The sequence below is a fragment of the Helianthus annuus genome, chromosome 13 (assembly GCF_002127325.2).
Source record: "Helianthus annuus cultivar XRQ/B chromosome 13, HanXRQr2.0-SUNRISE, whole genome shotgun sequence".
In the NCBI taxonomy this organism is placed as follows: domain Eukaryota; kingdom Viridiplantae; phylum Streptophyta; class Magnoliopsida; order Asterales; family Asteraceae; genus Helianthus; species Helianthus annuus.
The window spans coordinates 167,074,071-167,146,159 of NC_035445.2; the positions used below are offsets into that span (position 1 = coordinate 167,074,071).

Sequence of the window (72,089 nt, forward strand, 5' to 3'; positions counted from 1 at the left end):
TTCAATGTGATACTCGACTTTTACCTCATTCCGACCCTTAAGATTGTTCCCTTCTCTTATATAGAACCATGAGTGGACGTGGAGGAGGCCGAGGTGGTGGACGTGGTCACATTGCTATGACCCAGGCCGAATTAACCAACTTGATCAACACTCGTGTAGCTGAAGCCCTAGCGGCTTACCAGGCTGGTACGATATGTTGCCAATTACTCTCTATCCTTATGACGTATACTCGAATCTTACTTGTGTGTTGTATGTCCCTTCATTTTAGGCCAACCTGCGAATCAAAACAATCCGCCTGCCTGCACGTTTAAGACTTTCATGGATTGTAAGCCACAGACCTTCAGTGGGACTGAAGGGGCTGTGGGACTCTTGCGTTGGTTCGAGAAGGCTGAATCAGTATTTGCTATGTGCAACTGTCCCGTGGGGGACCGTGTGAAGTATGCTACAGGAACTTTGGAGGATGGTGCCTTAACTTGGTGGAATGCCCAAGTACAAATGTTGGGTATTGAGATGGCGAATGCCACTACCTGGGATGATTTCAAAGAGTTGATGCGAGAGGAGTATTGTCCTCGTGATGAGGTTCAGAAACTGGAGAACGAGTTCTACAATCTGAAAATGGAGGGATCTGAGATTGAAGCATACACTAGGAGGTCTAATGATTTAGCAACTTTGTGCCCTAATATGTCTCGACCTCCACCCCGGCGAATTGAGTTGTATCTCAAGGGTTTAGCACCAGCTGTTAAGGGGTACGTTACTGCTGCAAACTTAGACAATCTGCCCCGAATCGTCCGTTTGGCACATAAGATTACTGACCAAGAGGTCGAACGTGGCAACCTGCCGCCACGTGTTTCTGCTACCACCTCGACTGCTACAGCTACAACACCTGCTAGTGATCACAAGCGAAAATGGAACGATACTGACAAAGCAACCAGTGCCAGCCAATCTCAGAAAAGGGCAGACAACAGCATCCACCGTAGTTTTAGCCAGTCGTCTTCGGTGAACCAGAATCAGAGCAACAATTCAAATCAGGGTTCTTACGCGGGAAAGTTACCAAAGTGTGATAAGTGTATGTTTCACCATCGCGGGCCGTGCACCCGGGTATGTCATAGGTGCAACAAGGTGGGTCATATGGCTAAAGATTGTAGGGTCTGGCTTCCAAAGCAGCCGCAGCAGCAGCCACAGCAACAGGAGAGGCAACAGTCTCAACAGAACCGGGGAAATCAAAAGGGGTGCTTTCAGTGTGGTGATGAGGGTCATTTTAAGAGGGATTGCCCTCAGCTTAATCAGAATGCTGGCAACAACAACAATACTGGGAGCGGCAACAATGGGAACAATGGTGGGAACGGAGCACGTGGAAGAGTATTTACTATTGGCGCTGGGGAAGACTCGCAATGATGGCAATGTTGAGACCGGTACGTCTTCTTTGAATGATCTTTTTCTGCTTCTGTTTTATTTGACTCTTGTTTCGATTGGAGTTTTGTGCCTTAGGGTTCAGTCGTCAGTTAGGACTGACCCCCACCTCTCTTGTAAAATAAGCATGTAGTAGAGTTAACTGCTAATAAATCGATAGAAGCTTCTCATGTTCTTTTTGGTTGTAAACTTGATATCATGGGTCAAGTGTTCGACATTGACCTACCACCCGATACTCTTGTAAGTTTTGACATGGACTTGGTTATCTATGTATCAAGCAGAAAATTCTCTGCAAAAAGAAAATCGTGCGCTCCCTCTCCCCAGTGGGGAATCCTTATCAATTCAAGATCATCGTAGTGGTGCCATTGTTGGCATCGTCTCAGTCGTGAAAGCCCAGAAGTGTCTACGGAAGGGCTACTCTGCTATTCTAGCTCTCGTCATCGATTCGCCACTTTAAGAAAGGAAGATCGAGTATCTTCATGTTATTCGTGAATTTTTGACGTGTCTTCTAAAGAGTTACCTGGTTTACCTCCACATCGTTAGGTGGAATTTTAAAATTGACCTTATGCAAATCCTGATTTCCTTCTGGGGTACAGCAATCCCTTGGATTCGCTGGATGCTATCACAGATTCATCACGGGATTTTCGAAGATTGTGCAACCTTAACCTCATTAGCACCGCGGGGAGCGGTGAACTCATCGGAACCAAAGTAGCGGGACGTCTTCTCAGCTTTTGAAACCCAACCCTGTAACGCAAGGAGCATCACTTCTATCCGAGGGTACTGATGACCTGGCGGTATACCATGATGGTTCGAATCAGAGTTCCAGTTACACATCAATACAACATGAGAAGGAGATGAACCACGTGGGGTTCTTACAGGAAGAACTGCACAAGTCACGACCTGCGGTGGAAGCCGTAGTCTTTGAATTTAAAGTGGAGGCATTACTTGGACGGTACCAAATGCACTACCTAGACCGATTACAAGGGCCTCCTGTATACCCTTGTTTCGAAGGAAAAGAGTTCTCAAGATTAACCCATGTGGGGCATGGGGAAGCAACCTTTGGCAGGTTGGACAATATTTGCCATTTCGCGAAACGAATATGGACCTCACTATACAACAACATTAGGGAAATGGTGCAGGCGAAGCACGCGGATCTCGATAGCCTATCACCTGAGTTTTAATAGGACGTATTGAAACCCGAAGACCATGTACGAATGACCGGGTCTGAAGGCCCATTTAGCCACGCATAAGAACGAAGTTTGACATGGGTGGAAAGTCAAGGTGGGATATTAGCAATCAGAAATGCATGTATGGAAATGAGAGCAGACTGTCATAGATTTTGTCACTAGGCGATCGTATCGTGCTGAGAGTCTCACCCTGTAAGGGTGTGGAATGCTTGGGAAGTATGGCGAGCTTAACAGACGTCACGATGGACCATTCAACAATCTGGGAAGAATCAGAAGCGTAACCTACAAACTCAAGTTACCTGACGAATTAGATAAAGAAGCGTCTATTCGACGCAGCACTTGTGATACCCTTGTTGAGAAATCCACTGTTAACACAGTCGAATTTCAATCGTGAGAGTTCGTTGGAATTCAAGTCTTGGACTGGAGATCATATGGGAAGGCAAAAGATCTGATGAAGCCCTGGTATCCTTAATTGGTAGAACAGTTATATCAACTTCTGATATCATTGATGAATTTCGGGACGAAATTCCCTTTCAAGTTGGGGATGATGCGGTACCCGCGGAGAATCCACAGTCATCCTGAGTTAACATCTTGTATCGTGTCGTTGCTGATTGCTTGTCAAATTTCGGGACGAAATTTCTTTCAAGTTGGGGATGATGTGACGACCCGTAATCTTTAGGTGTCTCTAATTCCGAATCACTTTCTGTCACGATTGGTTTACATTGTAGCTAAGTATGCTCGCGCGGTTGCTTGTTTAACTTGGTTGGTTTAGATGTTTCGTTGCTTGTATAACTCGGTTAAGTTAGAATTAGTGTTTAATTAACCGACTGTTAATTTGGGCCGGCCGCATCTTCACACATACATCCGTAGCCCAGTCCGAACACATTGCATATCGAAATCCGGTTCGGGCCAAGTGGGCATCGTAGTTGGGTCGGTTATGGTTTGAAAACAAACACACTAATGTGTGGCCTTAGCTGTATGAGCCCAATCAGGTTTGGCAATGGGCCGGTTGTTTGATAAGGGTCGGTTAGGGAGGTTAGAGTATTATATTTACATAACACGTAACCTAATAAACCCACAACTCAAATAAACAAACCCTACCCCACCCCCTCTAACCAATTGCGGCAGTAGAAGCAAAACCCCCTCCATCGTAATCACCATCATCATACTTTCTAGCTCTCGGTTAGTGCAGTTTCTCATGTTATTTAATTTGTTAATCTTCTTGTCGGTGTGGTATGGTTCACGTAGGAAAACTGTTGCTCGAGATATATGCATGTATTTGTGTCATGGTTTGCTATTGGTGATGCTAATAATAAGAGGGTCTTGTGTATGATAGAGTGGATAAATTAATTTAAGATCAACAAGTAACTGTTAGGAGCATTGATATTTGAAATCCTAACAACTTTAATCGTTGAATGAATTTTGCAATAAGGTTCTTTTCCATTAAATGATTGGCCCTGAATGATGCTCGATGACATATGAATGCACGTATAAATGATTGGCCCTGAATAAGGTTCTTTTCTATTAAAAGTAATTTAGTCATGCTTTATACATATGATTGGGCTTTGGTTTAGCACAAATGTGTGTTTACATAATATTATAATACAGGATAGTTGTTCACTTAAATTATCAATTCCAAACAACTGATTGTGGCAGGCATGCAGTGAGTTTTAGAGGACCAAAACATAGGGGCGGCCATGTGGGTAGCTTAATATAGTCAAACCATGTATGTACTTTAATGTTGTTGTCAGAATGGTAAAAAGATGTTGTACATAGCCAACCTTATTGAATGTAGCACATGATGTTTGTAATATGTGAGAAAATGATTGGACCAAATATGTGTAGGCTCCTTGTCTTTTTCTGCTTGATTAGATTAGTAGATTGAAATGGCTACACATACCCTGACACATATTAGGGGCTGATGTGAAACATGTCGTTAAGTTGAAGTGCATGTTCATGGATTAGTAAACTGTTGGGCCACATAACATCTAAAAACGCCCAGTTTGGGCCGGTAAGGTTAGGGCCGAGTTGATTTGCAAGTTATTATTATTATACAGTTAGTAAAGTGGGTATGGTGAACCAGATTATACATGATATGAAAATGGTTATAGGACCAGGACCTGGGTAGTTGCCATGCATCGAGTAATACTTGTGATTAAATGCGTGTAACAGTCTAGATGGAAGGAATTGGTAGTTGTCTTTGTGAGACGTGTACACTTATTAATACCTGATACCACTTGCATGACTTGGTTAATGATAGTACACTGTTCGCGTTACATGTGAAAACATTGCATGTCCTAAGTGAAAATGGAATACTAAACTGAGTGTTCTGCTAAATCGTGATAGGGCATACCTGATCAACAATTAAACGAGTAGATAATCTTACCCAGCAAAACCAAGGTGAGTTCATCTCTTGAGCATGCGTCCCGGTGGTTGGGACAGTCAGTGGGTATTCCTGGGAGGGACAAGTCTTTTGGGTAAAAACGGGAATGTTGGATAATATACTCTTCCTATCACCTTTAAAGTCCCTCCGTGTTGTTTGGTTACCTGAGGGGTAACATGGTATTAGTTAGTAGCGCTACTTAGGTTTGGCAACCTCACCCCGTTCCTGGGAGGACGGGTGTTGAACTAATGACCTAGTCATGACCAATGCTTTGATAGGAGCATTGGAGAAAGGGCAAAATAATCAGAAGCCGTCTTGTATTGGGGTATTATCAACATTGTTTTCAACATTACTTTCGGATTTAACTTCAACGGATTAACTACATACTTGGTAACCAACGTTTTTGTAAAACTATGAACTCACCAACGTTGTCTGATACACTTGTTGCATGCTCGCAGGTCGTTAGGTATCTTGGATTTGGGGAACTTGCTGTCTGGAGTAGCTGGAGTGGTCGTGGGTCGACTGGGAGGATTTATGCGATTGATTTCATGAAACTATACTTGGGTTTTGAAACAGTTTAACTTCGTTTACTATTTGCTTCCGCTGAGCTTATTGATTTTCGTTTAAACTTGTTGAGGATGTTTTTATTAATAATGGGGATTTTATTTATAAGTTGTATGGGTTCAATGTAATTGGTGGCTCGTTATTGGTATGTCACACGCCTAACAGGGACACTCCCTATGTGGTAATTTGGGGGTGTGACAGTGTTACCCGGTCCAGCTGCATTACATGACCCAAAGGGAACTAGTGTGTTTCAACCTAGTTTATCAAACAGCATTAGAAAACATAAACATATGGCATCGATATTTACCAACCTGACTAACTTATTACCCCCTCTAGGTATCAATTATCACCAATATACAAAACAATTAATAGCTTAACAGTCCAAAAAAAAGAAAACCCTCCTATAAGCATTCGGTCCAATAGCAATCAAAAGCACTTTCATTATTTCCATATTATAAGGCATCTGACATATCATTTATGTTTTTAATCGGTGCACTCAGATTCAATTTCATTCTTTAAATACATGAAATAAACCCTTATTGGACCCCATAAACCATCTCGATATCACTGTTAGGCAACCTCCAATATTTTGTTTATCAATGATATTATTGGACCACACCATGCTTACACTATCAACACATGCAAAACAATCATTAATGTTTGATCTGATCACACATATGCCGCCACTTTCCTTCATGTTTATTATTAGATTCATAAGTGGCTACACTTATGAATAATTAATGTGACACCAACTTGATTATGTCCCTTATTCAATCTTGACCTGAATACCCCAATCAACGAAGAAATCCATGCACACATACTTTATCCTATCAAATGTTAACATGCATACCTCCAGTTTTGCTCTAATCAGTTTGACACAATATTAATCATTCACAATTCACAATGATTGCATGAAATCACATGGGTGTTGACAATTGTGAATAAAACAAAACATGTGTGGCCGACAATTGAGATTAGGCAACTTGTTTTATTGGACCACTTGATCTTATAGGCTGATATATCACATGGTGTTTCAGCAATTTCACATGCACCCTAAAACTATAATTTATAATTAATCAACACATGTATAAACACATAAATAAAGCTAAGATGTCTTGACTAACCAGATGGTGAATACGACTACGCACAAGGGATGAGCTCCAAGGGAAAGAAAAGGGATTTCAAAGGGGCTGATCGTCGACGGGAGTAGATGAAAATAGGGTTTCTCTTTGTTAACCTCAAGTTATACGTATCCCCTAACTACCTAATCTATAAATAAGTAAATAAGCAACCCATAACCAAACATAATGTGCTTTACGGATCCATCTAGCTGTGGGCCGGACCATCATAATGTGGGCCGAGGTGATGATGATAACCTGATTTAGAGGGTGTGAATTAATGGGGTGTGTGTGCCGAGATGAATACATATAGCCCAAACATGTGCGGCCCAAACATATATATATATTACACTAACCGACTCAACTGCAAAGTGTGTATGCTAAACAAGTCTACGGCCCAAGTACATCAAGTAGATTCACGGTTCAATCAAGTTTGATCACCTAACTTAGTTAAGCGCCACATAAAACATTTAACGATTTCTTGCATAAAGACTAATCATACACACATAACATTTAGCGGTGCACGAGATAGACAAGTAAACGTTAAATAGTGCTAACCTTAATTATTCGGGTTGTCACATCATCCCCAATTTGAAAGAAATTTCGTCCCGAAATTTGGCAAGCGCCAAATGTGAGAGAAACGAAGTGCGAAATCAGAGTTGTTGCGGGTTTTAGAACCCAACTTGAAGAGGAATCTCGCCCCGAAATTTAGCAAACAGACACTGAGGAAGCTAGTTTTGTTAAGCGTTTTCGCGGGGTATCACAAGATATGCACAAAATAACCAGTTAGATAACTGAAACCGTTTATTAACTGAAATTGTAATTGGTTAACAACCAATTAGTGATTTTTTTAACCTTAGATTCGTAACCGGTTAAGAAATTTTTAGAAGAAACCAGTTTTAACTTATTTACCCGTTAACCAAAAACAAAAACAAAACATTAAACAACTAAGAAAAAACCGGTTACCGAAGAAATCCGGCCAAAGTGGATAACAAAAAAAGATAAATCCTGGTTAAAGCAAAAACGAGATAAAACGATGATTTAGTTAACAGAACCGGTTAGAGAAACAACCGTTTTGTGCACCTCTACACTAGGCTGCCCGGTGATTTATTGGGCCCATTGAGGGATGAAACACTCAAAACACCCTTATATCCACCGTACGTCGAATTAAATCGCCCCTTCATTTGATTCTAACATCGTGTGCAACATAGGAGGGTCTTCTATATACCTTCCCTGTTTCATTTCAGGTGAGTTTAGTATGAATGAGATAACCACAGCTAGAGATTCAGTTGATTGATCTTTTTAATCTGTTGCATTTGTTCTTCACATCAGGTGCGTGCTTGCGTTCGAACCACCACTTTTCCCCATAATCACGCTCCCAAAAAGTAAACTATACCTCCGTTTTAGTTGCTGTTTTCATTTCAATCGTTGCCCTCTTTGTGGGTTTTTTCTGCAGATGTGAAATTAGGGACGTATGTTGCGCTCTTTTACGTTTATTATTGCTTTCGCTTGTTTGGAAGGGATTTTAGCTATTGAGTTTTCATGCACACCAGGTGTTTGTTTTAATGCCTAAGTGAAAGATGCCTCTTTTTGTTTCAATTTTTGAAACGACTTCGTTTTCGGTGTTTAACTATGTGGGGTTTTGGAGCATATCTCAGGTTGTTAATGTTTAGAACATCAGCTGATTGCTTTGGGTATTTTGTTCTGTTCATATCTAAACAATAGATTGAATTTGAACACTTGGTAAAATGACTGAACAGACCAAAGTAACACCCTTGGTTTCACAATGTTTTGTTATCCGCTTTTAGAATAGGCTGGTTTGAGATTAAATTAAATTCAGATATTTTTTTTGAATGCGATATTATTACTTTTAGTGTTATTAACTTTCTAAAGCTGTTTTGTTTTTTTTTCAGCTTACAGATTGGGAGGAATGACATTTGAGAAAATATTAAAGACTCGAATCAAGTCAAGCCACAGGTAGAGGTTGACTTGAAATTGGCAACCAAAGAGCATGATGACCCAATTTCAGAAGAGGCTCAGATTGTAGAGGTTGGTTCTTCGTTTTCATATATTTGAACTTAAATAAATTTGATTATAGCAGTTAAATGTGTCCTCAATAGATTATATAGGTTGACCCGCAAACATTTATAGTTCATTCCTTTTTTAACTAAATGCTGCATTAGTAATCTTAATATTCGAATAAGTTAATTTAGGATGATGCATGCATTTAAGTAGACATTTGCCTACTCTCAGCCCTTTCTTTTTTTAAGTACGTTTAGATTAAATACACCATGAATCATTCATTTACAAGTAATCGGGTCGAATTTGCCACCTCTAGCTATAACTGAGTTTCAATTTCTGAGTTGTCACATATGGTTTTGTAGATGGTTATTGTATTGCATGCTGATTTTCGATGGTGAACTATGAAGCTTACTTTTCTTGTGGTAATGTTACACTATAAGAAGAATTCACACCTCGATCTGAAAATATTGAAACTATACACCTCTTTTTGGATGCGTTTCGACATGCTTATGTTAGAAGTTGTAAAATTTAGATACTTAAATGTTAGGTAAGGGCTGTTTATTTATGAAACTAATAGGTAAAATGACCAAAACTGACATTTAACATTTTGGGAATAACTAAGGTTTTGTGAAATGAGTGTACTTGATCATATATTCGATTTTAGTTTCATTCTGACTCAATCCAGTCAAAACCTTTTGAACCATTTGCATCGTGCGGGTTCCTTCTAGTGTATTATTATACAACGCCTTAATAATTTGTTGGTCCTAAGTTACATTTCTAATATCGCTATTTTTCACATGACCTCTCACTCTCTGTTCAATTAGGTTAAACCAGGAGCTGTTTGTGTGTATAGGGATCCAGATGGGAAAAACGGTTAAGTCATCACTCAACATCCGATCAAAAACAGGGTACTCTGTTTTGGTCATCAGAGCAGCCGGCTTCGTCAGAACCCACATCAGTGCCGCCTTGAAACGACTGCGTTGTAGGGTTATATAATTTTAACAATTATCACAATTCTACCCTCAAAAGGACTCGGCCACAATTGTTTGAAAAAAGTGGGATTTTTATTGTGGAAGGGGGCATAAATGATGCTGTTTTGCTGAACAACCTCTTTGAGGTACTACATGGTAATATTGCTGGTTATGTTGATATTCTTGAAGTCTGTAAAAATGCAAACCCACAGCCTGCAATTGCTGGTTATGTCAGAAAAAAGACCGAACAGATCAACCCCACCCGCAAGCCTATACGCTGGTACGAAAAAAGCGGGTGAAGAAATCTCGCATACGTATAATCATATTTACGGGCTGTCGCTAACGGGTTTAAGGTTCTTTATGGTTTATGGACCGTGGGGTAGAAGTTTGGCTGTAAACCAACGACAGATCTTCAAATGGGGTTGAAGACATTTGTTAGATGGTATGAGAAGTATTATGGTTCGGGGAAGAAACAAATATGAATTGTTTGTTATGTTATTGGTTTGTTTACGAATTGATTGGTGTTATATGCAGTTGGGGAATCGTTGCATCTGTTTGAGGAATAAAACTACTAGGCAATGCAAAAGATGGTAAATTGAAGTCTCTTCTTTAATTCTTTATCTGTTTTTCTTTCTTTTTTGAATTATTTAGTTAGTTGATAGTTGTTTATATTTAGTTGTCCGATTGTTACTTGTTTAATTTGAATATGGAGTTTATATGTATAGCATTATTGTATCTTTCATTTTCTATTTCTACTTGGTAGTTATTATTAACTCTGCACACATACATTTTGTGGCAATGTTTATGTTTAGCAGTCGGGGTCGTTATATAAGTTGTTGATAAGTAATAACAATATTATGAAAAGGACCTAATTCTATAGAGTTTGCTATACACATAAAATAAGTACATGCTCGCTTAAGGCCTTATTTAGATCCTGCGGATTAGGTGGTGACTTAGCTGTATATGTATCTTGCTTTTTTGCACTCTTTCAATGAGGCCCATTTATAGTAGAACCCCATATTTAACAATTGTTCAGATTTGATAGAAGAACATGGTTAAAACTTATAATAGTGAGTTGCTTCTTATGCATTTCAAGGAAAATGATTGTTCTTGTTGTTATACATGTTTTAATGACTTGTTATACGTGTGCATTGTGCCTTAATTGCAGTTGTTTACATGGTGGAATTTATGTCTTATATGGCTATCTTTTGTAAATATTTTAGAATAGATGTTTCCTTTCTGAGTCCCCTTTCTTTTTATTGGCAGGCACTTGGAGGGGCCATCTAAAATCTAAAGGCTAAAACTCACAGACATCAAGATTGACATTAAAAGGGTCCCTAAAAAGAAAACCATGGTTACTGGTATAGGTATTGGGTTTTTATTGTACTGTATATGTTGTTCTTTTGTGGTTTGTTAGATCAATTGAAGTTTTTGTTATTTACAGATTTGAAGAACAAGTGAAAGAACAATTCTAAGGGAAGAAAGATTATCTTCTAATTTTTATATTCTTGAAAAAAAGGGTACAACTTGAACTTATTATTAGTTAAAAAAAGTGTGTTATTTACATGTCGGTTAGCATCCAGATTTTGAAAGCTCAAGATGGCTGTTCATTGTGAGGAAAAATGGAGAAACGTGGATTTGACGAGTTCATTTCATCATTTGCAACATCTTCAGCCATTGTTTATAGTTATTACTTCAACTGGGAGCTCTGTGTGTAATAGGGATCTTGGAGCGGACCTTGTTGAAAAAACAAGACGGGCCAAGATCTGATAAGAAACAGGGTACTTTGTTTTAGTCACTGATGCCGCCGGCTTCGTGGGACCCATGTCAGCATCGTCTTGAAGTGCCCACGGTGTTTTAGGGTTGCATAATTTTAATGATTGTTACGATCCTACCCTCAAAAGGGCTCGTCAACATTTGTTGGAAAAACGTGGGATTTTAATAATTGTTACGCTCCAATGAAGAAAGCCAGTGAGGAAATTGCGCATACGTATAATCATATTTACAGGTTGTCTTTAACGGGTTTAAGGTTTTTATGGTTTATGGACCGTGGGGTGATATGACTTATTTTTTCTTTACAAAAGATATCTTGAAAGGAAAATCGATACCTGTCTTTACAGGTCATGTCTACTTTATTTATCAATTCTTATAAGATATTGTAACATGAATAGATACCTTTCAAGTTATTACCAAGTGAATTACATCTTTCTAGGACACAATGTTGTTGGGAGATTGACTTTGTGCGGATCACAATCAAGCTAATACTTAGCTAATACCCTAGATTGGTTATTAGTTAGTTTGCAACGAAATATTAGTTAATCAATATGTCAAGTATCACTGTTTCATCGTCAATGGATCGAACATAGCAACAAACAAGAGTAGAAGAACAATTCTTTTGAGCGCAAGGTATTAATCAAAATCAAATGTTTCAATACATCATGTAAAACTAGTCACAAATTTTACAGACGATTTCCTAGATATGTTAGGTTGGGTGGCTTGCAAATTCCCTCTGAAGTTTGCACACATAAGTTCAAGCACCAAATTCATACTCAACTGCTTGACACGATAAGCTATGGGGTCAAGTGATAATAAATTCAATGCAGACTCATGTTTTTGTTATCTTGTTGAGATGTACGGAATTGACAAGTGACAATTACGTATAACATCCTCTCAACAGATTGTCTTCATCAAATGATAGGCTAATTAATACGTGGTATCTCTTCTTCATTAGCGAGACTTCATCAATCTTCACTAGAGGTAACTTGCTTCAGTGGTAAGTTCTTTTAATCTTCATTAGATGGTAAGTTGACATCAAAGGCAAGTTCCATTAATTCTTTATTGGTTGTAAGTTCCAATCAGAGGTGTGTAACTTAGCTCATGAACGCCAAGTGCCATCAGACGCAACTTGTAACCGCTCCAAGGGTTCCTTGAAATTAACAGCCTAAAAAACAACAAATAAATATTTAGTTAAAAAACCCAGCCGTTTTTTACAAGCAGACGAAATTAATTGAAACTGCTAAAATTGGGGAAAACCTTGGCTTCAAAATTGGAGCTCTAGATGACGAAATTGGGTGCCGAGATTTGGGAAAACCCGCCTATGGCATTTGTCCATGCGTGTGGCTCGTTGAGACGTTTATGTCCAATACTTATCCCCCATATAACTTCAAACATACTGAAAGTTAATCCTTTTTTAGCATGAACCATTTTCCAATCCACTTCCGTGTGTCTAATTGCACAAAATACGAGTATGCTAGATCATGGATCAACTCTGTATCACCATCAATGTGAAGATTAAGCATTTGCACTTTTGTTTTCATTCACATTGAAAATGAAATAACTTAACTAAATAGAAGCAAAGATCTTCATCTGCACGTACGCAAATTCTTGAGCCAAACAAATTCTTTGTCCCTCTTGTGTTTCTTCATCAAAATAGTAAATCATGTTAAAACTTTTGCTTTGGTCATATGACATAACTTGAAGGTTGACTGTTAAACAAGACCACATAAAATTTTACAAATCAATGGTTCAGTTACATTATCTGAACGAAAAAGGAGTGATCAATGTGGGTTGTATTTTTACTAACCTGCAAAGCTGTAAACTTAAAGAAGCTTTGTGGATGAAAGCAACAATGTGATGAAACCATTTTTCTGGTTCGAATGCATCAAACTTGACCCTGCCTATTGCATATGGCTGATAAGGTATGGTAATCTCCTTTCTTCACATCATAACCAATAGATACATCATCACCCCGCAAAGCATCTAAATCTGGCGTCTGATGGTATTGTTTCCACCGAAAAGGTTCATCCTAGTAAACAACAGCATATGAAGCTTGCCACATTTGTATTATAAGATGTAAAGTTACCAAAAGTGTAATAAAAAAAATTAAAACCCTTGAAATTGTTTTCGTAAAAAAATTCGGCTTATCATTGAAATATTACTTCTTCTCTAGAGACGTTAATTATTAATAATAATTAATTTATAACTTTAAGACAAAAAGAACTTTCGGTAGGCCCAACCTGTTACGATATGGACCTCTGACTAAGTTATGAGAAATTGCTAAATATCTGAGATTGCATACCACTGGAACTGCATGATAGTTCTGTTGAAATCTGCATGAAGATTCTGCATCTTTTCTAGGCTTTCTTCACTCACGCCGCTTGAAAATTCTACAACATTTGTGACATTGTTTCTCATTTTTGTTGTTTTTTCAATTTCTGTTGCAACCTTATCTTGAATCTCAGTAATGTAACAAGAATGTTAAAAAAACTCAAGAAGCTTGATAGATTTTCTTCTTTCTTTAACTGCAAATTTAAAATTCAAGGGTCAAACAACATTCTTTGACATTAGTGGCCAAGCCCGTTGCTTTTCAAATTAAATATAACAGGAATGTTAAAAAAAAAAACTTTTTTCCATTAAAGATGATGCGGAACCTGTTGCATTTCTATCCCAGTTATAAATCCATTTTCAATGAAGAATGGTAACCAATTTGTAAATCAATATAATTTGTTTGACATCAAGAGTCAAACTGTACTTCATATTTTGGAAAAGTATACAAGGGTTCATGTGGTTATCTCAAATGAATCAAATAGTATTTTGAAAACGTATGCTTAAAATGTGTTATTTGTATACTTATAAATTGATACTTAAAATGTGTTATTTGTATACTTATAAAGTATACACATGCATGCTGTCAAAACTCAAATCAATTCCAAAAGCTTCTTTGAATAATGAATCCAACGTGCTATCATGAATAAATCTTGTGTTATATCATGAATACCAATAATCAAAGGGAAAATTACCAAATTAGCCAAGAATAAACTTTGACCACCAAATTAGCCATTTGATGCCCCTTTGAAGCAGGGCATCACGGATTCAAATGTGCGGGATGCCTCTTTCAATGTGGAAGTGACATGTGTCTCAATGATTAGGTAGACTCCTCCAATGCCCCTCAAAAGACTCATCCAACGTCTCAGCAGACTCTTCCAATGACCCTCAACAGACTCTTCCAATGCCTCAGGCATGAGTTAAAATTTTATGTGGGACCTACCACCCACTTCATCTTCACCACCGCCACCACCACCACCACCACCACCACCGCCTCCGCCGCCTCCACCACCGCCGCCGCCGCCGCCACCACCACCACCATAAAATATACTACTAATCTTTGAATTCGAAAATAATAGTATTAATAAAAACTGAGCAAGGATATGAAGGAACATGACGAAGGCTGTTGGATCCCACATCCTCATACAGGAATACATTATTCAAAAGGTCACGAGTGGGTGATGAAAGATGTTCCTGATGGTGCTGCTACATTCGATTACAGTTATTGGTTAAGGAATGGTGACCTTGAAAGATATGGAGTTTGATTTCTCTATATATAGTTTTCACTATAGTTGTATTATAATATGAAGTTATTGATGTGTTGGAGCTCATGAAGGATCTTGAAGATGAAGTGGCGGTGGTGGTGGCGGTGGCGGTAGTGGCGGTGGCGGTGGCGGTGACGGTGGTGGTGAAGATGAAGTGGGTGGTAGGTCCCACATAAAATTTTAACTCATACCTGAGGCATTGGAAGAGTCTGCTTAGGGGCATTGGAAGAGTCTGCTGAGGCATTGGATGAGTCTGCTGAGGGGCATTGGAGGAGTCTACCTAATCATTGAGACACGTGTCATTTCCACATTGAAAGAGGCATGAGGGGTCTTGAAAGAGGCATTCCGCACATTTGAATCCGTGATGCCCTGCTCCAAGGAGGCATCAAATGGCTAATTTGGTGGTCAAAGTTTATTCTTGGCTAATTTGGTAAATTTCCCATAATCAAAACCAGCTTGTTATATGATAATGGGATGGTCAAATGTTGTAGACTAAAAGGAACTTACACTTATGTATTGATGCTTTGATTGTTATTTGCTGATTTAGTCATCATATGCCCGAGATTTACACCATTTTCCTGAAGATTACACTGCCAAAGTCTCTCATTCATAGGTTGAGACTTTTCTCTATTCTCTCATATGTCTCGGTCAACTGTGAATGTTCATCCTTTACAATTTCATGGTTAGAGGGTCCTGCAAAACATAGTTGAATTATATAAGATATTCGATTTGATTATTCCACTAAATTGAGACTTGTGATCTAAGATAATGAGAAAGATGCTTGATTTATGTGTCTTACAATCAAATGGACTGAAAATGAAAGGTCAAGTTTTTAATGGAATTACTAAAAATGAATCTATGAAGAAACTCAATTCAAGAAATTGCAAAAGGGATAATGAAATTGGCTATGAAGAGAATAACATATCCATTTAGCCCCCTCTGATTCGAACGGCTTCTTGAGTTTATCTAACCGAAAGTCAAGGTGATATAAATATTATAGTCAGAAAATACTAAAAGAAAAATCATATTTAGTTGTGTCAAAATTCACTTCCATCCCCTTAACCCTTTGAGTGACAATAAACAGTGAAAACTGATTTCAACATATTCGGTTTCTTTTTCCATATCACTAAACTATTGTTAGAATTAAAATTCATTGTGTCAAAATGGAGTTCCATCCACTTAACCCGATTATTAAGAATAAAACGAATTAAGTTTATAACAAAAATTAGAATTATTAAGTTATAACAAAAAATCAATATTAAGATCTGTATGTGCAACAATTTTAAGAATAAAACGAATCTTATTCAGTTGTGTCAAAATGGTACAACTTCCTAGTCCAAAACAACAACAAAAAAAAATAAATAAAAAAAAAGGAAACACGGACAAGACTGAGAATACCAGTTTATCTTATGGAAATTAGAGGGTATTTACCTGAAGTCTATTTGGATTTGGGGGATATGAGAGATTCGGGGCCAGTAATGGGAGCCTCTTCCTTCACACCTTTCTTTCAATTTTGGGCATTCTTCAATGATCAAACTCAAAAGTGAAGGTGTATGATGTCGTTTTTCCTCTGGTGATTGGGTATTCACGGCAGGAAGTATGTTTTCAACGACTGCAGAAGAAACAAGAAGAATGTAAGGTTTGTTTGTTTGTTTGAAACAACGACTAGCAATAATTTCTATGTAAGAGACAATTGCTATTTAATTAACAACTACCTTTAATAGTCTCGTATGTCGATGCAGGGGACATGAGAGATGAGTGGCCAGTAGTGGGAGCCTCTTCCTTCACACCTTTCTTTCAATTTTGGGCATTTACCTAAATTCAAACTCAAAAGTGAAGGTAACAGCGTCTCTGGTAGATCGTTCACCTTTGGACATGTGTTAATGGCCAGATGTTGAAGGGATGTGAGGTGTTGGAGTCCCGTTGAAAGTGATTCCAGATTATCAAATTCTTTTATGTACAGAGATATAAGAGAAGAAGGGAAACAGTGGGACAATTGACTAAAATTCCTCACATCAGGTTCATTATATAACTTCAGTTCAACAAGGGAAGCTGGAAAATTCAGATCCCCCCACTCTGTTATGGGCTTCTTCAACCCTTCTAGTGTAAGTGAGCACAATTTGGGAGGCCAATGCACACAATGAATGGAAACATCAATGCCTGGACACCTTCTGATTTCCAGCTCTTTTAACAAGGCGAGATTCTTTAGCTCAGGTAATGACACCAGACGTTCACAATCAGCAATTAACAAACTGGTGAGGTTTGATAGCTCAGGTAATGACTCCAGACTTTCACATTCATAAATTGACAAACGGGTGAGGTTTGATAGCTGAAGCTCTGGAAGTGACGTGATATGTGGACAAAATGATACACGCAGCCTGGTGAGGTGAGTGGAGTTACTCAATTCACTGATTGATCTTAGATTTTCCCATCTACAAATCTCTAGGGTTTCAAGCATTGGCATGCTTGTGTTGTTGATTTTTCCCTCAAGTTTATCACAATTGTCTATACAAAGTGATTTGAGCTTATTCCCTCCTTCTTTTGGGAGGTAGACATCTGTAATAACTGAACAACCAATAATTTCCAAACTCTCAATGCTATTTGGACAGCATAAACGCTTTATGCTACTACAAGAGTATACCTTCAAACTTCTAAGAGATAACAGGGTGCTGCTCCCAAAATTGTCATCCTCCTCTTTCTCTTCTAAACTTACCAAACCTGAACAATAAAATAATCTCAATTCCTTTAATCTCACAAGAAGCTTACTTGCCTCTGTTTCTGATTCCCACAAATATTTTATTTCATTACATCCAACGATACTTAATCCTTCAACTTCCTTAAGATACCTTATAACTCCTCTCCACACCTCATATGTGAGCCCTGAGATAGAATTTATTTCCAACTTAGTGACTGAAGAAGCTACCTGAACCAGACTTCTCAACACACCATCACCACATCTGTGAATTTCAAGAACCTTGAGTGAAGGCAGTGCTTGAAGTGAGACATTAATCAATTGGGGACAATTGATTATAGAAAGCTCTTTAAGGCATGGAAACACTGCTGCTGAACCATCATTTATAGTTGACCACCCCTGCCATCCAGACATAGCTTCAAATCTTAGAACTTCAAGTGAACGGAAGGCGTTAACATCATTTCCGGTTAACTCCAAACCTATGATTTTAACCTCATCCATGCCTTTAATCTGCAACCTCTTAAGTGAAGGGAGCAACCCGAATGGGGGTAGAGATGTGCTTTTTTTACAACCACGTATTGACACATTAACCAACTCATGAAAAGAGCGATCACCAACCCAATTTGAAATTTGTGTTCCCCCGTATGACACGACTGAAAGCGTTTTCAACGTATCACTATTAGGTTTCAGCTCATTTAGAACTTCCTCTTCAAGTGTATCCATTCGTGAGCCATCAAACACATCAACCCATTGCAGCTCTAATCCAGTAATCTTTTTTAGAGATAAGTTCGCCTCCCGTGCATGCTTTGCGCTTTGCACTTTGTGCAATCCCTCAATGGAAACTTCCCCATGGAGATTTGTTAATCCCTTGAGCTCATTTATTGCAAAGCCATCATCTCCTTCAATGATGATCTTCGTGAGAGTCTGAAGGCTCTCCAATTCACCAATCCCCAATGGCAGCTTCTCCAACCGAGTATCTCTTATGTCAAAATGCCGTAACCTTCTAAGATTTAAGAAGCTTTTAGGCAACTGAGTTAAGTTCCAACAACTAGAAACAATCAATGTTTGTAAATTATAAAGGTTGCCAACATTCTCCGGTAACTCTTTTATATTAGTTCTAGATAAATTAAGATACCGCAAGTGCTTCAAACTACCAATGGAATCCGGTACCTCACTTATTTTAAAATGACTTAGAGAAAGGACCCTTAACAATGTTAACTCTGGAAGTAAGTCATCCAAAATCTTAGAGGATAAGTGATAATAGCCCCAACCCACATTGAGAGATACTGCTAAAAATGTTCTCAAGCTTTTGGCTCCTTTGAATGCCTCAAACTTTTGGTAACCAGCATACTCCTCGCGAGTAAATGACATATGCCGATACTTTGCCAAAGCTTCTGTCTTTGTCTTCATATGATTGTCAAACCTTAGAAAAAATTCTCCGGCAACAAAAGTGGCCAAGTCATTCATCAGATCATGCATGATAAACAATGATTCATCATTAGGTGCATGTTGGAAAAATGACCTTGATAATAAAATTTCAAAATATTCACGGCCCAAGCGTTCTGGTGACTTGGATGGGTTCAAAAACCCTTCTGCCATCCACAACGATACCAACTCCTCCTTGTCAAACAAAAAGTCTTTGGGAAACAAGGAACAGTATGCAAACAACTGCTTTAGATCTGCAGAAAGTTCACGGTAGCTTATCCTAAGTGCCGGAATAATCTTATCACTATTTTCCACATCTTTACCACTTTCAGTGGCATTACCAATTTCTACATCCCATATCTCACTATTCAACACCTCATCCCAGTCTTCTCTATCTGTTTTCGTCCTTAAAAGCCTTCCAATTGCCTTTAAAGCCAAAGGCAAACAACCACACTTTTTCACAATACCTTCACCTTGCGGTTTAAGTGTCGTGTGTGAGTCGAAGTTATCTACCCCCAATGCATTTACTGCAAGTAAACGCAATGCATCTTCACTCGACAAACTCTTGAGACGGTCTACATTATGAAAACCTATCTGTTTGAGCAATTGCCCCTTACGAGTTGTCATGATTATCCTACTTCCAGGAGCACATGATAGAAATGGGCGAACTAGGTTTTCCCAATCCCCATAGTTTTCACTCCACACATCATCAACTACTAGTAGAAATCGTTTTTCCTTCAATTGCTCAGTGAGAGCCTTTTGAAGCTGATTTAGATCTTCAAATTTATTGTTTTCTTTAGTCACATCTTGAAGGATAGCATTAGTTATCTTGAAAATATCAAAATCATCTGAAACACAAACCCATGCCTTGGGTTCAAAGTGATCATGCACCTTTGTATCATTATACAAAAGTCTAGCGAGAGTGGTTTTTCCAACCCCACCCATACCAACTATAGGTAAGACGCTAAAGTTATCCTGAGATGACCCATCATCCCCCAACAACTTTTTAAGCAATTGCTCTTTCTCAACTTCTCTTCCGACAACATCGCGTTCTGGCAAAGAGGTTTCGCTTCTTCTACTAGTATTTCTTGGCTTTTCATCAATCTTAAACAAACCTAGATCCGTTTTTCGTTTTTCTAGATTTTCTAACTCTCTGTTAATCCTATCTAACTTGGGAGACAGCCTATGAGTTAGTGAGAAATTTGTGCAGCATGATGGGATGAGCTTTCTTACCATGCTGGTGGATGCTGCAGGCTCCTGTAGGGTGAGCTCACGATGCATGTCTTCAGTCGCCACGTCGTCGAGTACGTCGTCGATATCGTAAGCCAAATGTTGGAGAGCATTCAGCCATTCTTTGACAGATTTATGGGTAACCTCCTTCTGAGAGGCATCTTGAAGTAGATCTTGGATCCTGGAGAGTGTCTTCTTCAACTCCTTGAGCTCATTGTAAATGCCATGAGCACGAGCTACTCGCTTGAAGGCTTCATCAGTCATCTTCTTAACAAGAACTTTGAGGAGTTCATTTGCAAGAGTTTCAGCCATGGTTAACAGTGAACAAGTGAAATGGGAGCTGTGTGTGTGTGTGTGTGATAGGGATCTGAATGAATTGATGAGTGCACAGAAACAACGATTGGTTGTTTATATTGAATTCTGGCTGGTAGTCATTAAAAAAAAAACCACTTGTTTATTTACTCGAGAGGGAGTAGGTAGTCATTAAAAAAAACCACTTGTGTATTTACTTAATAATATTTGATGGATCACATGTGTTCTCAGATGAAACAATCACTTATTTATGGATTCTGGATTCAACCACTGAACCACATTTGTTTTCTTTATTATGAAAAAGTGTGAATTTCATGGCATACATGTTTTGTCCTTTAGGCCTAATCCAGTTAGCTTTTCAGTTAAATTTGGTCATGTGCTTTGCACATGAGGGCATTTTTGTCAATTCAAAGGTAAGTTCAAGGGCAGATTTACAGCTCAAAGCTTCTGCGACCTTTGAATTGACAAAAATGCCCTCATGTACAAAGCACATAACCAAATTTAACTGAAAAAACTAACTGGGTTAGGCCTAAAGGACAAAACGTGAATGATATGAAAACATAAAGGACAAAAGTCATCAATTTTGAACATAAAGGACAGCGCCTGAAAATGGGTATAAAGATAAAGGACAATCCTTGAAATTCACTATTATGAAAAATGTTAAAATCTTCCTAATAAGATTCGCTTTAGTGTTTTGACAACAAAGGCGAGCCAATTTTTTTCATAATCCATCTAGCTTTAATCTGAACCAAATTAACATTTTATTAAAAAAACCCGTTTTAACCAGAAACAAATTTACCCCAAACTTTTAACTGACCCGGCAGTTTTACCACATAGATGCATGCATGGACGTGTACATACATGAGTATGTATCTATGTTTAAAACTTGTTTTTAATAGAAAAGTGGTCAGATCCTAATAAAATATTTGCACAGTACAAAATATAGTATATTTTAATGATATTCATTGGGAACTTTGCAGATTAAAAAACAGGACGTAAATGTTATAATATTTAAAAGTTTGCTTAAAATAATAACATGCATTTAGGGAATCCAAGGCGTGCATAATTGAATAAGCAAACAAATTTGGTTTTTCCTATGATGATAACGTGGATTGGTCTTAAAAGAATTCCTTAGTTTGACCATTGACCGGGGTTGATTGGTGTAACATATCACATGTTGAGGCACTCTTTAGACTATAGGGACTGGAGAGGCATGGAACAGTGGTGTTATTTGACATGTGACTGCCAGGTTAGTACGAGTCAGAAAAGTGGTGTGGTGCAAAAAAAGAGTATGAGCGGCATTGTTAGTGGTGTTTTCTAATAAAAAAAACAAGAATCAATCAAAACCGACCAAAATTCACCAACCAATGAAAACGCCATAAGCCCATAAGCCCACACGCCGGTGAAGATTTCCCTGCCCCACACACCCCTGTGTAGAGGCTTCCGCGCCACAATTCCACTTAAGATGATGCTTTTTAATACCTTGCAAAGCGGATCGGTCAGGTCAGGTCGGACAAGTAACAGGTTGAAACTGGTTTTTGACAAAAATAGGTAAAGGTCAAACTAGGTCGGTTCTAAAAAATATCTAATTTGGTTGGGTCAACCTTTTCGGTTTAATCACAAACTACACCATTATTAAAATACAAAATTTAGATTCATAAAAATAAATGCAAGTAAAACGCACACACACTTTTATGGGTCATCATGACCCACACGCAGGTTGAACGATTCACAATTAACAAAAACAAATGCAAGAACTGAGAAACATCACGTGAATAGCATTGGAAACTTAAAAGAAAACAATTTTATTTTGAAAAAGAAAAAAAAAACAAATAATCACAAACCAAATATTCAATCATATTTACACATGTCCAACTTTAGGGGTTGTCTTCCATGCATAACTGTTACTTAGTGTTTTACTTCAATGGATTATCTATGTTTTTATGTTTTATAAGTCCATAGTCCACTTAAAGACTCAATGCAAACTGAGTTATTGAAATTATCTTCGATCTTGCTTTTTCGTTTTTAGGCATATTATACATGTCTAAGGTGAACTCATGTGGTGAGTTCATATTATACATATAAACGTAAATAAAATTTTTTTGTCTTTATGACGCTAAAAAACCAGTCTATCGGACGGGTATACTACTAGTTCTAGTATGGTTAGAACCAGGGGCGGTTCTATGTGGTGGTGAGGGGTTGCACGGGAGACCCCTCAACATTTTTGACGAAGTGTAAATTTATTTTTAATCTCTGTTTTATTTATTGGGGATACTTCTAAGCAAATACTAGGATACCCCTGAGCGTGTAGGTGAATATAAGATGAACGGAAGTTATATGGTCGACGAAAACTAGAATTTTCTGGTCGCCGGAAGCTTCCCGCGTCACATGTTGATAAAAAATGAAGAAGATGAATTATAATACAATAATAATATAAGCATCGGGATAAGGAATTATATTTAATCAAACTTCATCGGGGGCGCTCTCCTCTTCCATTATTATACCATTCAGTATGAAATTAATAGTTCAAAAAAAAAACAACTATTTTTTTATTTTTTTCTTTGTTTATTTATGAGTTTACATTTTTCACATATTGTCTTTGATTTAGGGGTGTGAATTTCTAACACGACCTGAAAACACAACACGAACCTAACACGAAATTCGCAGGTTTAGTTTTAGTCTAAATGGGTTCACGTTAGTTTCAGGTTGAACCCGTGAACCTGTTTAGCTAAATGGGTCGGGTTCGGGTCAACCCAGTCACGTTGACCCGTTTAACCCATTTATATCATGTTTTATTATTTTTTACAATATGTTATATAACATAAATTAATTTGGTTGTATATTGTATGCATAATTATAACTTAAAAAGAGAGACTGACATAAAGTTTTATAATTAAAAAGCAAAATATACATTTGTGTGTTTTTAATAAAATTTTAATTCTAATATATTAATTTGCGAAAAAAAATAAACAGTTTGAAAATTCGGCTTGAACGTGTTGTGTTCGGGTTAACCCGCTAATATTGGGTCGTGTTTGAGTTCATATATATGACAAGATTTTCGGGTCGGGTTTGGGTTCATCTAAAATTTTCTGGTTCGGGTCGGGTTGAACCAACGAACCCGACCCGTTTAGCACCCCTAATTTCATGGTTCTTTTTTTAGCAAATAAAAAGATTAAAAGTAAAAATAATACAAAGAAAAACATTAAAATAGTTCTTTTTAAATATATTATTTAATATATCGTCTTTTTTTTGTTTAGGTCAAAAGAAATATCATATAAACATGAAGAAAGTATGAATGTTTAATCTATACGATTTAAGAAAGCTTTATTCAACCCGTGTGATACACGGACCTGTAACATATTTACTTTCATTGGTTAATGCACATTTTCTCAATAGACAAATTAGATATATTATGTTCCTAATAACAATGAGGTTTACTCACCAACCTTTGTTGACTCAAAAAATACTTTTACACGTGATACAAGTGAACATACATGAAGAGAAGATTTGGATATAGGATGAACCTTAGTTAACAAGAGACACGAATAAATGTAGTTTAGTTGTTATGAACAATGTCTCATATATTAAATTGTTTTATTTGGATTATTTGTTTCGTGGAACATTCAATATGGATTAATTATTATTTATAGTAAAGCAAGTTATAAGCTTTGGATCAACTAATCATGCCCCGATCACCTATTTCGCTACAGATCAAGGTGTGATACTTGAATATTTGCTTTGATTCCTGCTACTTTATTCCTGCTTATAGTGATTTTATCGATGTTCTTGCTTGGTAAACACTTTTTAACAATTCTTTTGCAAAGTATAGCTGTAACCCACATGACTCTGTCTTGATTATTACTTTTAATAATACTTAATGGATTAATTAATGTCAAGTTGCCAACGGTTAGTTTACATGAACATGCTTTCCCGTGTATTGTGGTTGTATTTATGGTCATCGTTTTTTAATGAATATTTTAGTATAGTATTTATATTAAATATTAAATTAAATTCTTACGCGATTCACATACTCATTGAATTGTCATCATAAATAACTAAAATCATAAAGCAAAACCAGTGACACTTGAAGAATAAAAAACATAATGACCTTTAATTAAAAAGTTAGGTTAAGCGAACTTACATTAAATCGATGATAATCAGAGTTGAAGTGAGAGTGGTGGTGGTGAAGTGAACGGAAACTGTAATTACAAGTATTACACGTCGGTCTCGACTAATATTCTTCACTTTGGTACAAGTATTACACGCGCGTCTCGACTAATATTCTTCACCTCCGCCCTTAGAAAATGGAACTGATTTAAGTCGCATTGGAAATTGCTGGTTAAGTGGGGTCGAGTCCAGCTTCTTATATAAGTCAATTAAGCCCAAACTAACATTAGACTATCAACATTAAACCTAATCCAATCTTTAATAAAAAAAACTATTTTTTCTTTTTTCCGTATACACAACCCAAGTCAATTTTGAATACACATTCACAACCCAACCCGACTGAAATTTTTATAAAATAATTGTAACATATGGTTATTTTTATTGTATTAAAAATAATAATTTTAAAAACAATTATTTTTATTTCAATACAAACAAAAGTTATTTATTTTTAATATAAAAGCACGGTCAATATATATATAATATACTTGAAAATATATATTTTTAATGTTTTTTAATAAATTATTATGTTTAAATATTATAAAGTATTTGAGTAAATAATTATTGGGAGAATTGGTAGTTAAGAAATGAAAGAAATAAAAATTAGAAGATGAAACCAATCCAATTTTGATGAGTGGCAAAAAACAAGGTAACCTCTTGCAACCTTCGGTTTCTTGGCCAACCGGGTTGTGGAGAAAAAAAGATTTTGTTTTGAGTTAAATGCTCGGATAGTCCCTGTGGTTTGCCATTTTTTCACCTTTAGACACTAACTTTCTAAAATTACAGCTATAGTCCCCAACTTTTCAATTTTCTCTCCCGGATAGTCCCTGACACGGATGGAGGTTTGTTTTTGGTCTTAAGTGGGTGAGAAATAACCAAAGTACCCTTATCATTAAAAGTTGAGGACAAACCAAACCATATTCAGACCAAACAAAAATGGCTTCAGCAGCATCGGTGACATTTCGCCTGAATCAGCCCTCCCAATCCCATTCTCTCAAATCAAAACCTCATTTCACCTTCCCCTTCAAACCCCTCCTCACCTTATCAACTTACACAAACATCCAAAGTGCCAAATCGCCGCAAAATCTACTGATGTCTCCAAAGAAGACATACCACCGGCATCAGAACCCGTAGCTGAAACCGACGACTTCGATAAACGCAGGTTAGAGGAGAAATTCGCAGTCCTAAACACCGGAATTTACGAATGTCGGTTGTGCGGGTACTTATACAACGAGGCCGCCGGCGACCCATCGTACCCGATAGCTCCAGGGCTGCCGTTCGACAGAGTGCCGGACAATTGGAGATCTATCTATCAATGTTTGAGGAAATTATGGATGAATTCAGTTACAAAATTAAGAGATGAATTCTATTTGCTACAATGAATGTGGTGGTGATGTTGTTGATGTAAGGAAGAAGAAGAAGAAGATGTTGATTTGGGGGAAGATGAATGAAGAAGATGAAGGGTATATGATTACACAGCGTATATGAATGTGGTTGTGGCACTGATGGCTGAGTGAAGTGCTGGTGAAGAAGAAGATGTCTTTTGGGGTTTTTAATAATAAGGGTATCTTGGTCATTTCACATCAACTTAACTGAAAAAACTAACCCTCATCCACGCTAGGGACTATCAGGGAACGCAATTGAAAAAGTTGGGGACTATAGCTGTACTTTTAAAAAGTTAGGGACTAAAGATGAAAAAATAACAAATCACAAGGACTATTCGGCATTTAACTCTTTTTTTAATTATTTGGGCAACTTAGGTTGGGAGAACGTCACCAATGATAATGATGATAGTCTTACTAGATAATAGAATACTAGGGTAACTAAATTTAGTACTCTTTTACTATTCTTTTTTTATACATATACATAATATATGTATCTATTTTAATATTATCATACAAATATATGAACTTATTTTAGTCTCGCATTATTAAGTTATATTTGATGATCGGTCACTAATAATATTTGTCGACCTAAACTGTTAAAATTCAACACGATTTCACTTCATGATATATCATCTTATGATAATAAAGTAGGGATAATTGTTAATTAAGTTGGGTTAATCGACTTTGTTGTTAGAACTTACATAGGAACTTTTGAGTTTATAAAAGTAAAAAGTGGTTGTTACTCCAAATAAAGTGCAATTTGGTAATTTGACTACAGAAGAGGGTGAAAAATAGCGTGTAAAAACCATCGGAGACGGCCGGTTAAATGCACTTAAATCAAATGAGACCAGGTCGAATGGTGACTAAACCAGTCCTATAGTAACTTGTTTGGTCTATGCTCCATGAGAGACACCCTCCATTTGATAACTTTGAGACAAAAATATATTAAAATAATAAAGGGGATTAGTGGTTTGGGTCATGACCACACCCTTAGGGTAGTGGTTTTGGATGATGGATTAGAGGTGGGTGACATGACGCCTATGTGGAGGGTCATGACCACAACCTTTAGCCCTAAGTAACCATGTTGATTAGTCAAAGGTCCGGTTAAGACAAAGTATGAGAGATTGCGCGATATCTGAGATTGCATACCATTTGAAATGTTCATTTAAAGCTGCATGAAGATATTGCGTCTTTTCTAGGCTCTGGTAATAACATCTCCTGCCTTTGGGATGCGGCACCGTTGCTGTCACCACCTGGACTGCTTGTGTCGCAAGGGGTGATTCGGGAATCCTGGATCATGCAAAATGGTATGATTGACATAAGAACTTTTAATAAAAAAAATTGCTGGGAACAAACCAAGATTAGAATTTGATGGGTTAAGGTAGAGATGACAACTCCAATGCACTACTTAAGAACATGTAGACTGGGGCTATGTTTTATTTTCGAAAAGGTCAAATGGGTAATTAAATTGAAAATGGCTGGAATGGGTCAAAAGTTGTCTATCCAACTAATATAGTTTTTGTAATCAGGTTTCAGACTTGAAAAGAACACTAATGGTTTATAAACATATTTAAAATGTTTTGACATAAAGTATTTTTGGGTCAACCCAGTACACACACGACATGTTTGACCAGTACAAAGTTTACTCACTGTGACCTGTTATTCAAATTTCAACCCGTCCAACCAACCCATTTTGGCACCTCTAAAACACTTAAGCTCAGAATCTGCTGAAACTGTAAAGCTGTTCCATCAGGTAGAAATGTTCCTTATGTATCATGTGACACAGTCTTGATAAGGTGGGCCCGCTCATGGATACACAAGCGTGTCCATCTTATATCAAACCATACAATGAGCTAAATCAAAATGCATAACAGAGTTCAAGAATCCTAAACAGCCAAATCAATTAGCTCTAATAATTGAAGGTGATGAATGCAGAGTTTGATAGAGCATCAGAAACAACGAAACAGTAAACTGACAGCATAAGAATGAAGAGTAATTTAACAACCCAGTCATATAACGTCACTAAATTTGAAATGTTCGTTTAATATAATCAGATGGGACCACAACAACATCAAATTAGGTCACCTCTGCACACTGGCATTACAAATCATAGTCTAACTGTATCCACCGCTCAGTGAGGTGAACGAAGTCATATTTCATCGTATAGCTCTTTTACCTGTCCCACTTTGACTATAAAGGTCAAAACAACAATTTTCCAAAATTGGAATTTATATGAATATATTTTGATTTTCATAAAAAAAATTAATATGTATGTTAAAACACACCTTATTTAAGGCAAGTTCATTGTGCCGTCGAATTGAAACTCCTGCAGAATGTGCAATTTTGACACCAGCATCTTCTTCTGATGATTGCTTCTTACCAGCTTTCGTCCTTACTCCATATCTTTATACATGTAAAGGTAGCATTTTTAGCATTTTACCAACTGACTATGCATATTTTGATAGGCAGCAGAGCAATTTTAGTCATATAAGAAAGAATTTCAAGTTGAAGTGAAACTAATAGAACTAAAATTGGATAAAAAAGCCTGTTGCCTTGATACCATATTATATTATCTTGTACACAAATTTTGGTTGTGAGAATGAATGAGGGCAATTTCAACCCATTTACTTATGAATGTCAAGAGGGGTGGATTTGGTTTGTTTTCAACTTTTTCTACCTCAAACTGATGAGATATATAGGGGAATATGGCTTTAAAGTTTACACTTTATTAGTGAAGCGGGCCATATAACGAGCATCTATATTGTGTCGTTTTAATAGCATAAATAGAATGTTGATGAAGATTGCTGTTTACTGTAATGTGTATTTTTTTACCATTTAATTCATAGCTTGTAAATAAAGAAATATAGAAATGCTTTGCATAGGGACTAATAAGAGCTGCCTTTTGAATCACATATTCATGTAAAATGAAATACTACCATATTAGTCCCTATACTATAGTACTTTATCTAAAAAATACTACCCCCAAATTGGATTTATTAGGTTGAAAAAAGAGACATACACATACAGATATATGAATGGGAAGACCATGAAGCTGCAATTTGAATTACAAACTCATGTTAAAAAGAAACAGGCATCAAGCACATAAACGCAATTGGAATTAATAAAATGGAAGTAGTAATCAGCAAATCAAACCCATCAATCATCAATTGAGCTTCAAATCGAACAGTGCAAACAGAGTATCAGAATCATGGCACAAAAAATAGTAAATTACTAATCGAAATTCCATTTATCAACAAACCCATAAACCCAATTGTACCTGAATCAGAAATCAAGCACATAAATGCAATTGGAATTCATAAAATTGAGGTGATACTTACAGAGGATGCGTGTGTGGATGGTTTCTCGTGTATCTCTAAACCCTAATTTCATCCCCTCATTCTCATCACAAACCTCTCAATTCTCCACCTATTCAAAACCCTACCTCTTTAGTTTCAACCAACACTTGCTATTTCTCCACCAATTACTGAAACCGACACCCATGAGAGAGGAGGAGATTTCATGAAAAGATGAAGAAGAAGATGATAAACAGAGTTGGGTTTGTGTAGTTCGTTTAGGTTTATTAAGTTCGTATGAATCGGCGATGACGACACGATGGCCGGAAGTGAACTCCGTTCGTCGTTCGTCTCCATGGGAAGAAGATTAACCGGGCCAAGTCCAACTTGAACAAAGTCACTTAAGCCCAACTTAATATTACTATGGTCTACACGGAGATGATTAAAAACTGATTTCTTTGTATTTGGTTTCAAACTGGCCCAATTAAACCTGAGCCAAATTCATTAAACATACTTTTAAAACCAACCTTTTTCCCCTCAAAAACCACTTCCAAGAGAAATTGGTTGACTTTTGTTGACTCAAACCTGAACTGGTTTGGAAAAAAGACATATGAAAATAAAGTAAGGGATAACAGCGGCATGGTGGCTGAAAGTGAACTCCATTCGTCTCCAAAGGGGAGAAGATTTAAGTGGTTTGAGTCACATAGGCCATTGCTGATTAAGTTAGGCCAAGTCCAGCTTCTTAAACAAGTCATTTGAGCCCAGCTTAATATTACTAGGGTTAAGGAAGTGAAAAAAAAATCTAGTTAACAAGAGCATGTTTGTAATTCGGAACCAGACCGATATTGAAATTGGTTCTGAATCGACCCTAACATATGGGTTGTAATCGGTGTGGGAACATATACATCGAATGGTCAAACCCGAACCAAATTAGTTAAAATCCAATTTTGAAATTGCTTTTTTTTTTCGCTTAAAAAGCCAGTTCGAAACAAAGCTGGTTTTGACCCTTGTTGACTCGAACCATTAACAAGTTTATTTTATTGAAATAATAACTTTAAATTGGGAAATAAATACAAGAAAACAATTTAACTAAATTAGTTAGGTTTTATGGTGAGAAAAAACCATGTAATAAAAAAATGAATAACTAGATTTAATACCCATACAAATCAATTACTTGTTTCAATACAACAATCATTAATTATTGAAACTTAAGCATATTTATTAATTAGTTTACATTGGAAATTAACCTATGCAGTCCCCAAAGTCCAAACATCTCGTGGATTTGGGCCCAAACCTAGTTATGGATTCAAGCCCATCAGCAAAGAAACCATGACTAGGTTTGGGCCCAATGAAGAATACCACAGCCTAGCTGCTCCGCCCATCAGTTAAAATTGAAAATTCTCTGTTTCTTTTCATTTTATTCATCACATTCAAAACCACCATTAACGATTCCAAGGTTTTTCAATATGATCTAAACAATTTAATATATGAATCAATTATATTCAAATTAAAACAACTCAAATGCATCTTCATTTGCATTATACACCTGGAAGTTTTGACGGAATGGTGATCGAAACATACTAACTACTCTAAAACACTCAACTACTTGACTTTCTATGTATCACTAACGAGTACCTTCAAAAGACGTTGATGGATGCATAGTTTGATAGAAGATCAAATACAACGCCGACATCATAACAACGAACTTACATAATATCATTTAACATGACTAAACTGAAAACTTTCATTCAATATGAATCAATAAGAGCATAATAAAACAGTTGAGATCTACATACTTGCGTTACAGATCTATAAACTCTAAGCCCTCTCACTACGAATCCTACATGCAAACTGGATATCCTTAGGCATGATCATTACTCTTTTAGCACTGAACTGCACACAGATTAGAGTCCTCAATGGGTCCAACAAGGTATGCTTCAGCTGCCCCCTGGAGAGCAGCCGCTGCAGAGCATCTGTTTTGAAAACCTTAGCGATTTCTCTCACTATCCTCTCAAACAGAATCTCTTGATCAAAAGGTCAGTGCTCTCTTCTGGTAGTTCATGACCTGTCGCAACATGACAGTTGAAGGCCAACACAAGCCCAAAGTAAGAGTAACAACCCCGCACAGGTTGTCATCAAAGACAAAATCCAGGCTCGAAATAAGTGAATTCGGATTAGGTCTCTCTTAGTATGTTGGATGTGTCTTGTTGATTTGCCGAATCCCTGATAGAATGTCTTCTTTCTTCAACTGCAATTTTAAAAGTGCAAGGGTCAAACAATTGTTGGTCAAACACATTGCCTTTCCAAGTTTAAAGTAACAAGAATGCTAAAAAACAACTTTTTCCATTTGAGTTATGGTCAAAATACAGAAGAATAGTAATCAATTTGAATCCAACATACCTTAACATAACTTTTGTCATCGGTCTTAAACATTGGCTGGGTCAGATGTATAAACCTTGTTGCGGAAAGGACTAATCAATCTGTAAGATAATATTTATAGAACAAAAAAAAGTAATTATTATTTAAATGTAATTTATTTGAAAAGGAGATATATAGATTCTCAAAACAAGTAATATACCAACACTCTGTTCTTTTCAAAGGATGCACATGTTTTATTCATATTGTCATGTGATTCTAGAAATTTATTGGTAAAACTGGGCAGATTGTTTAAACTAGGAATCCAAGTTACAGTCATATGAAGCTCATGATCATATGCTAATGAATTCAATAAACCAACATCTGAAATCTGCCCTTTCTGACAAAAATACATTTTATGATCATCAGTTTACTTTTGTATCTAGTCAAATGACAAAAATACCCTTCACATCCAAGTTTCACTCTAATGACATAACTTCAAGGTTGACTGTTTAACTAGACCACATCCAACTTTATACATGATCTCAACTAGAAGAAAATGGTTAATACGGTTAATAAATAATTTGAGGTTTAACGATGTTAATTGTCACCTGAGGGTGTGAACAGCGTTCGGTTGTAATGATGGGTTGCCGGAAACAAAACTGCCGTCGACAAAGCCATCTGCTGTGACGTTCGGTTGTGGTTGATGTCGTTTTGGGTATTCAGGGCAGGAAATGCTTTTCAATGAATACAGAGGAAACAAGAAGAATGTAAGGGTTATTTATTTGAAACAATCACTAGCAATAATAAACATGTAAGAAATAATTGCTATTTAATAAACATGCACCTTTAATCGTATTATATGCCGGGGACATGAGAGATAAGTGGCCAGTAGTGGGAGCCTCTTCCTCCACACATTTCTTTCAATTTTGGCCTCCTTCAGTTAAACCACACATGCTGTCAATATCAATTCCCAAAGCAACTTTAAAAATGAAATCCAACATGAACAAACCCTGTGTTATATCATGAATGCCAATAGTCAAAACCAGGTCATTCTATTATGCACTAGTCATATGTTTTTTTGACTGAAAGGAACTTACACTGCTAAAATCTCTCTTATCTCAATTTTTTCCTGGTCAACTGTGAATGTCGCATCACCTAGAAGATCCTTTAGGATGTCATGGTCTTAAGTCCCTGCAAAATTTTGTTGTAATATATCAGATAGAATCCTGAGAGTTTTGTTAAAATCTGCATGAAGATACTGTATCTTTTCTAGGCTTTCTTCACTCGTACTGGAACTCATCCACCACTTTGACCCTTTTACTCTAAATACAAGTAACCATGTTGACCAAAATTCCTCACATCAGCAGGTTCATTAAATAATTATTAATATACATTTTATGATAATCTAGATACTTTTGCTTTGGTCAAATGACATAACATGAAGGTTGACTTTTAAACTAGACCACAAAAAATTTTACAAATCAAGAGTTCAGTTACATGATCCAAATGAAAAGGAAATGGTCGATATGGGTTCGGTTGTATTGTACTGACCTTAAAAGCCTTAAACTTAAAGAGGCTTTCAGAGAAACAACAATTTGACGAAACCATTTTTCTGATAAAGCTGCAGTATCCTCTTTCTTCACAACATAACCATCAGATACATCCATATCTGTGAAGCATATAAATTGCAACATCTGTATTACTTGTCTTTTTTTATTACCTTTTTAGGATTTAAAGTTATCCAATAAAACCCCTGAAAATATTTTAATAAACAAAATTAGACTATCATTGAAATAATACTACTTCTTTAAAACTAATTATCAATAACTTTTTTTTTTTTATTTTTTGACAAAAAGAGCTTTGGGTTGGCCCAATGAGATCCATTTTGAACCTCTTACTCCAATAGATACTAGTAACCATGTTGATTAGTCAAAGACCGGCCAGTTAAGTCAAAGTATGAAAAATTGATAAAGAGTCTTGAGAGTTTCGTAAAAATCTGCATCTTTTCTAGGCTTTCTTCACTCACACTGTTTGCAAATTCTTCAACATCCGTGACTTTGGATGTGTGTTGTTGCTATGCAGAAACCTTGATAGAATGCCTTCTTTCTTCATCTACAGTCAAGGGTCAAACAACACAATTTGACATTAGTAGGCAAACCCATTGCTTTCAAATTAAAAATAACAAGATTATAATCATATTAAAAGAAAGTTTATCATATGGAAATCAGAGGGTATTTAATAAACACGCACATGTCTGAGAATACCAGTTTATCATAGGGAAATCAGAGGGTATTTAATAAACACGCACCTGTGTTCTATTTCAATGCAGGGGATATGAGAGATGAGGGGTCAGTAGGTAATGGTTATATGTCCCTGCAACATCTCTATGTTCTCATATTTGTGCCATTCAACTGTAGCGTGTTCCATCACCTAGAATATCCTTTAGGATGTAATGGTTATATGTCCCTGCAACATTTAGTTGTAGCGTATAAGATTATCAGTTGTCATAATGAAAATGGAACCACTGAACAAACTAAATACACCAACCTACGAAAACGATAATGAAAATGGCTAAGAAAAAAAAAACGACATACGAAACTAAAAGTCAACTTGATATGTGTAATAAACAGGAATCTACAAGTGAAGAAAATACCAATTATTAAGATTGGTTGTGTCAAAGTTGACTTCCATCCTTTCAACTTATCAGCAATATATTAGTTTAAACTCATGAAAAGTGATTACTGATTTCAACATATAAATTATTGTCATTATTAAAATTCAATTTTAGGTTTTGAGCACTAGTCCAACAAAAACACGCATAAGACAAGCCAGTTTATCATATGGAAATCTGAGGATCTTCAATACAAAAGTACCTGAAGTTTATTTCGATTTTGGGGATATGAGAGATTCGGGGCCAGTAGTGGGAGCATCTTCCTTCACACCTTTCTTTCAATTTTGGGCATCCTCTGATTCTCAAACTCAAAAGTGAGGGTAACAGCGTCTCTGGTAAATCGTTCACCTTTGGACATTTGCTAATGATGAAATGTGAAAAAAAAAATGGTTAGATAAACCTGCTTGTTCGATTAACCGAACTGACTAGAGAAAAAACCATTTTAACCGAACTGGCTAGAGAAGAAACCGTTTTGTGCACCTCTGCACCTCTAGACACTAGGCTGCCGGCGATTTAGAGCATGTTTGGCTAAGCTTTTTATGTTTGGGTAATTAAAAATGACTTTTTGAAACAACTTTTTCTACAGAAGGAAAAGTCAGTTTTGAAAAATTACTATTTTGTGACTTTTTGGAACTTTTTATAACTTTTCAAAACACAATTACAGAATTACCCCCTGCCCTAAGTTAATCCACTCATAAGCTAATCCAAACATTTTTTTTAAACAGCTTATTAACTTATTCGCTTTTCCCACCCCATAAGCTAATCAAAACATTTTTTTTAAAAAAGTCATAAGTCAATAAGTCAAAATAATGTTTGTTGCTTCTTTGATTTCTTATTCAACCTTATCTTGAATATGACGATGTTTGCAGAGCATGTAAATGAACCAAATTATGGCAATAGATGTAGCCAGCCTCCTTTCCACCAATTATGAAGTATTTTGGATGTGTGTTGTTGATTTGAAGAATATCCTCTTCCTTCAACTGCAATTAAAAAACTTCAAGGGTCAAACATTACACAACTTTGATATTAATGGCCAAACCCATTGCTTTTCAAATTCAATATAACAAGAATGTTACAAAAATCAAGGATTAAATGCTCGTTAATATGGTGTATATTTAAAAAAAAATATAAACGTATGAAAAAGTTATATATGTTTAAAAATCAAGGGGATAGGAGTTCAAGTGGGAAAGGACCAGAATACCCTTTTGCTATTTGTTTTTTCAATTGTTTGAATCCCATATTTACGAAAATGCCACTGGATTACTTAAAGTCATTGATCTTGAAAGATCATTCAAGATCAATGGCGCAAATACTCACGTATGCTTCATACAAGACTCTTGTACAGAAGCCAGCCTCATATTATTTTATATTCAATTATATATAACAAATAAGGATATAGGGTGTGGTCATGACCCTTATGACCACCATGACCCTCCACATAGGTATGATGTCATACATCTCTAATCCATCATCCAAAACCACTACACTAAGGGTGTGGTCATGACCCAAACCACTATCCTCTTTATTTTTTTTTTAATTTTTTTTTATCTTAAAACTTTCAAATGGGAGGGTCGTAATTGCAGTGGTTTAATCCACCCAACCATGACCCCATACCCCTTAGCCTAATGTAATATAATTCTGTGATATTTTGAGCGACTTCTTTTAGGCAAAAATATGTATATTAGGAGGGGAACCTTATTTACATTTTACCCCAAAACTTACAAAAGAACAGGAACAACCATACAAGTGGTTCTAAAGTTATTAAAACATAATCAAAACACATGTTACTTTTTAAACACTCCTTTAGAAAAAGTTTAGACGACTATTTTAAATAGTATTTTTCTGTAATCATAGTTAAAACATTAATTGGCCATAAGGTCAAGAGAAAATTAAAATATTTGTAACTTTTTTTTTTAATTTTTCTGATAAAACCCCTGAAAATATTTTAATAAACAAAATTAGACTATCATTGAAATAATACTTCTTTAAAACTCATTATCAATAACTTTTTTTTTAATTTTTTAACAAAAAGAGCTTTGGGTTGATCCAACGAGATCCATTTTGAACCTCTTACTCCAATAAATACTAGTAACCATGTTGATTAGTCAAAGACCCGGCCAGTTAAGTCAAAGTATGAAAAATTGATAAAGATTTGAGATTGCATACCATGGAAACTGCATGAAAGATTCTTGAGAGTTTGGTTAAAATCTGCATTAAGATACTCCATCTTTTCTAGGCTTTCTTCACTATTAAAAGAAAGTTAGACTATTATTAAAAATGGTTTGTTTTTTGTAATCATAGTTAAAACATTAACTAGATATAAGGTTTAAAGAAAATTAAAGTGTTTTCATCTAAGTCAAATAATCCAACCTGACCCGACCCATTTCAACCCTACTAAAAAGGTAACCATTTTTCAAAACCCCAGACCTCTTTCGACTCGTTACCCAACCCAACCCACCAATGATTTTAATGGGAAAAAAGTATCCGCTTACTAGAAATCATCTTGTCCCCTGTTCATTTGTTGAGTCTTGGTCTAGATCAGCTAATAAACAAACTCATCAACCACTTTGATCTTCATGCATTAAGCTTAGCCTCTGGTGTGATATTTAAAAATTCCTTAAATTTCCTGGTTATATCATTAATACCAATAATCAAAACTAGGTTGATTGAAAGGAACTTACAGTGCTAAAATCTCTCTGTTCTCACATTTGTGCCATTCAACTGTTGCGTGTTCCATCACCTAGAATATCCTTTAGGATGTAATGGTTATATGTCCCTGCAACATTTAGTTGTAAGTAACGTATAAGATTATCAGTTGTCATAATGAAAATGGAACCATTGAACAAACTCAATACACCAACCTCATCTTGAATCTCAGGATGTTTGCAGAGCATGTAAATGAACCAAATTATGGCAATAGATGTAGCCAGCCTCCTTTCCACCAATTATGAAGTTGTTTGGAAGTGTGTTGTTGATTTGCAGAATATTTTCTTTCTTCAACTGCAATTAAAAAACTTCAAGGGTCAAACATTACAATTTGATATTAATGGCCAAACCCATTGCTTTTCAAATTCAATATAACAAGAATGTTACAGAAACAACTTTTTCCATTGAAGATGATGTGGATCTTATTGCATTTCTGTACCAGCTAAAAAACTATTCTCAAAACATTATACTAATCAATTTTGAAGTCAATTTTAATTTGTTTGACCTGAAGAGTCAAACCGTATTTCATTTAATGGTTGATGTGGTTATGTCTGGTGGGTTGGACTGAAAAATTTAACTACATGGATAACGAGTCAAATGGGCAGATCCACCATGGAGGGTAGGGCATATCCAGGGCCCATGATTTTTAGGGAGCAAATTTATATAGCAATACTTTCAATATTATGGAAAAAAAATATACTAAATATATTATTTAGGTAAAGGATCATATACAACACATAAGATTTGTACCAAGTGTACACGACCAAGGGAGGAGGACAAGTGTCATTGCCTTAAAGGGTAATTTAGTCATTTCTCACTTAAACAACTCCCCCCCCCCCATTGATTTTCAAATGGCTATAACTCTTTCATACGTAATGAATATTCAAAATCATATAAAAAAAATTTAAGAAAACTATAGCAATAGACTGCTCGAATTAAAGAGGATGAAATGCTTGTTAATATGGGGTAATTTTAAAAAAAAAATATCAATGTATGAAAAAGTTGTAAACGTTTGAAAATCAAGGGGAGAGGAGTTCAAGTGGGAAAGGACCAGAACTTGCCTTAAAGGGTAATTTAGTCATTTCTCACTTAAACAACTCCCCCATTGAGTTTCAAACGGCTATAACTCTTTATGCGTAATGAATATTCAAAATCATTTAAAAAGAATTTAAGAAAACTATAGCAATAGACTGCTCGAATTAAAGAGGATGAAATGCTTGTTAATATGGCGTAATTTAAAAAAATATCAACGTATGAAAAGTTATAAACATTTGAAAATCAAGGGGAGAGGAGTTCAAGTGGGAAAGGACCAGAATACCCTTTTGCTATTTGTTTCTTCAATTGTTTGAATATCATATTTACGAAAATGCCACTGGAATTCTTTGAGCCATTGATCTTGAAAGATCAATGGCTCAAATACTCACGTATGCTTCGTACAAGCCAGCCTCATTATTTTATATTCAATTATATATAACAAATAAGGCTATAGGGTGTGGTCATGACCCTTATGACCACCATGACCCTCCACATAGGTATGATGTCATCAATCTCTAATCCATCATCCAAAACCACTACACTAAGAGTGTGGTCATGACCCAAACCACTATCCGCTTTATTTTTTTAATTTATTTGTCTTAAAACTTTCAAATGGGAGGGTCGTGGTTGCCGTGGTTTAATCCACCCAACCATGATCCCCATACCCCTTAGCCTAAGCTACGGGCTCAACCAAATAATATGTGTGTAATATAATTCTGTAGCATTTTACCCCAAAACGTACAAAAGAATAGGAACAACCATACAAGTGGTTCTAAAGTTATTAATACATAATCAAAACACATGTTACTTTTTAAACATTTCTTTAGAAAAAGTTTAGATGACTATTCTAAATAGTATATTTGCTGTAATCATAGTTAAAACATTAATTGGCCATAAGGTCAAAAGAAAATTAAAATGTGTGTACCAGAGTCCAACACTCCAACCCGCCTCAGGTCAACCCTACTAAAAAGTCAACAATATTATTAACACGAACCTGTTTTGACTCGTTATCCAACCCACCCATATTTTTTATGGGAAAAAAGTATAAGCTTACCAGAAATGATCTTGTCCATCATCAAGCACTTTGACCCTTTCCTTTAACTTAGCCTCTGGTCCGATATTTGACAATTTCTTAAGACCTTCACTTTGAATATTGAATCCAACTGATTTTCATGAACAAATCCTGTGTTATATCATGAAAACTAATAATCAAAACCAGTTTGTTATATTATGGGGTAGTCAAATGTTGTTGACTTAAAAGAACTTACACTTATGTCATCAACACTGTCTTTTATTAGCTGATTCATCAGTAATTATATGCGCGAGTTTTACTGCACATTACTCAAGATACTTCCCCTGAAAATTCACACCTTGAGACTTTTCTCTGTTCTTGAATTTGACCTGGTCAACTGTGAATGTTCCATCACCCAGAAGATCCTTTATGATATGTTCCTGCAAAAGTTTAGTTGTAATATATAAGTTATTCAGTTCTTCACAGACTTCATATCAAGTATTAATACAATTAATCAAACCAAATGCAGACCTAAACCCTAATTTGTATCTTCGGCTTCTGAATCAGATTCAACTTTGTAATCGAGACTCGAAGTAACTTTAATCAAATTTCATTATCTATTACTATAACACTTCAATAATTCCACAAACCACACCAAAACCCTAACTAAAGTCAACTCACATCCATCCGATAAACTAGCAACCAAAAAACAAAATTAATCGTACAATCACACAAATCAACTGATTAACAACTTAAAATTGCACTCTATCAACCTACAAAAGCAAGATCAACATAAATCACAAACAAAACAATAACAATAATAATAATTCATTGGTAAGTTTAACTCAGGAAAGTCAAAATTAGTACACATTGTGAAATCAGTTCCAACGTATGATGCAGCTACATATTTCAACAAATAAATTAATGTCATCGTTAAAATTCAATTTTAGGTTTTGAGCAACAAATCCTATTCCAACAAAAAACACGCACATGTCTGAGGATACCATATGGAAATCAGAGGTATTTAATGAACACGCACCTGTATTCTATTTCAATGCAGGGGATATGAGAGATGTGTGGCCAGTAGTGGGAGCCTCTTCCTGAACACCTTTCTTTCAATTTGGGGCAATTAGACTGTATTGTCAAACTCAAAAGCGAAGGTAACAGCATCTCTGGTAGATCGTTCAGCAGTGGGCAGCTGTAAATGTTGAGATGTTGAAGGGATGTGAGGTGTTGGAGTCCCATTGAAAGTGATTCCAGATTATCAAATTTGAATATGTACAGAGATGTAAGAGAAGAAGGGAAAAGGTGGGACAATTGAATAAAATTTCTCACATCAGGTTCATCCCGTAACGTTAGGTTGACAAGGGAAGTTGGAAAATTCAGATCCCCCCACTCTGATATGGGCTTCTTCAACTCCCCTATTTCAAGGGAACACAATTTGGGAGGCCAACACCCACCATGAATGGAAACATCAATGCCTGGACAACTTCTGATATTCAGATCTTTTAACAAGGCGAGATTCTTTAGCTCAGGTAATGACACCAGACGTTCACAATAAATAATTGACAAAAAGGTGAGATTCGATAGCTCAGGTAATGACTCCAGACTTTCACATCCAGAAATTGACAAACGGGTGAGGTTTGATAGCTGAAGCTCTGGAAGTGACATGATATGTGGGCATCGAATTATATCCAGGCTGGTGAGGTGAGTGGAGTTACTCAATTCACTGATTGATCTTAGATTTTCCCATTTATCAATATCTAGGGTTTCAAGCATTGGCATGCTTGTGTTGTTGATTTTTCCCTCAAGTTTATCACAATTGTCTATACGAAGTGATTTGAGCTTATTCCCTCCTTCTTTTGGGAGGTACACATCTATAATAACTGAACAACCAATAATACTCAAACTCTCAATGCTATTTGGACAGCATAAACACTTTATGCTACTACAAGAGTATACATACAAAGTTCTAAGAGATAACAGGCCGGTGCTGCTCCCAAAATTGTCATCCTCCTCTTTCTCTTCTAAACTTACCAAACCTGAACAATGCTCTAATCTCAATTCCTTTAATCTCACAAGAAGCGTACTTGCCTCTGTTTCTGATTCCCACAAGTATTCTATTTCATCACATCCCCAGATACTTAATTCTTCAACTTCCTTAAGATACCCTATAACTCCTCTCCACACCTCATATGTAAGCCCTGATACACAACTTATTGTCAACTCAGTGATTGAAGAAGCTACCTGAACCAGACTTCTCAACACACCATCACCACATCTGTCAATTTCAAGAACCTTGAGTGAAGGCAGTGCTTGAAGTGAGACATTAATCAATTGTGGACAATTCTTTACATAAAGCTCTTTAAGGCATGGAAACACTGCTGCTGAACCCTCATTTATAGTTGACCACCCCTCCCATCCACACATATCTTCAAATGTTAGAACTTCAAGTGAACGGAAGGCGTTAACATCATTTCCAGTTAACTCCAAACCTATGATTTTAACCTCATCCATGCCTTGAATCTGCAACCTCTTAAGTGAAGGGAGCAACCCAAATGGGGGTAGAGATTTGCATTTTCTACAACCACATATTGACACATTAACCAACTCATGAAAAGAGCGATCACCAACCCAATTTGAAATTTGTTTTCCCCCGTATGACACGACTGAAAGCGCTTTCAACGTATCACTATTAGGTTTCAGCTCATTGAGAACTTCCTCTTCCAGTGTATCCATTCGTGAGCCATCAAACACATCAACCCATTGCAGCTTTAATCCAGTAATCTTTTTTAGAGATAAGTTCGCCTCCCGTGCATGCTTTGCGCTTTGCACTTTGTGCAGTCCCTCAACGGAAACTTCCCCGCGGAGATTTGTTAATCCCTTGAGCTCATTTATAGCAAAGCCAACACCTTCTTCAATGATAATCTTGGTGAGAGTCTGTAGGCCTTCCAACTCACCAATCCCGAATGGCAGCTTCTCCAAAAGCGGAGTATCCCTTATATCAAAATGTCGCAACTTTTTAAGCTTCGAGAAGCTTTCAGGCAACTTGGTCAAATTTTCACAACCAAAAACAATCAATGTCTGTAAATTATAAAGATTGCTAACATTCTTCGGTAACTCTTTTATATTAGTTTTAGCTAAATTAAGATACCGCAAGTGCTTCAAACTATCGATGAACTCTGGTACCTCAGTTATTTGAAAATGACTCAAAGAAAGAACCCTTAATAATGTTAAGCTAGGAAGTAAGTCAACCAGAATCTTATTAGATAAGAAAAAGTAGTTCCAACTATGATCCACATCAATAGATACCGCTAAAAGTGTTCTCAAGCTTTTGGCACCTTTGAATGCCTCAAACTTATGGTAACCTACATACTTCTCGCGAGAAAATGACATATGGCGATACTTTGCCAAATGTTCGGTGCCTATCTTCATATGGTTATCAAACCTTAAAAAAAGTTCTCCGGCAACAAGCATGGCCAAGTCATTCATCAGATCATGCATGATAAACAGTGATTCATCATTAGGTGCATGTTGGAAAAATGACCTTGATAACAATATTTCAAAATAGCCATGGCCCAAGCGTTCCGGTGACTTGGTTGCATTTGATGGGCTCAAAAACCCTTCCGCCATCCACAATAATACCAACTCTTCCTTGTCAAACAAATAGTCCTTTGGGAACAAGGAGCAATACGCAAACAACTGCTTCAAATTTGCAGAAAGATCGTGGTAGCTAAGCCTGAGAGCTGGAACAATCTTATCACTATTTTCCAAATTCCATATCTCACTGTTCAACACGTCTTCCCAGTCTTCTACATTTGTTCTCGTCCCCAATAGCCTTCCAATTGCCTTCAAAGCCAAAGGCAAACCAGCACACTTTTTCACAATGCCTTCACCATATGGTTTAAGTGTTGTGTGTGAATTGAAGTTCTCTACGCCTAAAGCATGTAGAGCAAATAAAGATAGAGCATCTTCATGTGACAAACTCTTAAGGGAGTCTAGATGACCAAAATGTAGGTTTTTGAGCAGTTCCTCCTTACGAGTTGTCATGATTATCCTACTTCCAGGGGCACATGAATGAAATGGGCGCACTAGGTTTTCCCAATCGTTTTCGTTTTCATGCCACACATCATCGAGTACTAGTAGAAATCGTTTGTTTTTAAGCTGATTTGTAAGAGCCATATGAAGCTGATTTAAATTTTCAAAATTCTTGTTCTCATTAGAAACATCTTGAAACATGGTTTTGCTTATCTTAAAGACATCAAAATCATCAGAAACACAAATCCATACGTGGAGTTCAAAGTGACTCTGCACCTTAGTATGGTTATACAAAATTCTAGCCAGAGTGGTTTTTCCTACCCCACCCATACCAACTATGGGTACAATGCTAAAATTTTCCTTAGATGACCCATCATCCCCTAACAACTTCTTCAGCAATTTCTCTTTCTCAACTTCTCTTCCAATAACACTAGACCCATCTGGCAAAGAGGTTTCGTATCTTCTACTAGTATACTTTGGCTTTTCATCAATCTTAAGCAAACCTAGATCCGTTTTTCGTTTTTCTAGATTTTCTAACTCTCTGTTAATACTATCTAACTTGGGAGACAGCCTATGACTTAGTGAGAACTTTGTGCAGCATGATGAGATGAGCTTTCTTACCTTGCTGGTGGATGCTGCAGGCTCCTGCAAGGTGAGCTCACGATGCATGTCTTCAGTAGCCAAATCGTCGAGTACGTCATCGATATCGTAAGCCAAATGTTGGAGAGCATTCAGCCATGATTTGACAGATTTATGAGTCACCTCCTTCTGGGAGGCATCATGAAGTAGATCTTGGATTCTGGAGAGTGTCTTCTTCAACTCCTTCAGCTCGTTGTAAATGCCATGAGCACGAGCAATTCGCTTGAAGGCTTCATCGGTCATCTTCTTAACAAGAACTTTGAGGAGTTCATTTGCAAGAGTTTCAGCCATGGTTTATAGTGATTACTTAAACTGGGAGCTGTGTGTGTGTGTGTGATAGCTAGGGATCTGAATGAAATGATGAGTGCACAGAAACAACGATTGAAACTGTTGTTTATAGTGAATTCTGCAATTTTTTTGGTCATACTTTTATCTTTCTTTTAAGAGTAAACTGCCATTTTGGTCCCTGTAGTTTGGGTACTTTTACCATTTTAGTCCAAATCTCAAACTTTTTAAATCTGGGTCCCTGTGGTTTCACTTTTATTGCCATTTTGGTCCCTGTTGTTTTTGAATTTTGGACTAAAATGGCAATAAAAGTGAAACCACATGGACCCAGATTTAAAAAGTTTGAGATTTGGACTAAAATGGCAAAAGTGCCCAAACCACAAGGACCAAAATGGCAGTTTACTCTTAAGCAATGTAAAGGCCATACCAGGTCGGTTCTAAAAAATATCTAATTTGGTTGGGTCAACCTTTTCGGTTTAATCACAAACTACATTATTATTAAAATACAAATTTTAGATTCATAAAAATGAATGTAAGTAAAATGCACATTAACTTTTATGGGTCATCATGACCCACACGCAACTAGGTTGAACGATTCACAATTAACAAAACGAATGCAAGAAAAGAGAAACATTATGTGAATAACATTAGAAACTTAAAAGAAAATAGTTTTATTTTGGGGAAAAAAAAAGCAAATAAAACACAAATCAAATATTCAATCATGTTTACACATGGCCAACTTTACGTGGTTGCCTCCCATACATACATAATTGTTACTTGGTGTTTTACTTCAACGGATTATCTATGTTTTTATGTTTTATAAGTCCATAGTCCACTTAAAGACTCAATGCAAACTGAGTTATTGAAATTGTCTTCGACCTTGTTTTTTTCCTTTTTAGGCATATTATACATGTCAATGTGAACTCATGTGTGATGAGTTCATCTTATACATATAAATGTAAATAAAATTTTTTTTGTCATTATGACTCTAAAAAACCCGTCCACCGGACGGGTATACTACTAGCGCTGGTATGGTTAGAACAGAGCAGATCAGGTTGAGTTGACTCGAAAAAACTGTTTTGTCCATTTTTCAAACAACTTTTATTAGTAATATAATGCGTTAGGCGGGAATACATAAGACTAAGGTTTAGACAATGCGTTAATCAGGAATACAAAAGACTAAAGGTCTAGACTAGTAATGTGAATATTTCGATATCACTAAATTTAGAGGATTGTATGCTTTGGAAATGAACTTTGGATGGCTTTCATGCTAGTTTACCCATTAACCTTTGTATCTTTACATTCAGGTATGACTCATTTATGGTAAAAGACAATACAAAATCAGTTTATTCGTAACTAAATGGGTGGAAATCATTTTTAAATGCAGTCGGTGTATACAAGCATGGAAGAAGGGCAAAAAGGGAATTCAAAATTTGAAGCTTTTCTTATTCACATGTTGCCAAAAGATGACCAACACAGCCAAAAACTAAACAATAATTTCTACAGTTGTTATGGTCAAAGTTTCTTTCTTTTTAATAATATAGGGCCGGCAGCCAAGAGGAGTTGGTAGTCATAAAAAAATCCACGTTGATGGCAATGGCTAAGGCAATATTTGGATTTATCGTTATAAATTGGTTATATACAACAACAATTTAAGACTTTGTTGATTAAGAAAAAAGGTCGGTCTAAACACACCGACACAACATTGCTAACAGGTCATACGAGCGATATGAGAAGGAAAAAATGGTTGTATGGGTCGTATCAGAAGGGAAAGTTGGTCATATGGGTCGTATTAAATGACACCAAATGACTACTAATGTGATCATTGACAAAATCATACGGCAAATATGAGCATTTTCTCCCTATCATATAGCTTGTGTGATGTGGTTCACTTACTGTAGGTCCGGCTAGGAGGATCTAGTCGCCTAATCCTTGTGTACAAACCAACCCGGTTGTGCGGAATCCAACCGGAAAGGCAAACCGAGATAGAACAAGCAAATACAAGACACGCAATATTCACCGATTAACACCTCTGTATTAATACGTATGAAAGGTTCAGTTACAAAGCAATGTATACAAATATCTTTTGCAAACTCTCTCAAACTCTCGTGTGTGTGTGTTTGCTCTCTGTGTTCCCTGTTGTTCTAAGACTAGTGACAGTCTATTTATACACACAGACACAACGAAACAGAACAAGCTTGGCGAAACAAGATTTGGCGAATCAGGAAATTGATGAAACACAACATATGCTTGACGAAATGCAATCTTGGTCGACGAAACAACTTGTTTCGTCGACTTCTTCTTGTGATTCGCCGCCAAATGGGCTTGGGCCCAATGTTGATTCGTCAAAGCTACTTAGCCCATGTTGCTTGTTTCTCCAACTTGATATAAGCCCATGCTTCTTTACGTAAAACACATTTGAAGATTTGAAGTGTTTAGTCAACTTATGACATCATCATGATGATGTCATGGTGATGTGGCAACGAGAATGGTTCGCGGCTCTCCGTGCTTCGTGTGTCGAACTCTGGGACGCACGACGGAGGAATGTCGTGACGTCGGGCTTGAGCCGGACCTAACCGTGTCAAAACCAAGTTGAACCGAACCGAGTCGCGACCACATAATATGTATCAACACTTACACAATAATGACTGAGACAGAGTCATAGATTGTATGACGTGGTGCAGTGACACAAAAGTGATTTACATTGACTACTACGAAAGTCATAGGGCCCGTATAGACATTTTTACCTTCACACACCGCCCATATGATAACATCACCCGGTGTATATGGTGTAGGACCCTGTTGTGTGCTGACCCGACCCGTGAAGAACCGGCACAAGATTACAAGCCACGTTCTACTTCTCTAGTTTACTTTATGCATTTTCCAAGTCTACCCACTACTTCCATTAATTTAGCATGCATTGTTATATTTTTAGTTAATCCATTAGTCCATGATTTACGTTCCCATGATGTTATTGTATGCCTATTTAAAAGGCTATTATTGTTTAAGTTAGATATGAATGAAAAGAAATCCAAAAATCTCTAAATTCTCTCAAGTTCTTATCTATTTTCTTTGGATCAATTGGTTAACGATTCGGTTCGTAACAGACCCATAGGAAAATAAGACATGATCATAATGGATTTTGGATAAAAGTTGAAACTATAATATCTTTCTATCTGGGTTTAAAACGGACGGGTAAAACACCATATAAAAAATAGAGATCGAGCACTTATAAAATCAACTTTTCTTTAAACTTCACAAAAACCACCATATAATTACCTTAATACAAAAAGAAGCTAAACAACGACTACAACTTGTTTTTAGTGATTGCTGCAGTTGCCATGTCAAATCCTTTTTTTGTTTGTATTATTTTGCATTCTCTGGCCGGCATCTATTAGAAAAAAGGAGTAGATAGTCATTAAAAGAATGCCACTTGTATATTTTCATAATATTTGATGGATTGCATTATTACAATGATGATGGCAATATTTTATCACATCCTATTAATAATAAGGTTAAAATTTAAATTGTATTTTACGGTACATAATTTTTATAATATCCATTGGTGATTAAAAAATTAAGACGCCAACTTGGAAAAAGGGTCAATTTCACATTACTAATGGATAGGCCAATTTTTATTGTATTGTATTGTATTTTTAACCATAATATAACAACGTAACTATAAATAAACACGTCATATGGTTCAAAAGTGGCCAAATTTATATCTTTTAAAGGACAAAGCCTTCAAATTAGTTGTAGTTAAAATATCACATTGCTAGTGAAATAACACCATCCTGAACAGATGTGTTAAGAGCTAAACATGCATGACTTATTGTACTCTTATGTTTTGTTCCCGATTTTTTGAAAGGATGTCAAAAGAGTCGTGTTACATAATTTTTTAAGGAAGGAAATGGAGAGCAATGAAAGAAAAACTTATTTTTATTTCATTCATTGTAAATCCTTTCAAATTGGAGAGATTGAAAGAAAATGATTTTTAATACATTAAATCCTAACTTTTCTTTTCATTTCCTTCTAACTCACGAACCGATAAATATGTGACTCGGGTGGTACATACCCTCTAGGTGAAGTTAGAAAAAAAATGATAAATACGTGAAGCTTATGGCATTATGGGATTGTGACTCGGGTGGGGTATGTATACTAAGTTAATCATAAGCAATAGCATGTCGAAGCTCATAAACATCATCCATTATCCATTATAAGTTTAATCGGAAATATATAAAAGTTTTTTATATAAGATGGTAATCTCATAAGCTCAAAGCGGGATTAGGTAGCATTGTGGTCTTTTGAGTGTGAGATCCGTAGATGAATAATTCACTTGAACTTAATGAACTGTGATTAGGAAACCGGTGGTTGGATTTAGGTGGATCATATACCCGCAATCTTGGTTAATGTGTGTTTCGATTTGTTTATAATTTAATTGCATATATTGAGAACCGTTGTGATGTGTGTGTGAAAACACGTTGCATTTTGTATACTTTGCGTCAGTAGTTTAAGGATGTTAATATGTTTATTAGTAATGGTATACGTGCTTATTATATAAAGGGTTTTTGTGCAAAATATGGTAAAAAGAGCATACGAGCAGGAAAATGAGAGTGACGGGTCAGAATGGGACCTGTAGCAGGAAAAGTCAAAGAGAGAAGCCCCCGCGCCATGCGGGGGATACCTTCATCATCTTCGCGACACGCTAGGGATGTTAACTGGTGAGTCGGTTTAAATAACCCCCATGCCATGCGAGAGAAAAGTATAAACATCGACCTAATTCACATTTTGAGGAGCTAATCTTATTCCTAGCCGTCAGAGACGAATTCAAAGGCGATTTTAGGCGATTCGGGTAGTATTCTTCCATCTTTCAAGATGTTATTTCATGTTAGATCAATTCTGTTGGTGCATCCGTCTGCCGTCTACGTCTTGTATCAAGTCTTGTATAAATGTAATTAGATCAGGGCACGTAAAATGAGGTAGTGGGATTATAGGGTGATTCCGCTTGAAATGACCTAGGTCAGTTTCAAGCGAAATCACAAGTTGCTAATTCCGCTTGTATTGTTTGGGATGATTTCGCTTGGATTTAATCATGTAATTCCTCTTGGAAGTGTCCAAGCGGAATCAAAGCAGTATATAAGGGTGTCTTTGGAGCGAAATCATTATGCACATGTTCCAGTTTGCAACGAAGTGCTGCCGAAGTGTTGTCAGAGCTGTAAAAGTCGTTCAATTAATAGAAACAACAGTTTAAAGTGATATACTAGCTGAATTGAGCTTAGTTTCTTAGTTTCCGCCTCTGAAACTAAGTTTAACTCTTCTGATCGACTCGTTCGGGTCCAAAGACGACCCTGCAAGTGGTATCAGAGCTCAGGAGGAAGAGTTCATACCAATTCTGCTGCGATTTCGGATTTCTACAACTTCTTTTTCGAATTAAACATCTTTTCACGGTCAAAAACATCTCAAATTTTCACATGTTGCTCGGAATTGAGAATTAACAAAACCTTGAAAGTTACAGACTGAAACTCGATCTAAAACTTGACATTTTTAAGGTTCCGCTTGAAATCACTCGAAAAATCATGACGTCACAATGATTTCGCTTGAGATTTGGTTCTGATTCCGCTCAAAAACGTTATTCCGCTTGAAAGTTTTGGGGTTATTCCGCATCAAATTCTTATTCCGCTTGGAAGTTAAGTGTTGATTCCGCTCCAGGTTGCTTGTTATTCCGTTCCAAATTAACTGGGTTATTCCGCTTCAAAGATACCTGGTGATCCCGCTTGAAACCACATTTCTGATTCCGCTTCAATTCAAGGTTTCGCTTGAATTGTGTTGACTGATTCCGCTTGAATCAGTGCTTAGTAATTTCGCTTGAACAGTTGCAGTGTGAAGTGTGTTATTTTGCTTGAAAGACAGTTGTGTGATTTTTCCGAAATCCGGAAAAATGGACGAAGAATTTTACAACGCGTTTGCTACTCCGGTTACCCCGATCAGTCTTGCACAAAACACGGTGTTGGAAAACGAAATGGGTACTATGCAAAAACCTCCCAAACTCATGAACATCGAGGAATATAAATGTTGGGAAAGTCATTTTGAGAATTGGGTACAAGCAAACTATCTTGATGCTTGGCAATGTGTTGAAACTAAGTATGTGAGACCAACAAATGATGATGAGGAGATTATTCCTATTAAAGATCTGAGTGCTGAAAATAGGAAGAAATACAAAGATGAGAAGATGATGCTAAATTTGCTACAACAAGTTGTGAAAGAAGACATCATGGTCTTATTGCAACATAACGGAAGTTATTATTCAATTTGGAAAGCGTTAAGATCAAAGTTTGTTGGTAGTCAAGAGATGATCAAAAACAAGAAATCACTTCTGAAGAAAGAGTTTGACTTGTTTTGAGGGTTGAAAAATGAAAGCGCAAAGCAAATTATTGAAAGATATTGCAATCTTTTAGCCAACATGAGAAGATTAAGCATCGAAAAAGATAATGAAGAATTGATTGAAAAACTTGCAGATGCTTTGCCACACGAGACTAACAAGAAAGGGTTCAGCCATCTGACACTTAGCAAATTTATTGAAAAGATTGAGGCTCAGGAGATGGAACAGAGAAAGATCTCCAGAATGAAAGACTTCGATGGTGAACAAGATATAAGTCTGTACTACAAGGCAGGGTTGAATGATAAAACAACCAATATGTCACCAAAAGTTAAAACTGCATTCAATGCTAAAGGAACATCAGGAAGCTCATCTAAAGGATCAAGCAGCAGTACAAGTTTTTCATCATTTCCATCATTTCATCCGAACATTTCAGCAACGAAGAATGGGAGAAAACTTCAATGCAACATTGTTTTAAATCTTGAGAATGATCAAGATTATTCAGAGGAAGTTGCTAAAAATCACATGTCTTTGTTGGGAATGGTTTTAGAATCATATAGTGGTTTTGTGGCTGGAAAGATCGGGAATCCAATGCTTACAAAAGAGGATTACGATCAAATTGATGCTGAGGAGATGGAGCTAATGGATATAAAATGGTGTTTGGCCAGTGTGTTGAGGAGAGCTGAGAAATTTAAGCAGATCACAGGAAGAAATGATCTTCGTGAGGCTAATATTTCTACTTTGGGTTTTGATAAATCTAAAGTCACTTGTTTTCGTTACAGGGAGAAAAGACACTTCAAGAGAGAGTGCACCAATCAGGAAGCAAGTGGAGCTCAGAATCCCTTCAACAACAACAATGATTACTACAGAAAGGCCATCTACCATCAAGTTGCTCAACAACCAACTTAACAGCAACAACATCAGGCACAAACCACATGGGAGAAATGTGATTGAAGATTCGTCAAGAGAGCATGTATGGTGAATCAAGATGAGAAGAATTCATCATCAGGGTTCAGCTGGGACAAGTATATTTCATCTGATGCAAAAGCTTGTGTGATTGATCAAGATGATGAGAAGATGCCTAAATGGTTTAGCTGGGAGAATTTTACTTGGGATGATTATATTCCAGATCAAACTCCAGCTCACACAGCTTTTGTTGCTAGAATTGAAGAAGATAGCGATGATGATGGAACTGAGTATTATGCTAAAAAATGAGAGATCATTTGAAGATGTTGGAAGAAAGTGACAGTGAAGATGAGAAAGCCAAGAAGAAAAAGAAAAAGGTAAAGACACTGGTGAGCAGTGACGATGAATCAGTACCGGTAGTAAGGCAAAAAGTGAAAGAAGTTCCAAAGTTCAAGATTGATGAAGAAGCTGTTGCGAAAAAGTGTCCAGTGATGTGTGAAAATTGTGAAGAAATGAAGAAACAAAACAGTTCATTGATTCACAATATGAATAGATTGATGGAGTCTTATGATGTGCTGAACAAAGCGATGAATATGTACAATGACACAAGTGAAGAGCAGGCAACGACAATGAAGACGCTTCAGGTAGCTTTCATGATCAAACAGAAAGTTGTGAACAACTACATCGAGAAGTGTGCCGCTCTTGAACAAAAATTAGAGCTTCAAAGAATTGAAACTGAAAGAGTAAATCGTTTATTGAAAAGTTACTCATGTACTTCTTATGTCATTGACAGGATCTATCTAACTGTTGAGGGCAAGGCATTCGAAGAAGAAGAGGTAACTGAGCAAAAGACAACTGATGAAAAGACTCCAGAAAGGAAGACTGAGAAGAAGAATGACACTAAGAAGAAAACTGACAAGAAGAATTCTGGTAAGAAACAAGATGTTAGTTACAACAAGTGTCCACCCCCGCTGGAAAATGGATATCTACCCAGAAATCCAAATTCTGAAAGAGTAAAAAAGGCTACAAACTTACAGTGGGAGTCGGAGTCGTCAGTCAATCTACCAGAGAGTATTGATGTCACTTTTACAGCGTCTGACACTGATCAACAATCTCAATTGATGAAGATAGTGGTGGATCATGTGTTAGATAACGATGACACAGAGGATTCAAAGTCGGAGTCTGCGTCAGAGTCAAAGTCTGAGTCCAGTACTCTGGGTCAAGATGAAAAACAGGGCAAAAGAGTTTACGACAAAGAATTCCTGTTATCAAAATCTAATTTGAAGGACGAAACGTTCAAAGTTGCTTACACTTTGAATGATTCTGACAAATTATATTTTGATGAGGAATTTCCAATAAGAGGTGTCAAAACTGAATTGATCAAAAAGGTTTTCAAACTCACAGAAATTAATATTTCTGAAATAAAAGATTTACATCTTAATGAAAAACCTAAAAAATACACCTCAAGAGTACAACAACGTTTAAACAAGAAAAAAGGTTTCAATTCTGATTCTGGTTTTCAAAAGAAACCAAATCAGAATAGAAATTTCAAAAAGAAAGGTCTCGGTTTTATTCCAACTGAAAAACAGAAAAATGAAAAATATGTTAGAGATTTTAAATCAAAGATGTCACAACCCCCGATCCCTTATCCAAACACAGGAACGGGCGGCCGTGAGCCAGTTTCGTTGGTATCGCGTATTGTCTAATTTGGCAGCGCAAAATTTCATCAGGACCATAGTCAGGAAATATTTTATCAGAGTAAACCACCACATTTTATAACATTAAATACATGGGTAAAAACCCAAGTTTGTAGTACACACGTTTTCATAGGAATAAATCCTATTTAGTTTAATAAAAACATCTATTTTATTTTAGGTAACTTTATTGCCACTTTTCCAAGCCTTCAGTGCTCTCCAGCTGGCTTTTATTGGCTTCACACTAAGTTACCTGAAACACGTGTTTAAAACATTTTATCAGCAAGAAATACTGGTGAGTGAATCCCAGTTTAATCCAGTTGAAATACCAATCATTTTTACAGTATTGAGGGCATATCCGCAATTACATTTGTTTCCAAGAATAACGATTAACATCAGTGGTACTGTCATACTCAACTTGTGGAATGTTACCACGCCAGTAACAAATTTTGTATACAAAACCCCAACATACCCACTATAATTGTATTCTTTACAAATACTCAATAACTGCTTTTTATATATTTAATTTAGTGAGGTTTTGTAAAAACAGTAAACAAAAAGGTTTACAAAAGGTGGATCAACTCACATTGCTATTATAGGGCTTTCCTTTGTGACTTCCTGGTTATAATCTAATTAAATAAACAATGCACACGCGTTAGTATAATAACCCATTTTAATATTAGTAATACCCTCCCCGAGATGGCATTCCAACGACTACGTCGGGCAAAACCACGACAGCCGTTACGGAACCCTAGATCAATCGGGAAGAGTATCTAATACGTATCCAGGGGTTATGATACTTACAACGAGGCAGAGCTTCACTAATTAGGGGGTATTAGACCCGAGTATAATGCCCATTATTTAATTTTGAGAGAGAAAGAAACGATTTTAAACGAAGCAGACTGAAGGCCCGATGCCTCTTTATATACTGCTGAAATCTGTCTTCCTCGCGGCCCGCGTAACATTAGGGCAGGGCCTACGCGGCCCGCGTCAACCCTGGTCAACAGGGTAGCTTTTCCGGGTCATTACCTAGCTTCGACATGTGTTGGGCCACATGGTGGCCCAGAGCTGCGCCACCTTTTAGATCCCACGCGGCCCGCGAAACTTAACGGGTAGCTTACGCGGCCCGCCTAGACTTAAAACTTAAAGAAATCAGGTTTAACCTTTAAACCGCCCGCGTAAACTAAGGGTGAGGGTTGTCGCGGCCCACCCAAACTTATATTTTCTTGTTTTTAATTATTTTTAATAATATATTGTATTTCGGGCTCGGTTTTAACATACGGGGTGTATTTTAGGAAGAGTAGGGGTGTCAGGGGCGTTTTAGGAGGGCTGTTCTATTTTGGTTATCACTCCTGGGTTATTTAATAAAATATACAGTACACTCACACTTAAGTATAGTAACCCAATTCTACTTTATCCCTACGTCATGAGACAAAACCCCAACGAATTTAGGCAAAGCCTTGACATACGTTACGGGACCCTACGTCACTTGGACAGGGTATTAGTGATCATGGGCTACAATACTTAAAACGGGTTAGGGCTTTGTAATATTTAGGGGTGAATAACTAAAGAAAATGGGGCATTTCAGAGTAAAAGAGAAAGAAAGGAGGGTGTGTGTTGGTGCACTTGTGTCTGTACTTTGTCTTTATTCGGTCACGATGTAAACGATGTCCTGATTGGTGTTGTAAGTTGACCAAGTCAACCATCCTCCGGTTTGACTTGGACAACAGTTGAAAGATGTTGAAAGATGCCCTGTATCGAAGGATAGCCAATCGAAGGATATTGTAGATCCTTCGATGGCATCGAAAGATAGGTTTCGAATGATAGACCTCGAAAGGTGATCTTTCGAGGTCCATGCTGATCCTTCGATTGTCTTGTTTTCGATAGATGATCCTTCGGACCATCTATCAGATCCTTCGAGCTGGCATCTTGGGCTGGGTATATAAATACCCATGCAGTGTATGTGATAAGAGGGCTGGACAGACAGAAACACACACCCGAGAGATAGAGCTTTGAGAGCATTCTGTCCGAAACTCACACACACACACTTTGAGAGTTTGCAAGTTAGATTTGTAAACATTGTGCTTGTAACCAAAACCTTCATTTGCATTAATACAACTAGTGTTAATCGGTGAATCTTGTGTGCTTGTGTTTTATACTTATCTCATCCCGGTTTGCTTGCTAGCTTGGATTCCGCACTCGCTAGTGGGTTAGTATAACAAGGTTTAGGTTTGTTCTCGATCCTCCGAGAGGGACCTACAAGTGGTATCAGAGCCTGGCTCTTACCTTGTTTAAAACCGGGTTTGTTCAAGTTTTGGTGTGTTTGGACACTTGGTTTAGCACCCGTTTTTGTGGTTTTTCTTGCACCTTTAAACTGAAAAACGGATTCTAAACCTTCGGGAGTGTTCAAGGTTGGGTTGGGTAACTTGAAAACTTGTTTTTAAGTGCTTTGGCATTTTCCGGTCAAGTTCCGGTTAAAACTTCCGGTGACTGGTTTGGGGATAAGGTTATCCATTTTGGGAAATCTTTTTCAAAGTTGGTGGGAAAGGTACAGCCTGCACATCCTTTCTGCCGAAAGTTGACTTACCAACCCATCATCTTTTCACCAACCTTTCACATCTGTGTCAGTGTGTCAGAGCTGCTCGAAAGATATCTTTCGACATCGAAAGTATCCTTCGATCATCTTTCGATCAAGGAAGGCTCGAAAGATTAATATCCTTCGACCCATCCTTCGCAGTCAGAAACATATCTTTCGAGAAAGGAATCTATTCGAAAGACAAGTGTCCGAAAGATAGGGATATAACTCGAAAGATAAGGATCTTTCAAAGGAGAATCCTTCGAGTTCTTGAATCTTTCGAAATCATTGTTCGAGATTCAACAGTAGTCTTTCGAGTATTGTTGATCTTTCGAACAATAGTTGATCTTTCGATTGTGGTCAGTTTATTGTTAACAAGTTTCTGTGATTTCAGATCTTTCGACCAGGATCCTTCGGCTGTGATCTTTCGGATTATTCTCACTTAGCATTTATTTTGCTTTTCAATCATGAATCCGAATTGGTGGAATCCGGCCCCCGACAGTGGTAAATATACAAGTTCTGGTTCCACTCCCTCATGGTGGGGCACACCGGCGCCAGACAGTGGAAAGTACACTTCTACAAGTCTATCGCCTTCATGGGCCGAGTCTCCGGTATCGACATCTTCTCAGGGAAATCAGTGGGCGTTGGTATCAAATCAAACTCCGAGCATCCAAAGTATTTTACTGAGCGAAAGTGAAACAGGAAGTTTGAATCGACCTCCGAAGCTGATGCATTTAAATGAATATCCGGGTTGGGCTGATCGTTTTCGTACATATGTTTTGGGTCAGAATACAGAACTGTGGATACGTTTCACCACGGATTTTGATCAAGCTATTGAGATTGCTGCTTCTTCAACTGCCACATTTGCAGATCTTCCAGAGGATCAAAAGAAAATATATGATCTGGAGAAGAAAGCCTACGCCATTCTCACTCAGGCGTTGAGCAAAGACATCTATCATCAGTTTGTCAGCTTCAAGACTACCAAGAAGTTGTGGGACGGTTTAAAGACCAGAGGAGTAGGGAATGAAGCAACACGTCAGTTGCGGCATGATCTGCTCAAGAAGGAATTTGACGGTTTCGCATGCTTAGACAAGGAGTCATTGGGAGATATGACAAGCAGATTTTATCATTTGCTTACTGAGTTGAACAACTTTGGCGTAACCACAACTCAGACAGAGGTTGTGAAGAAGTTTGCTGATGCATTGCCTCCCCAGTGGAACAGTTTTCTTGAGATTTTAAAGTATAATGGGGTCATGGCTACTACAAACATCAACGACTTCGTGCAGTTGTTGGAGAACAAGGATCAAGAAGAAACCTTGAAAGCTAAAAGAGTTCCAGTGCCACAGAATCCAGAAATGTATTATGGAACTACAAGTTCTTCTTCCTCAAGAGCTATTGTGCCAAGCAGCCAACATGCTCCACTGCAGACAGCATTTGTCACAAGCACTGATATGTATGGGAATACAGTGCAAGTTCCTGTTAAGCCTCCTCCAACCACAGACATGTATGGAAATCCAATACAACCACCTCCTCCTCCTCCTCCTCCTGCTCAAACACAACGTGCATGTTATGGAGGAACATCATCTGCTGGCCAACAAACAAAGTCAAGTACAGTGCAGCTCGACACTTCAAGCTTCTCTAAAATCAGTGTAGAAGTAGCTAAGGAACACATGGAACTACTTAACACTGTAGTGAGCGCGTACTGTGGGTTAATAGAAGGTCAGATTGGCAACATCAATCTGACACAGGAAGATTATCGGCAGATAGATAAGGAAGAGATGGATCTGATGGATATCAAGTGGGCCTTTGCAAGTGGTGTGAGAAGAGCAAAGGATTGGATGGAAAGTACTGGCAGAACCAGCTTGGAAAGTAAGCGAGACACCAAGTATGGGTTCGATAAACAGGCAGTGAAGTGCTTCAACTGTGGTGAACGGGGTCATTTTAAGAGGGAATGTACAAAGCCAGCCCAGCACGGGAATCAAAACCCCTTCAGAAACCAAGGCAACCAGCAGAACAGAAACAATGAGCGTACATTGGTACCTGTCAACAACCAAACCAACCGGGCACTTGCAGTTCAGGTGGATGAAGGTTGTGACTGGTCAATCCAGTTGGGTAGTGATGCACCCGATGGAACAGCGTGTTTTGCTCAAGTTGTGAAGGAGCTTGTTCACACCAGTGGTGGAGAATCTTCCGCCAGTGGTGGTGAATCATCTGAAGATGAAGACTCTTCTGGGTACAGCAGGAGTGTTGATGAAGAATCATCCAATTCTGGTGATGGTCATGTGGGTGAGACATCGAATGCAGCAATTGATGCAGACATTGATGAACTTTTGGAGGAATCTACAGCAGAAACTCAAAGAAAATCTATTCTGGTGGATCAAGCTGCTTTTACTTCGTCTTCTCTTCATTCAGCCTTTATGGCTAATGTCGGCAGTTCATCAAGTCAGGTATGTGTCGATGAACCCACTACTGATAACTGTGTTAACTGTGATAGCATGCGTGCTAAATGTGCTGATTTAGAAGGAAACATGTCTGAGTTGCAAGCCAAACATGATGCTTTACAAGCTAGTTTGTTTGACCTGCAAGACAAACATGGTTCTTTGAGTGCTAAGTGGTGTGAATTGCAAAGCAAACACGAAGCTTTGCAAGAGAAATATGATGTGACATTCATCCACAATCAAAAGTTGACTGTGGATCTTTCAAAATGCACAGAAGCCAATATGTTTTATGAAAAACATGAAAAAGATTATAAGTCAACGATTGAAACTCTAAAGAAAGATAAATCTGAATTGACTAAAATGGTTTCAAGAAAACAGACTGACATCAATTTGTATATATCTCGACTTGAGATTATGCAAAAAGAGATGGCTAGTGTGAAAACCGAGAGTGATGCAATCCAGCTTAAGCTAGACAGTTATTTGAGTTCTAGCTATGTGTTGGATCACATCATCGACGTTCAGAAAGAGAAAAGGGATGTCACATGCATAGGCTACAAAAAGTGTCCACCACCAGTTAGACACAATTATGATGCCATGCCTGATGAAGAGTACAGAACTCATTTTGAGCCATCTGTACCTTTAGATGTAAAAGAGTTTGCAGCAGGACTGGGATACCAGAAAGAAGTATCACCAGATTCAGATACTTCAACAGACGCATGTGTGTCTTCTGCTGAACTGGATCAGGATCCTCCTGTCATTATAGAGGATGCTGATTCGTCTGATGATGAATCTGATGATGCTGTCAAAGCAAAGTCCGATGCGGTGGTTAAAGATGAGGACATACCTCTTGAGAATTACATTCTATGTGATCCTCCAGCAAAACCCGCTAAGACTGTTGCAATCGAGCCTGTGTCTGAGAAAGAGTCGGAGAGTGTGAATTTGCTGTACACTCTTGTTGGTGATGAAAAGATTTATTCAGACAAAGACTTTCCGATTAAAAATGTTAATCAATCTTTAATCAGTAAAGTTTTTGAAAATTCGACAAGTAAGTTTTTGGGAAAGACAGGACCACAAGTTACAGTCACACAGTGTCCTCCTATTCCCAAGGCCGAAGTTCGAAAACAATTTGGTAACAAGAAATTACCAACAGTGCCTAAACAGCAAAATCACACCAAACCTAAAGGAAAATCACAGGCTCAAGCCCAAAAGAAGCCGAATCAGAAAAAGAAGAAAAATGTTAACTTTGTGAAATCGACGGGAACAGACAAAATAGAAAAGTTTGAAAATCAATCTAACTTAGATTTTGTCAAGAAAGCATTTGTTCAGAAAAGGAATGAACTAAATAGTTCAAAACCTAGTACCTCGGGTTCACAAAGTTCGACATCATCGGCTAAGAGATCACATGATACTTCGGGGTTTGTTGAACGAAGATCATGTTTTGAATGTGGAACCATTGGGCATATAATTCGGAACTGCCCATATCTTCATAAGCTGAAAGAGAAAGTTGATGCTCCCCGTGACCAAAATAACCGTAGGCGACCTGTTTCTGTAAAACAAGATCCCCGTCTTGAAAAAGAAAGGGAGAAGAAACAGAAACGCCAACAGGTCAAAAGGATTGAAAAAGCAATTAAAACCGATGTGGTTCAAAAACAATCTGTTTCTGTAAAACCAGTTAACCCAAAAACTTCAAACAACAAAGAAGTTAAAATTTTAAAGAATAACACTGGTGAAACCAAACAGACTTGGAAACCAAAAATGGTTGTTAAATCAGGGGGACCATCACAATTCACCAATCATCAAAGACAAGAGGTTATTGTCATTGATGAAAGTGGAAGACCCAAGACCACAATGGCTTGGGTCCCCATCTCCAACTAATTATTTGAGTTCATGTGCAGGGTGTTCCAGGAGGAACTATCAGTAGTCACTGGATTGTTGATAGTGGGGCATCCAGGCACATGACGGGCGACATGAAGCTTCTTTATGACGTAAAATCTATTAGAGGCGGTTATGTTGCTTTTGCTGGAGATAAAGGTGGATACATAACGGGTGAAGGAATGATATCCAACGGGGTTGTCAGCTTTGACAAGATCAATTTTGTGCAACAACTTGATCACAATCTTCTTAGCGTTTCTCAAATTTGTGACAAGAAATTCTCAGTGCACTTTGATGCTAATGGATGTTATGTGCTGAAACCCGGCTTCAAAATTCCAAAAGAATGAATTCTCTTGTCGGCTCCAAGGATAAATGATTTGTACGTCCTTGATATGAGCCAGGCTATTACTACGTCTGCACAAGCAACATGTTTCGTTTCCAAAGCCACAGAAAAAGACACTATCTCTTGGCATAGACGTATGGGACACATTCATCTTCGCAAAATGAATCATTTGGTTTCAAATGAATTAGTGAATGGTGTTCCTCTCAAAAATTTCCATCTTCAAGACGTCTGTGTTTCGTGCCAAAAGGGTAAACAGGCGAAGAAAAGGCACCCTACAAAGAAAGTCAACACGGTGGCAATTCCCCTTGAACGCTTGCACATGGATTTGTTCGGTCCTGTCAAGCACAAAAGTATTCGGGGTGATCAATACTGTCTCGTGATTACGGATGATTATTCAAGATTTTCTTGGGTTGCATTCATGGCACACAAGAGTGAAACCTTTGGCATTATCAAAAACTTGATCATTCAGATTGAGAATTTGTATAAATTAAAGGTTAGGCGGATACGTAGCGACAATGGTACGGAATTCAAGAATCATGCCATGGCGGAGTTTTGCACTGAAAAGGGTATTCTTCATGAGTTTAGTGCAGCCTACACTCCACAACAAAATGGCGTCGCTGAACGTAAGAACCGCACATTGATCGAGACTGCTAGGACAATGTTGGTAGAGTCACAGTTGCCTATTCCATTCTGGACTGAAGCTGTGGCCTCTGCATGTTATACATTGAACCGAGTCCTTACAGTCAAAAGGCACAACAAGACCTGCTTTGAGCTTATCAACAAACGGAAACCAGATTTGTCTTATCTTGAACCGTTCGGAGCTCCATGCACAATGATCGATCCTAACGGAAAGTTTGGGGCAAAAGCAATTGAGGGATACTTTCTTGGGTATGCCACCCCTAACTTACGTGTCTGGAATCTTGAGACAAGAAGGATTGAGGAATGGTCTGAAGTCAGAGTACAAAGGCACACTTTGCCAGTCAAAAGTCCTGGTCAGCCTTGGATGTTTGAGTACGATGACTTTTTCAATTCGATCAATGTTGAAGCCGTTGAAGAAAATGCTGCGGCTAGGATGTTTTTCGAGAGTGATAATGCAACAGTTTCACCGGTGGTTCGTCCAATTCTGGTTAATCAAGAACCATCTTCTTCGGTGAACAATAATACTCTCAACAACGAGGATTTTCATGATGCAAATGAATTGAACGAATCTTCAGAGGATGATGAATTTTTAGATGCAGATCAAGAAGTTCCTACAACAGCAGTTCATGGTACTTCAGAGGGTACTCCTCCAGTGGATGCCCCTAGAACAGCTGAAGCTACTGCATCATCCTCTTCGTCAATTCCGGGCCTTGATTTGATTGTTGATCTTAATCTCAACAATCTGGGTATAAATATTCCAGTTCGAGATAATCCTGAAACAAGGATTCATAATACCCATCCTCAACAAAACATCATTGGAAATGTGCAAAGTGGCGTTCAAACGAGAAACATGTTGCGGAACAACAACAATGCAGGCATGTATGCGGCTATTAGAGAATCCGGGCAACAAAACGATTGGTCCTTCGCGTGTTATGTCTCACAAGAAGAACCAAGAACTTGGAAAGAAGCCATGAAAGATAATTCTTGGGTGGAAGCAATGCAGGAAGAATTGCAACAGTTCCAGAAGCTGGGTGTCTGGAAACTTGTAGAGAAACCTCCTGGATACAAGAGGATTGGTACCCGTTGGGTTTTCAAATGCAAAAAGGATGACCGCGGAGTTGTTATCCGAAACAAAGCACGTTTAGTCGTTCAAGGTTTTCGTCAGATTGAAGGCATCGACTACAACGAAGTATATGCACCAGTGGCACGTCTCGAAGCAATTCGAATCTTTCTAGCCTATGCATCCTTCAAAGGATTCAAGGTTTATCAAATGGACGTGAAAAGTGCATTTTTACATGGTGTGGTTGAAGAAGAGGTATACGTCGAACAGCCTCCAGGTTTTGAAGATCCTATCCATCCCGATCGGGTTTGGTTGCTCAACAAAGCTCTCTATGGTCTTCATCAAGCACCACGAGCTTGGTATGCAACCTTATCACACTATCTGCTGGAGAACGGTTTTCGACGGGGTCTTATCGACTGTACTCTCTTCATCAAAGAACAAGATGGAGATCTTCTTCTGGTACAGGTATACGTTGATGATATTATTTTTGGTTCTACTAATGATGTATTGTGTAGGGAATTCGAGCGCATTATGCAGGAGAAATTCGAGATGAGTGCTATGGGGGAAATGACCTTCTTCTTGGGCCTTCAAGTGCAACAAACGGAGTCTGGGATATTTATCCATCAGACTAAATATGTTGGTGACATCCTGAACCGGTTTCAGATGTCTGATGCAACGCCCATTGGTACCCCATTGCCAACAAATCACGGAATTACTCCAGACTTGAAGGGTGACGCTGTTAGCCCCTCAAACTATCGCGCAATGATCGGATCTCTTATGTACCTCACAGCATCAAGGCCAGATATAATGTTCCCAACGTGCCTGCTTGCCAGATATCAAGTTAATCCAAAGGCCTCACATCTTGCTGCTGTTAAAAGGATTTTTCGTTATTTGAAGGCTTACCCGGACACCGGTCTGTGGTACCCTAGGGATAATAACTTTGAATTGGTAGCTTTCAGTGATTCTGATTTTGGCGGATGCAAAATCGACGGCAAATCCACAACGGCTGGATGTCAGTTTTTAGGAAATCGCCTAGTCACATGGCAGTGCAAGAAGCAGACGTGTGTCGCTACCTCAACATGCGAAGCTGAATACATTGCTGCCTCAAGTTGTTGCTCCCAAGTTCTTTGGATTCAACAACAATTGCGGGACTACGGTTTTGAATTCCTAACTACTCCTATATACGTTGATAATTCTGCTGCCTTAGATATCACTAGAAATCCTGTGCAGCATTCGAAGACCAAACACATCGAAATCAAATATCACTTCATACGTGATTGCTTTGAGAAAAGGCTAATCGATGTTGTTAAGGTCCACACCGATGACCAATGTGCCGACTTATTTACCAAAGCGTTTGACAAATCAAGATTTGACTTTTTATTATTGGTAAACGGCGTTAAGGTCAAGCCTGAGTAAACCAACATCGGAAAATCATTTTTGTAAATATCTTTGTGTTTTTAAATTTGTCTTAGTTTCTTGATTTTAGGGGGAGTAAATCCAAAAATATGAAAATCCAAAAACATCGAAAAATTTCAAAAACACAAAAACAATAGAAAATCAAAAAATGAGTTTCCTGGCGAGTAAAAGAGAAAATGATAGTACATCAGTGGTCTATCCAAACCTCTTTAAACCTTAAATGCAAAACGATAAGCAGCTCTATATAAGATGTATCGGTAGGCTCACAATCATTTTAAAATGTGCAGGGTGATATAAATCTTAATCGACTGAAGACCAGGTGGGAACCATTCATTGGCATATGGTCTTAGTACCGAAATTTCGTTTGATAGATTGCCGAGGTTCTGAGATATTCGGTCTTTATGCTGATTATCATCTGGGTATCATGGTTGCTTCTATAAATAGACTAAGTCTAAGATCTTCCATGATACTATACATACGTGTACATATTTCATACTGCATTCGACCTCAATAAGTGATCAACAATCACATGTCCCAACAAATAAGTGATAATATATCACATTTTTCCGGGTGTCAAGTTCGTCTCTCTGCTGTACGGAAGTACTGACCTGTTCACGGACTTGCACCTGTGCCCTCATGCATATGAAAATCAAGTTCCTCATCAATAAGTGATTATATCACATATGGCTTGTTTTCAAATCAAAATAAGTGAGAATCTCACAGCATATACGGTCAAACAGATGATAATCGGTATACTCACCGGTAAGATGAACCCTCGTGCATACCTTGATACGGGAATGTGTCGTGATGTGGATGAACACCGGTCGGTAAGTTTAAATCATACATTAACGTATCCCCCCCCCCGCCATGATTACATTTGATAAGATGAGCTGAAGTGGACAACAATACCGATAATTGTTATAGGATGCTTATCTTAATGTTAACTAACTGAACAACAAGAGTGTTTTGGCATGACCGTACACTGATATGATTCTCTTACCCTCGAAACTCGCAAAAAGAATGTCTGTTTATATTTATTTACTACTTTCAGTCTTTACTTTCAAAATATTCAAAAATATCAAAAAGATTTTAGGCGTGTTTTAATATAAACTTTATAAAAGCCAAAAAGATTTTATTTCTGCTTTATTTTCGGTCGTACGATGTTGGAACTCGAGTCTTCGTTGCCTGAAACCTGAACGAAAACCGAAATGACTAACTCTTCATAAACGGTCGAAATTTGCATGTTTTGAAAGTTAGAAATTGAAATTGATAAATTTTATTAAAACTTTCAAACTGTCGGACGGTGTTTGATTGTGACATGGTCAAACGTGTGTCATTTGTTTATGTTAACTATATTCCAAGCAGTTGTTCTCATTATGCGTTTAGATTTCTTGCATGTGCAGATTCTAAAGGCTAGGAGAACATGATCGATGACAAGCTTTGGAGTGAAGACACGACGTGAAGGCACTCAAATGATGAAGATGATCGAGTTGCCGCTGGCCATCATCAACACCTCAAGGATCTCACTTCATAAAGATAAAGTTTTTCACGAGCATAACTCAAGGGGGAGCTTATGTTAAGGGGGAGTTTGTCAACACACTTCCTACATGATACGGGTAGTTTGTTGACACACTTTCTGCTTTCAAGACGTGAAGACTTTGAAGATCCTCCGACATTGAAGACTTGAAAGGACATCAGAGTTTTGGGAACTCGAAGACCAAAGACCGTCGAAGTTCGAGACGAGTCTACAACTATAGAAGATCAAGACAAAGCTACAACCAATGGGGAGTTTGTTGGTGCACTTGTGTCTGTACTTTGTCTTTATTCGGTCACGATGTAAACGATGTCCTGATTGGTGTTGTAAGTTGACCAAGTCAACCATCCTCCGGTTTGACTTGGACAACAGTTGAAAGATGTTGAAAGATGCCCTGTATCGAAGGATAGCCAATCGAAGGATATTGTAGATCCTTAGATGGCATCGAAAGATAGGTTTCGAATGATAGACCTCGAAAGGTGATCTTTCGAGGTCCATGCTGATCCTTCGATTGTCTTGTTTTCGATAGATGATCCTTCGGACCATCTATCAGATCCTTCGAGCTGGCATCTTGGGCTGGGTATATAAATACCCATGCAGTGTATGTGATAAGAGGGCTGGACAGACAGAAACACACACCCGAGAGATAGAGCTTTGAGAGCATTCTGTCCGAAACTCACACACACACACTTTGAGAGTTTGCAAGTTAGATTTGTAAACATTGTGCTTGTAACCGAAACCTTCATTTGCATTAATACAACTAGTGTTAATCGGTGAATCTTGTGTGCTTGTGTTTTATACTTATCTCATCCCGGTTTGCTTGCTAGCTTGGATTCCGCACTCGCTAGTGGGTTAGTATAACAAGGTTTAGGTTTGTTCTCGATCCTCCGAGAGGGACCTACAGTGTGAGCATTTGTGAGAATTCATAATCTCCTATTTATACTGAAATCTTTGAATGGAGTACACGCTAGTATTTTGTTCCTAGGATGACACGTACACAACTTGAAAGGATGGCAATTGATTTTCTTATACACGTATACTTCTTTTATTAAATGTTTTAGATATGAATGCTATTGTCTACGTACACCATTCATTTTAGAATTCACATGTTAAGTTTTCTAATTTATTGTTATTTATTGTTATTTAGTTTAATTAATTTAACTACTTCACTTATTTGACGCTTATAACGTTTTATAAAATACTGAATATGCCATTAGAACAAGAATAATTTTATCTACAATTTGAACCAAGTTTCATAAAAAAACGGAGTAGGTTCAAATATAAAGTATTTTTATAATTTAATTATTAAATGGTTCCTACGTTTACCAAAACACCTTATATTTTTATTGGTCAACTTACCCATGATGTATCCTTTTAATAATATATATATATATATAAATAAAAATTTTGGGAATGTTACAAAAGATGACATTTGTTTCAGGAACGGCAGCAGATGAAGAAGAAAAGAAAGAGTTCTAGAGACAATCAAACAGAGAGTTCCTTGCAAAGAAGCAAGAAGAGATGAAGAATGCTGTTAGAGAAAGAAAACTTGAACCTATTTCAAATGTGGTAGAATTGGACATCTTGCAGCAAATTATTCGCAACCAATTCAAATCAAACAGGGAGTTTCTAAACTCAAAGAGAAAGTTGTTGAGATTGAATCACTGATTGATAGAACTAAATTGTTTAAAAATTATACTTTTGAAATTGGTGAATGTTCGAACAGGTTTTACAAGAAGAGAGCCAAATCCGACAACCAGAAGTGGGTTGTTAAGAAGACTGTTGATAGTTCTAGCAATGATTCTGATAGGTCAAAATAAGAGGAGCTATCTTCTGGCGATGAGTTTGATTCCACAAAATCAGAGGAGCCACAGGTTGAGATAAATGGTGAAAAATCAGTAACTCAAATGGATGATGAAAATTTTCCACCATTGAGTGCTGAAAATTTTAAGAAGAAAATTGGTAAAGTTGAAATTTCTAACCAATTTTATGATGGCAAAAAGGAATTTGATGTCGAAAAGGTCTTTAACCCCAAGGTAAAACATATTTTTGGAAGAATGGTTGACCAAAAAGTCAAAGGGGTTAAAGAATTTTATGAGAAGAAGAGGAAAGGTAAGAAACCGAGTGATGATGACTCGGCGACACCCAAGGCTGGTCAGGCTTGGGTGGATATTTTCTTCGACTAAAAACCTGACTTGCCGGAATTCCCAGGTTGGTAAGCGAGGAGCAGGAATCGGCATCTTTCTTGAGAAATTTACTTCGGTAATTTCGACGAACAAGTGGTATAGAGTTTTGTTTGTATGTAGATGTTTCATTCCTACAAGTGGTTGGTTTTTACTAAGTGATTAGTCAAGTTCATTAATTTGAACTTGATCTAATCTTATCATTACAAGAAATTGAAAGACAATATGATGAACCACATCCCTGAACCTACAAATGGTTTCCCTACAAGTGGATAAAACCAATCAAACTTATTTTCCGGAAAAATCATTTTGATTAAAACAAACTTAAGTGTTTTGAAATCTAAATGAGAAAATAGTTTGGTGAAAGGGGGAGGTCTGATTGTTTATGCCAAGAGGATGGCGAATTGAGGCGATTTGATATCGGTTGGCAACTTTCTTGTATAGTTTGTTTTTATGTTTTTTGAAGTGGGCCGAGAGTTTATTTTTGTTTTCAATTTTTTTTAATGTGTTTGCATTTTGGGGGGAGTAAAGATTTTCAGAAAATCCAAAAACATTAGAAAATTTAAAAAAGCCAAAAACATGAAAAATTAAAATACGAGTTTTGTTGTGAAAAAGAGGAAATGATAGTACATCTGTGTACTGTCAGAACATGCTAAAGAATTGGAATGTATAAATGTGATAAACAATCTCACTGTGGATGTGCCAGTAGGTTTTTATACATTTAGTAGATTGTTTTCGAGATATAAACCTAAATTGAAAACTTGCTTATTTCGTGGGGAATACTATTTGGATATATAGGTAACCCCTGAAATCTTGTTTGAAAGGTCCCTCTTTCTGAAATACTAGGTCTTTATGCTCAGTGATATCTGGGGTATTATCCCGGGACTTTTGCTGAATGGAAATTCTGACCTATTCCCCCTAAATACTTTCCGCACTTGAAAAAGCGTCACCCTCAGCAATTTGATGAAACAATAAAATTGATCGTCATTGCTGTTGAAACAAAAGATCCTCTAAAGGGGACACACCAAAAGTCGAGCCGTCATCTCTCTGCTGAACGGAAGTTCTAACCTGAGCTCTCACGGTTTACCACCTAACCCCTTACAGATATCATCTGTGGTATACTCACCTGTAAGACTAAATATTGGGATCTGGATACGGGAGTATATTCAAGAGGTGGGACACGCGATTAAGTTTAAGTTCTTAAGACATTAATATTGTATCTCGAAACAGTTGAACTTTGTATGAAAATTTAAATGGGCCAGTATACTGACAATCTAGGTGAATTGTTTAGAACTTAAAATGTCATGAAGCTTAACGGTGTTAGTGATATGTCTCAGAAACTGATATGATCCTCTTGCACAAACTCACAAAAATATTGTTTGTAAATATTTCATTTCTGCATTTGTTTGTTTCTACAAGTAGTGTTAGTGTTTCTTATTAAAAAAAAATTCAAAAAGATTTTGTGTGTGTGTGTTAGCATAAAATTTTGAAAAAGTCTAAAAAGATTTTCGACAACCGGTATTGAAGAGCTGATTTTCAAAATTTCAAGTGCTAAACATGATGACATTTGGTTTGGGAGAGTGTGTTTAAGAGTTTATATTATACAAGTGGTCATCAAAAGTTTTGAAAATGTTTTGTTTACAAGTGGTTCATCAGATGCTTAATGATTATATCATTCTGAGTTTGAATTTGCAAGTGGTAGATGGAAAATAAATGTTTCAAAGTAGAAAGTTTAATTTTGGGTAGAGATTTGTGCAGGTTGCCAGGTTTTGATTCTGACAAGAGAATGAGCCAGTCAACGATCTTGAACCTGTGAAAGCCAAACCACGATCCCAGCTGATTGAGAAGGGGAGTCTGATTATAAAAGAGCTAGGTTCTAATCCAGAGATTGTTGCTGATGATGAATTGAGGAGAAGAGATCATTACTCGAGGGGGAGTGTATGTTGATGCAAATGATTAGAGAAGGAGTCAACATCCGAGAGAAGGAGTTTGTTGATGAAAGAGAAGAGATAGAGATTGAAGGATACTTACAGTGTCAGATACTTCAAAGAGAAGCCCAAAGACTGATAAAGACTGAAGATTCAAAGACTAGACACTGAAGACTTCGTCAACATCCGAGGGGGAGTTTGCTGGTGCATCCGTCTGTCATCTACGTCTTGTATCGAGTCTTGTATAAATGTAATTAGATTAGGGCACGAAAAACGAGGTAGTGGGATTATAGGGTGATTCCGCTTGAAATGACCTAGGTCAGTTTCAAGCGAAATCACAAGTTGCTAATTCCGCTTGTATTGTTTGGGATGATTTCCCTTGGATTTAATCATGCAATTCCACTTGGAAGTGTCCAAGCGGAATCAAAGCACTATATAAGGGTGTCTTTGGAGCGAAATCATTATGCACATGTTCCGGTTTGCAACGAAGTGCTGCCGAAGTATTGTCAGAGCTGTAAAAGTTGTTCAATTAATAGAAACAACAGTTTAAAGTGATATACTAGCTGAATTGAGCTTAGTTTCTTAGTTTCCGCCTCTGAAACTGAGTTTAACTCTTCTGATCGACTCGTTCGGTTCCGAAAACGATCCTGCAAATTCCCGATGACAACTGAAGCTGTGATGACTTCTATGCGCGACTAAACAGTTGTGGCTTCCGCCCGGATGAAGGATTGTCTCGTTTTACATTGAAACTTTGTTTTTCAAATTCTTTTTAACTTGTATATTTTGATCACTTGTGTTGATTTTGTGAAACATTTATTATATTTGAATTGTTTGTTGTTTATCAAGCGTATTGATGTCACACCCTGAATTTTGCGGAAGCGTGGTTATTGGTGTGACTTCTTAATACCATAGCATTCAATCGTAACAATGCTATATGATAAAACCAAAAGATATTCATCCATAAAATTTAAGTTTGAAAAGACCACACATACTTGTCTGAAAACATTGACACCCAAATTCAGTTACAAACCATAACATGTTTAAATGAGTTCACAAGGACTCGAAAAAAGAACTTAAACAAACCCGAGTTTAGAAACATGTATCCCGTCCAGGAGTAGGATACATCCCCTAAACTCTACGACCACGGATGACATCTTTTATTTATGCGCAGCTTGAAACACATGCAACACTTGCCAGATCCACTAGTTCCCTGAAATATATGTAGTTTGAAAAACATCAACAAAAGTTGAGCGAGTTCATATGTTTTTATAAGTATGTGTAAACCTTTGTAGTGGGCAAACAAGTTTCTCTTCGTGGAGGCATCTTTTATAAGAAGATTGTATAGGTCAGGTCTTTATGCATATAAGTATATAGTATGCGTATGTAATAACATTCATCAACACAAGTAAACACATAAGTTTCAACCATAACACAAACAAGTAATTTAACATTGTATGTAATGAGAATGTTGCGATTGAGCTTTCATATAACAATGACCACAATACAGTTTTACATGTTCCATAATATATCATACATCAAAAGGGACTATAGGGTCACATCACCCCTGTCCAAATCGTCTACCAACTACAATAATCAAAAGTCAAAAGTCAAAGTGTGGTCTCCAAAAGGCTGCACAATCTAGGCTCAATAGCTACACTCTCACCAAAAGTATGCTACCTGCATCAAACCAAAAACCTCTATGCCGATGGTGCAGGAGGAGGAGGTGGAGGAACGAAAAGCAACCTGCGTAAATGCGCTAAATCCTCCTCGAGAGCATGAACAAGACGCAACAGATAGCTAACCTGCTGCTCCATAGTGAGGAAACGGACATCAAAACCTGGGTATGGTAGAAGTGGAGCCAGCAGAGTCGTGAATGGTGACTGACAAGTGCAAGGTGGAGGACGCGGGATCCTTTCCAACTCCATGACTCTCCTACACAGCATCTCCTGCTGGAGCTGCAGCGACAAAAGCAAATCATCCCTCGAGTATCCAATGTGGAAGGGATGGTATGGATCAGATACAGGCATCATGTTGGGCGGAAACCAAAGAAGTGACTCGCCCAATGGGTGCAGAAAAAGGGGCAGTGTGTGTAAACTGTGACATGAAGGGATCAACTGCTGACTCGATGGTCCTTCCCCTGGACGGGGAGGAGGGATATCCTGAAGGAACGTGATCGGTAAATTTGTGTGACGAATGTCAGAAACATGTGGGTGAAACGGGGCGATATCAATATGTGCATGTACAGGTGCAGCTTGGGGAGTAACAGGTCTAACAAAAGGAGGAAAGTCATCATCGTCCTCGATCCACCCATTGTGGGTGAATGCATATCTGGGGTCAATCTAGGGTGCAAATGGAGCACGATCAACCAGTACAGGGATCGGGCCATGTAATGGTGGTGCAACAACTGGAATGTCAACGGGTGCAGGGTCTTGCTCAGGCAAAGGGTCGTGTGCCGGTATAGGCTCAGGTGCAATCACAGGCTCAGGGTCAGCTGGAGCAAGCTCAAGATCATCAGGTATCATGTCAGGCTCGATAGGTGCCTCAAATGGCTAGTCATCGGGGACAAACTCAATCTCATGATCAGGGTCAAAGTCGTGTGGAAAGACATGATCTAACTCATCATCAAACTCGAAGTCCTGTGGAGGAACAGGTGCAGCAGACATAGCTGTGTCAGAATCTGAGTCAGTGGGATAACGCTGCAATCCCAGTGCGTGTAAAGTAGTAGATGACATATGTAACAACTCTCACTAAATTAATAAATTAGAATGATAATTAGTCAATAATAATACCCTAATTGAGACACCCAAGTGATTTGGCATTAACCCTAAAATTTCCGGAATAATCAGAATCAGGATC

At 37.5% G+C, this 72,089-nt stretch overlaps 3 protein-coding genes and 3 long non-coding RNA genes across 7 annotated transcripts; 1 reads left to right on the forward strand and 5 right to left on the reverse strand.

The window, feature by feature from the left end:
* Window positions 1–7,941: 7,941 nt before the first annotated feature.
* On the forward strand, window positions 7,942–11,864 carry LOC110900343. The gene is made up of 6 exons (XR_002570938.2): window positions 7,942–7,994; window positions 8,576–8,711; window positions 9,509–10,097; window positions 10,190–10,245; window positions 10,922–11,022; window positions 11,100–11,864. It is a non-coding gene; the product is annotated as an uncharacterized LOC110900343 (long non-coding RNA).
* A 170-nt stretch (window positions 11,865–12,034) lies between these two features.
* On the reverse strand, window positions 12,035–19,364 carry LOC110900340 (putative disease resistance protein RGA4). Of its 2 annotated transcripts, XM_035981742.1 has the most exons (7): window positions 16,740–19,364; window positions 16,456–16,636; window positions 13,734–13,956; window positions 13,239–13,460; window positions 12,999–13,074; window positions 12,689–12,923; window positions 12,035–12,596 (listed from the first exon to the last, which is right to left on the reverse strand). In XM_035981742.1, exon 1 carries the CDS (start codon window positions 19,313–19,315, stop codon window positions 16,742–16,744), a length of 2,574 nt encoding a protein of 857 aa, XP_035837635.1. In that variant the 5' UTR covers window positions 19,316–19,364; the 3' UTR covers window positions 12,035–12,596; window positions 12,689–12,923; window positions 12,999–13,074; window positions 13,239–13,460; window positions 13,734–13,956; window positions 16,456–16,636; window positions 16,740–16,741. The 2 variants fall into 2 exon arrangements, with proteins under 2 accessions (XP_035837635.1, XP_022004728.2); XM_022149036.2 differs by lacking the exons at window positions 12,035–12,596; window positions 12,689–12,923; window positions 12,999–13,074; window positions 13,239–13,460; window positions 13,734–13,956 and adding an exon at window positions 15,544–15,717.
* Window positions 19,365–19,416: 52 nt separating this feature from the next.
* LOC110913233 (putative disease resistance protein RGA3) lies at window positions 19,417–20,683 on the reverse strand. The gene is made up of 2 exons (XM_035982463.1): window positions 19,465–20,683; window positions 19,417–19,421 (listed from the first exon to the last, which is right to left on the reverse strand). The coding sequence occupies exons 1-2, from the start codon at window positions 20,681–20,683 to the stop codon at window positions 19,417–19,419; spliced, it is 1,224 nt and encodes a 407-aa protein (XP_035838356.1).
* Window positions 20,684–28,186: 7,503 nt separating this feature from the next.
* On the reverse strand, window positions 28,187–29,909 carry LOC110900337. The gene is made up of 3 exons (XR_002570927.2): window positions 29,571–29,909; window positions 28,518–28,635; window positions 28,187–28,422 (listed from the first exon to the last, which is right to left on the reverse strand). It is a non-coding gene; the product is annotated as an uncharacterized LOC110900337 (long non-coding RNA).
* A 1,669-nt stretch (window positions 29,910–31,578) lies between these two features.
* LOC110900334 lies at window positions 31,579–32,607 on the reverse strand. Its single transcript, XR_002570924.2, has 3 exons — window positions 32,492–32,607; window positions 31,926–32,005; window positions 31,579–31,773 (listed from the first exon to the last, which is right to left on the reverse strand). It is a non-coding gene; the product is annotated as an uncharacterized LOC110900334 (long non-coding RNA).
* An 8,042-nt stretch (window positions 32,608–40,649) lies between these two features.
* On the reverse strand, window positions 40,650–44,318 carry LOC110902348 (putative disease resistance RPP13-like protein 1). Its single transcript, XM_035982464.1, has 2 exons — window positions 40,821–44,318; window positions 40,650–40,728 (listed from the first exon to the last, which is right to left on the reverse strand). The coding sequence occupies exons 1-2, from the start codon at window positions 44,273–44,275 to the stop codon at window positions 40,650–40,652; spliced, it is 3,534 nt and encodes a 1,177-aa protein (XP_035838357.1). The 5' UTR covers window positions 44,276–44,318.
* Window positions 44,319–72,089: the final 27,771 nt, after the last annotated feature.

Bases quoted from the DNA above. Each gene is read 5' to 3' on its own strand.
- LOC110900340 (XM_035981742.1), bottom strand. From the start codon at position 19,315: ATGGCAGAAGGGTTTTTGAACCCATCCAAGTCACCAGAACGCTTGGGC.
- LOC110913233 (XM_035982463.1), bottom strand. From the start codon at position 20,683: ATGGCTGAAACTCTTGCAAATGAACTCCTCAAAGTTCTTGTTAAGAAG.
- LOC110902348 (XM_035982464.1), bottom strand. From the start codon at position 44,275: ATGGCTGAAACTCTTGCAAATGAACTCCTCAAAGTTCTTGTTAAGAAG. The intron at 40,729-40,820 runs GTTAAAAGATCT...CCCTTGAAATAG, and splicing joins GAGCTAAAGAATCTCGCCTT to GGGAGTTGAAGAAGCCCATA.